The 72,089-nt window shown below is 42.5% G+C and overlaps 1 long non-coding RNA gene across 2 annotated transcripts; it reads right to left on the bottom strand.

The window, feature by feature from the left end:
- Positions 1-28,945: 28,945 nt before the first annotated feature.
- Positions 28,946-69,468, bottom strand: LOC128907096 (uncharacterized). Of its 2 annotated transcripts, none has more exons than XR_008465462.1 (3): positions 69,255-69,468; positions 41,574-42,307; positions 28,946-32,872 (listed from the first exon to the last, which is right to left on the bottom strand). It is a non-coding gene; the product is annotated as an uncharacterized LOC128907096 (long non-coding RNA). The 2 variants fall into 2 exon arrangements; XR_008465463.1 differs by having other exon boundaries at positions 41,574-42,158.
- Between the last annotated feature and the right edge of the window lie 2,621 nt (positions 69,469-72,089).

The raw sequence follows: 72,089 nt of genomic DNA, 5'->3' as shown, positions 1-72,089 counted from the left end.
ATCATTGCTCTGACAGTAATGAGGCGCTTGCTTAGACATTTATCTGTCCTTTTACAGGGCAGTAATTTTATGGTTGAAAAGACTTGTTTTTAAACTTCATGTCCGGGAAGAAATTGCCAAGCCCTGGCCAAAATTGCCTTGTTTAGCAGATGGTAACATTGTACATAATTAACGCATTCATTTTCATTCTTAAAAACTAGTAAATGCAGCTTATTTGAATTTCCTCCTGAAAACTAAATTTATTAGCTACAAAACATAGAGACTGTGCCAACTCTTTCAAGGAGATTATATCCTGTATTTCCTCTACTTTCTAAACATTTTCCACCAATATCACCTGGGTGGCTCTTCCTCTCTCTATAGGAAGCTTCAGAGCAGGCTACAGCTTTCTCCTGTCCCTTTTATTCCTTCATATGTTTGCATGTAAAGGTTTTTTTCCTTCACCTCCATTTAAATAGCAGGAAGGCCGCCACTTGTTTGCTGAAAATGACTTTAAATTCATCAGCTCTCCCAGACCTAATAAAGTGACATGTTTACAATGTTAAAGGAAATCAGGTGTTTTAATGTTAAATGAAAAAAAACATATTTATGTAGTGTTATAATAATACCGTTTGCCTGGCCTTTCTCAGGCTATTCATCACGCAGCAATCCCCCCACAAGATGCTGTGGAGTCTGCGTGCAGGAATGCCGTGCAATAATAAGCCCAAATTCACCGTAAATAATGGATCGCAGTGGCCTCCCCCTTGCTGCTGGTAGCCGTGGCAGTGAGGCACATGTAGGGAAAGAGCCGCTCCTAACGCGGCGGCGCGGATGGAGCGAAGGAAATCCACTGGCAGGCAGGTACCGCTGCTACAGGCTCCTTGTGCGGCTCAGGCAAATCCCATTCATGCTACTGGTCCCACCACAGAAGTGCTGCTGGGCCCTTTTGTGCTACTGGTCCCTTTCGTGCTGCTGGTCACAGTGCAGAGAGCTGGAAGCAGAAAGCCTGGACTCTTGCTGGGCTCCTGGGCCACAGCTGCTGATGCCCTCTTCACTTTGAAGGCCAGCCTCCGGTGCCGCCGCTGAAGCGGGGGCAGTGCACATAGGTGGACCAACACATTTTTTCTGGCGTTCAGCGGTGCCGTTCCCAACTCCATGTGCCCTGCTAACTGCTTTGTTACCAAAGTCCACAGTGCTAATTAGCATTACTTCCCCAAGTGATAAGTACCGGCCAAACCGCTTGATGTTCTTCCTTTAAAGGACAGAAACCTGTCCCATCCTGGACAGTGATGTCAGTGATGGATACCTCCAGTTTTACGATGGTTTCTTCTTGAGAAGAAAGTTTTTTAATTTCCTAATCTAGTTTGTAAATTCAGTGGTTAGGTATGCACCTCTCAGCAAGAAAACAGGAGGATTCAGTCATTTCCATTAAAACGGATAGCAGCAAAGTCCCTTTGGCGAGTAACGCTTGCCAGGCTGTGGTTTATACATGGTCTCCCAAGCGAGTTCCTACCTCACTGCAGCTGGGCTGAACACGCTGCACTCTGGATGTAGCGCTGCAAGAGAAGTACCTTGTTTAACTCTTACACATCACTTGTTCCCACACTCTGAAATACACCATCACTCGTCACCACGTTCACAGAGGTCTGCTCAGAGGTGTTAATGGCATGGGCAAGTTTAGCCTTCTCCTGGCACGTTTACTTACTGCTGGGTCCCCGCATGGTTATTCTCACAAAATCCACAGAAAAGAGCAGTCAGGGTAGGCAGGTAGAATCTTAATGGTTGGTTATTTAACAACTAGAATTTTTCCTTTCTTTTCTTCCCATTTGTATTGAATTACCCTAAAAAGGAAATCCTCCAGGTTCCCAACAAGGTGAAGCCCTTCATGGGACTCCCCACCAAGAGACGTGGTGCTCTATTACTGAGCGTGCCTAGGGAGAGAGCTTTCCGGGAGAGACGCATAGCTTGCTTCTTCCCTACTGAATGGAAAGGCGCTTTTATTTTGTTCTAACACATGGGTAACTGGGGCACTAAGTGATTTATGGTGGCACAGCATGGCAGGATATGAATCACACGTCCCAGACTAACCTCATCTTTCTGCCCCTACCTGTTGCTAAATCAAATATCTATTCTGCTCTGGCCAAGGACTCATGTGACTTCTTTTATCCTTGGTGAACTTTTCTATTCTGCTCAATGTGCAGAGATCGGCGTAGGTCTATAATAAAAACATGCTGTTTTTTAAGAGGAATTGCTGAAGGAGGTACTGAATTTCTATCTAGTAATTCAACCACTTTCATAGAGACAGGTAGAATATATACCTTTAATTGGTAGCCATCTCTTTTCCCCCCTCCTGCTGAACTACCATCAGATTTTACTCTGTGGTTTTACGCTAGAAAGCATCTGGAGAACATGTGGTCCCTTACTTACTTCAGCTGGCTGTCTTTGCCGAAGGCTATTTCAACATTCCTTGTAACTCCACTGGTAGTCCTGACCTTAATACCTTTTCTTGCACCTGTAGATAGACCTCAGAGCCAGCAGCTCCTGCATTCAAGTATCGCAAAGCTACAGACACCCGACACTCGAACCGACTGCTGGGGTTAATAAAGGAATCTTGTCTCTGTTATGAAGACTCTGCAATACTGACCTCTGCAGTGATGCAATAGCAGTCATCTCTGCGGTGGCACAATAACACCACAGAACAAAACATCTGGCTGTAGAAAGCAGTCACTGGACCCTATAACAATAGCTCCTTTTAAATGGCTTTAACAGGGTGAGGTCTGTAAAGAAGTGGATGACATTGTTTTGGCATATTTCTGAATTAAAAGAGGGTGAACCTCTTTATCGCTGGTAACCATGGATTTCAATATTGAGATGTATTACAAGAAAAATTTTGTCATGATAAATCATCGCATTATACTCCTAGCCCTGTAACTGGAAATCTTTTTTGCCATTAAACTGTCTTTCTTGACTTTCACAGTAGTAAATTGACAATCAGTCTCCATGTTGCTTTTATATGGAGAGGCGATGCTTTCAGAGCTTTTGTCATTGTGGATTTCAGGATAACGTAATGAATGGAAGAAGCCGGAACTCTTGTCACACTGTTGGGATTTATTAGAACAGTCAGGAAGAAAACAAAAGTGTTGATATTTGCTTCATTAAAAACAGCAAACTGAATAACAGAGCGTGCAGACTTTGTAACGTGATCATGGCTGATATGCTGCTTTCCTGTTTTTCCACCTTTGTGCTTAATCTGGAGTTTCTCGGTGGTTTTCAGTGTGTAGATTACTTCCCAATGCAGAGCTTTTCTCACAATCCAGGTTACCTTTCCATGGCTGATCACATACCTCCCCTTTCACAGCAGCTCACTGCCATGTAACATTAATGCCTGGTTTGGAAAAGCCATGTTCAGTCATGTATTTTTAGTTTCTTCAGTGTAATAAGGCTGACCAAAGGAAAGAAACTGCCTTGTTCTTTACAGATGTAAGCAGATGCTCCCTCTCCAGCTCTTTGGAGTCTGCTGTGGCCCAGATGTTCAAAGCTTGTCCCACCTCGGGAGTTTTCCTTCTTCAAGGCTCTCTGGATGCTTTCACAAGTGGAATTAATTTCAGTCTTTCTTCCAAAGTTTTTCAGAACCTAGGTAGGTACCATGTGTTTTACGAAAAGCTGTATCAGGTCTTATTAGACGAACTCTCCATCAGGTCTAGCCTGTCTCTGACAGGGACAAGCAGCAGGTATTTCAAGGAAAAAGAAAATCCTTCAGGAAGGATGAAGAGGCTGTGCCCCATCTTGAACAAGTTTCTTCTGGTCTTTCAGCAGTGACTAGTTTAAGCAAGCAGGCTGGCAACCTGTATAACTAACTATCCCCACTGGTGGAATTGATGGTATTATTTAGTCATCATCTAAACCCCCAGTCTTTTCTGAAACTTGTCATGCTCTTTCCCTCAAAACTTCACTTGGCAGTCAAAATTACAGGTCAGCTATAACTGTTTTGAAAACATATATCTTTCTGTTATGAATTTGATCTCTCAGTTTTATTTGGTATTGCCTGCACAATGTTACGGGGAAGGAAGAATTGTGGAATACAGGGAAAGTGGAATAACAGTAATTATTGTCTATATCTATCAAGTGGACATGGTATGTCAGAAAGGGGTAGTAGTACTTGGCAGTGACACTGTATTTTTTCTGGCCCCTTCTTCCTACTCCCACCTTTCATGGGGTTAATTATCTTGCATACTCTGTAGCGCATAGCTGTGCATTCAGCAAAGATGCCTGGGATAGCTGAAAAAACATTTAGGTATTTCACTGTTTCTCGCCCCTGGAATATCTCTGTTCATACAGTATTTTTACAATTTATTTTGTTGCTAATCCCTAACACACTTTCTAATCTGTTTTGTAACTATTGTGCATTAAAAATTATCCTTCTCCTACTTAATTCTAATCAAGCACAAGCACTTGCATCATTCCAGGATTATTGTTTTCCTTTTAAAAAAAATGCTAACCATTTTTTTCTATTGATACGTGCACTAGCTGCTTCCAGTCAATAGAGAACATTGGATGCAGGGATTTAAACACAATTCCAGCTGTCTGACGATGGCCCTTACAGACTAAGTTTGAGGGATGCCAAGGAATAACCTTTTCACGACGGTTGAGCAAGTTCAGGGGTTGAGGGATTAAAAATCCATTTTGCCTCAGAATTAGTCCACCTTTGGGACTAATGGGACATCTCCCTAGGATGTGGCAATAATGTTTTGGAGGCCATTTGAAGAGAAGATTTCGCTGCATGGCCCATTACTGAGAAGTAACTCTCTCAGTACCTGAGAGAGTTACTTGAGTAAACCTCCTGGAATTGCTATCTCCAAAGCTGACGGTCATCCAATAAACTGAGATCACACACGTGTAACATTACAGAAGTGTCAGCTCCATAGCATGCTATCTGCGGCGAAGTTTTCTCAGAGTTGTGTAAGCGGTCTTGTGATTTGCTTGAGAGATGAGGGGAGACGTGCACCGTAACATTTGGCCTCGGCCGGAAGACGATGACTTCAGTGAGGGTCGACAATCCAATAAGTACATTTGTTGTTACAGTACGCCTCTCGGCCAGGCAAACACTTCTGCTGTAAGCCAAACTTATGTCTCAGACGAATCGCATGATTTAACAGCAAAACAGACCGGACCTATTGTTGCCTACAGAAATAACAGAAAGAGCCTTCAGAAATGACAGGAGTGTGGTCCAAAGAGTTTTCACTGCAGTGTGTGGGGCTTTTCCAGCTCTCAACGTGTTAGAACAGGCAGAGATAAACGGGCAGATTGGGATCTCTGTAACTTTATCTCCTCGTGCTTAACAAGGCAACGAATTGGCCATAGAGACATTCCCAGGAGACATTCTGTAAGATCTCTGGAGCCAGGACTGGATTTTCAAAGAAGCCAGGAGAAAAACACAGTATTTTCACTGAATGAGTTTCCTTTCTACTGAGGTCATAGCATACTGAGAGCGGGTAATTCAGCTATCTGCAAAATGTTCCTGCACTCTCCCTGGCTTAAAAAAAAGAACCAGCATTCCCATGCCCTTCTTCGTAGAGAGTCTTTGTGCAAAACAGATTGCCAGCAACCTCAAGCATGCTGTGGCCCTGTCTGCTTTTAGATGCCTGATTGAGGTCACAAATTTTCTCTGTATTGATTCATTCTAGGAGAAGCAAGTGAAATGGAACTGGTGGGCCAATCTCATAGGTATCTGATACCCTCAAATTCCTTGGACCTCAGCCATTTAAATTGTAGGCTGTCATAGCATTATTCACAGTAGTTGATGGTCTCCAAAAGGCTTTGCCAGTGCTATTACATCTTCCAGCATACTTCAGTTCTATTGATCGAGAGCATCTGTTGGGCTGAGGAGAGATGTGAGGCTAGATATATCCATCTCTTTCCTGAAAAATAAGGTACTACTGAATGCCTCTCTTCTCCAAAGGTTTCTAGCTATTGTGACTTCTTGAAGTCTTTTCTACTACTCAGCATTTTGGTAAAACTGGTGGAAAGAACAGCAAACCAACGTGGGCTGCATTGGCTGCATTGTTGCAATGGAAATCCTTCCAGAGCTCCTTTAAAAAATTCATAGTTGTTGCCATGCTTTTTCATTGCCCATTTTATCCCAGAATCTGACTGAAACTTACTGGTAATAGCAGAAATCTAAATGTTTTGAAACATAGGTTAGAATCCGTGTTTGTGGGATATAACAAACTTTTTAACAACTGCCTCAATGGAAGACATCCATGCAAGTTTGGGATGAACGTTTTACAGGTCCCTAGGTCCTTTGGCCTCACCACTGTTCAGCCCCTGACACAAACAGGTTGACAAAAATGGCAAGCAGATTACAGCTTTTCATTTTGGAAGTAGAACTGATCTTAATCACATAATGCTCCGGCACGGGATTTTGTGAAATGCTTCACCATCTCAGACACCAAAAAACATTAACAGAAGCACTGACTAATGCACCCATTCGCTTTCTGAGCAGACTAGTAGTCTCAGATAGACACACGTTACTAATGTTGGACAGAAAACGCCAGTTCTTTTTCTCAAAAGTGATTTGGACTGTCTGTGGAAGAGACCTGAAAAGTCTGGGGAGATAAAAAGGACTGATAAAAAAGACAAATACAGAGATAAATTTCCTGCTTTTGAAGACTAATTCTGGGAAGGAAGGAAGGAAACACCTTTATATTAACATTTTTTTTGTTGTTAAAGAGAAACTAGAGGCTCCCAGGAACCCTCCCGCCTTCACCCTGGGAGTCCCTGGGACCTGGGGGGGTGCAGGGAAGGGATGTGACATAGGATAGGCTAAAGGGAGGAGAGATGCTGAGGGGGACGAAGAGGTTAGGAAGAGTGGCCCCTCCTCACTGCTGAATTGAACTAGGTGCACAAAGAGCTCTGGGGATGAAACTGGGATAGGAGAAGCCCGGAGCAGAGCTGGGACACGGCTGGCGGCAGGTTCAGATCAGGGCTTGAGATCCGTACAGTGGTTATTGCAGCAGCACTCAGCGTAGGAGCTGCTGTGCTGCTGGAAAATAGTTGTCTTCTCCAGCCATGGGCTGCTGTTGAGATGGAGAACGCCAGCCTCCCTTTCTGCCTCACATGGAACCCTCTTGGAAAAATATGAGCTATTTCTCCTGTCACTCAGCCCTTGGTAGCAGAGATTAACCATTATGGGTGACGGGTGAATAGCTATGTGATTGTTCTTGCCTGGAATAGTGAAGCCCATGAATATTTACAGTATGCTATTTTTCCACATTTCCCCTTTTTTTATATGCTGATCCCAGGCAGATATTGCTGTGATCGCTGCAACTGTGACTCTCAATACCTGAACTATGGGAAGGTTTCGATGGGAATGTGAAACTTCTGCTGCTCGAGTGTCTATCTGGTTGTTTGTAGCATTTATAACCAGTTGCATTTTGCCCGCTGCAAAAGACAGGAGGTACTGCCTGTGTGCCCACCTGCTTTGCACCACCTTCTCGTTTCTCTGTGCCCTGGGCAGGAGCAACCACTGCCTTCAGCTCACCAGCTGAAGGGAAGTTCCAAAGTTCCCTGCAGTGGTCTGACGAGACCTTGGGGAGACCAGTGTCACCAGCGCAGAGCTCAGGAGGTGTTTCAGCATGGTTTTGGGCCCGTCTAGTGACTAGTAAGCGTAGCAGGCTGGTAAGTGTAAGGAGCAGGGAGCTGAGGGTCCCTGTGCTCCAGCAACCAGCCTTCGTCCCCATCCCGCGGGCAGTGGCAGCAGGGTGAGCAGGCAGCCTGCAGGCTGGAGGAGAGGGAGAGACGCCTTTTTGCGTGGCAAAGCACAGACTGATGATCCCAGCACAGCGTGTGCCACAGGCTGGTCCCGCTGCTGTTCCTCAGCCTCCAGCCACCAAGTTTCCCCCCCAGTGCCGCCTTATCAAGCACGGGTTGTACAAACACACAGCTGAGCCTATTTCAGGGGAGAACAAGACAACGGCTCCCCGTGGCCGTGGTTTGTGCAGGTAGGGCCATGTCTGCTCCAGCTGCTGGTTGAGCCGCGGCACAGCTGGAGGCTGCGGGGCAGCGGTCGGCGGGGAGACACTGCCATCTCCCGACACTGGGCTCCCGGTGGATGGAGTGCTCTGTACCCGCATCTCCTGGCGATGCCACGGTGGGTATAAGGTACCTGGGGCCCCTAGGCTGATTCGTGCTCATGTTCTGGTTACAGGGGGGGTTTGGGGACCTGGCCGCAGGCAGCCTAGCAGCCAGCAGTGGGAAGTCATGCTTCAGGCTGCCAAAGCGGTCATGGGCTGATGTAAAAGCGAGCGGAGTGAGCCAGAGGTGATACAGGCAGATAAGCCCAAATGCAGTGGGGAGGTTGGGAGGCACGCAGAAGGTCTGGCAGCTGAAAAGTGAGTAGGCTGTCACAGGCTGTGTCAGGCACCAGTGTTAACAGCAGGGTAGACAGGAACCAGTAAATTGCCTGCGTCTCTTCCCCGTCCGCACCCTCTAACCGCACACCTGGACCGCTTTCCTGAAGGAGGAAGGCATTTAAAAGACGCAATGGCATCCTTTTCTCCTCTAAAACAACCCTAATAGGTACTGGAAATCAGCAGAAATCCACGCACCTTTTCCATTTAGCTGTTAAAAAGATCACTCCCAACCAAGCAAACCAAAGCTTGTAAATATTCTCACTTTTTTTCCAAGTGAATTTGGGGGAGAGAGAGAGGGAGATGCGAAAGCACGTCTGCTTTGCCTGTGCAGGCGGGCTCTGAGCCGGCCGCGGCTCCAACGCACCGGACCGTCTGCGGGACGCCGGTGGAAGCGCAGTTTGGTGCTCCGCTGAAGGCCAGTAATTCCCAGCCAAAGCACCAGGGGTCATTCCACTCTCTATCTCCACCTTAGCCCAGATTCTAAGGACAAACTAGCGCTAGCAACATCTCTCCCCTTCTCCTCTCCCTTCCGACTGCCTACGATAAACCTGAACTGCAAACAAGGTTGTGTTTAGACAGGAAAGTGGTGGGAATTTTGTCTGAGTAAAGACAGGAGGATCTGTCCCGGTGGAAAGGCTTTTGAGTGGTTTACAGTATTTGCCTGTAATTGTACACATTCCTTGAACAAATCACATCCACTCATTTATTATCCGTGCTAAACAACGCAGTAGGTCTAGGACACAGGTGTGTCACTCACCCTGTTTCAGGCTAGAGACATCCGCGATGGAATGTAATTTTTCCACCCAGAGATTAGTTATGTTAGTGCAACGTCAGAGGCGACTGGTTTGGGGAGACGGGAGAGAAGGGAATACGCTAGGAAAAATTAGCTGAACAAAATGTTCGCACAAACTTGGAATAAAATTACTTAGAACAGGTGTTTGCTTTCTCCCCTGACATGTACAAAACAGTGATGGATTTTTGGTTTTAATAATAATTCTTATTTAAAATTTAAGTAATTCTCTAGCTGGTGGAAGTTTGATCTAAAAGTCATGGAAAGCAATGAGAACTTTCTCTGGTCTTCGGATCACGCCACATGTGTCAGCTGGATTTATTTGTCACGGGAGTAGTAATGAGGAGTAGATCGTTTGAGGCTAGAATACCTAGGGCTTTGCTTTTGGTTAAAGCAGGTTGCACATCTAATAAATGCACATCTCCTGTCAACTACTGGGAGTGTTTTCCATGTTAAATGCAAAGTGTCTGAGGCCCCAAATCCCACAGGAACAGAGGTGCAAGTTTAGGGGCAGGTAAAAGCTGTGTGCGTGGTGCACACACACACACACGCACACATGTTGTGTGCCACTTTTCTTTGGCTGAGGATTTCATTTCATACGTGAGAAACACAGTACATAGGATTATGTGCTTTGGACAAAAAACTGAGCCCTAAAGCCCAACCATACCCACCAGAAAGTTAACCCCTTCCTTCCTGACCTTCCTCTGCACTCCGCCAGGAAAGGGCAGGTGACTCTTCCATGCATCTTCTTTTTTTCTTTTTTTTCTTTTTTTTTTTTTTTTTTTTTTCGGGGAGAATGGCTTAGGAAGAGAGAGATCCTCAGTTCTGTATATCAACGCATGAGTTTTGCTGTTTTCACAGCCTTAACATTTATTTTCTGTAACAGACTCTGGTGCCTCAATCCATGTCTGTCCAGCACTTACACAGATAATGTAGCCTGAAACCTTTAATGGATGCCTAAGATTACACCATGTCGGCACTCACTCCCTGGCTCGTCTGAAAGTTTTTCATCATCTTGGCCAAGAGTTTCCATTCTCTTTAGCCCCCAGAAACATCAGGCAACCCCTGTGCAATTTATTGCAGTTTATAGTTTCTCCACATGGACATCACTTCCAAAATATTCATTAGAAAAATTAGTCATTTACAATAAATGTTACATTTTTACAAGAAAATGCAGCGATTATTTATCAAGCATCTGGATTTTTTCAGCACCACTTCATAATGGGGATGAGCCTGAACTGGAGCACCTGATCTAAACCCTTTTCTGACTTTTGGAGAATTTCAGATCCAAGTTCTTGAGGGCTGGGATTGTCTTCACTTCGAGCCTTCTACAGCTCTGAGCACATTGTTGGCGCTTAACAAATAAACAATAGTAATCCAAATTTGGACCAGAAATTAATGGCTAGGGTGTATCTGTACTTTATGAAGAATGTATACATCTTCCACCTTACCCATACTACATCAAATGCAATGCCCTTTTTTCTTTTGTAATTGTAAATGATCGTGATTAGAAAATACAGCCGCCAGCCCACAGCTCCCTGGGTTGTCTGGGAGGGACACCATCGTACGTGGTAGCTGTAGCCATAACCCAGAGGTGTGAATTGGGGTGAGGAAGTGGCTTTTGGACAAGCACCACAGGACAACGATGCTTGAACTATGGCAGCACCAGCAGCAAAGGCCACCAGGGCTGGAGCCCAGGCTCTGGCCGGCAGGCACACCTCGCAGGGAAGGAGTGAGCTGCACGTGATGGTGTGAGAGAAACGTGAACTAGTGGCTGTGTCTCATCACAGAAGCTGAACCAATGGCCTCAGTCATTCCCAGCTCACAGAGAGGAGAGAGAAGGTGGCTTACCCAGGCTGGATTTACAGGGATATAGCTTCACATCAGCGCTCCTGTGATAATAAGCACTTCGTATATGGAAAGGGATCTGGGGGAGCTTCCCCTCACGGTTGTCATCTGCCAAAGCCTTCCTGCTAACATCACCTCTGCTTTACATGAGCAGTGGACCTGGGGTTTAGGCCACTGTTTGGAAGTGTTCGGATTTGTAAGCTAAAAAAAGATTGACTGAAGAGCATCTCACATTGTCCTCCGTTAGGAAGGAGAAGTGCCCATATTTAACAGGGACAGGCCCAAATGCAGCAGTACAGTAGCATTTATTATGATCCGTATTGCTTTGCTCCAAAAGCTATACTATATTTTTCTGTTTTTGGATATTTGGCCTTCTGTGTGCTTCACAGTGGAAATGAAGAAACAGTGAAAACTTCTGGCAGTTTGCAGAGAACAGAAGGAGAGAACATAGATGGAAAAGCGCTCCAGCAGAGGTGGAGTAATGGCAACTGATATGCAAAGGGAAGTCATAGGAAACAATGCAATCTAACTTGTTCCAGCTGCCTGAGCAATCACAGGGACCGTGCCAGATGTAATATAGCTCTGGTTAGCATGAGCTGAAATACGGGATAGCCTCCAAAAACAAGGACAGGGAGAAGAGAAGCAGCAGCTTGTTTGTGAACAAAAGACTAAACTATTTGCTTGCTAAAATACATGCAAAGGAGATGTCCCCTCCCTTTGCCCCATTTGAAAATCGCATCTCACCTGGGGAAAAGACAAAGGAGGAAAAAAAACCAACCAATTTGTGGTTGTGCTGAATTTGTACGATAAACACTGGAGGCTGTGCTAAATGGGGAGGAGAGCTTGGGGAGGGTTATTTTGGCTGTGCAGCAATTGAGTCCAATGTTTTAACAAACTACTGCTGCTCTGTTTGAGAAACTGCATTTTTAAAATGTGAATCAACCGGCACAATTCACAACAAGAGAGCAGCTCTGAGAGACCCTCCGTTAGGTGTAGGGTACATCGATGGTCAATTCGTCCCATGATGATGCTGTAGGATGGAAGGGCCTGAGTTACCTTGGGACTAGTTACCTGAGGTACAAATGGCCAAGGACTATCGTAACTGAGACCTGCCTGCGTGGCCAAGAAAGAGAACAAACAATCTTATTCTGAACTCCCTTCTACTGACATTTAATCGAAATCTGTCTCGAATCACTTTATACTATGTTCAGTCGTGTCCGTGACTGTTGAGTTTACCTTTCTCCCAGGCTATTTAGATGATGAAGGAAACCCAGAAGGACCACGTAGATCAGATTGCCTCATCCGTCCCATCGCCTGCTTGCAACTGTTCCCCAACCTGCGAGAGCACGGGCAAAGTGGGCAGGACGGGCAGCAGTTTGAGTGCTTCTCCAGAAGTGTTTTGCAAAAGAGCCCTGCTGTAAGGAAGGATGGGATCATTCTGCCTTGGTTTCCAGAGCCCACTGAGAAATACCTTAAAGATGTCTTTCCATTTTTAACTTGGTTGTGTTGTCCCCATGAGGGTCGGTTCCAGCTGTCCAATTTGCTTGAAGTAGCAAAGTAGTCGACCTGTATAATGTGGTTTGAAGGAAATGATGCTGGTTTGGCTCCACTAAATTTCAAAGCGACTTGGCAATGATTGTCATTATTGGTCTTTATTAAAGTGACAACGTAGCAAAAGATAGGAAGCATTATTATCCCCACTTTACGGAAAGAAAGGAAGACACGGGGAACTTAGACAATTTGCTTATTCCAGGGTCTCGGTCCTGCTCAGTTCTTTCTCTGACACAGAAGTCACAGCTCCGAGGAGGGCGGCAGGCGCTGCACTGGTGTGGGTCTGCCGCTCATCACCGTGTCATCATTCTCAGCTAGGAAAACAGGGCAGGACCAGATCGCTCAGCTTTGCAAGACAGTGAAAAAAACCTGAAAAGCAGAGTTAATCCTTCAATGTAACAACAGAGTGGCCTTCAACAGCAAAATCTCTACTCTGTTTGCAGTTTCTGAGCACTTCTGTGGTTATTCTTCCTGCAAATATGATCAATTATCATATACTTGTTAACATTTATAGATGTTGCCACATAATGTAGATATGGCTGTTCCTTCCCCCACAGCCACAGTCTATTTGAGGGATAAAAGCTGTTGCTTTCTTACAATCAAAATGCAATCAGTCTTACGAGTATCAGATCTGCGTTGAGTTCTTGTCACAGAAACGCTTTACATTTATCACCTGGCATGTGCCACCTTCGTGCCCTTTTTCCCAGGGACACCACTTCTGTGGAAATATTAATAAATGACAAATTGCATTTGTGTAATCTTGTGAAATGTTTTGACTACTAAAGTTGTTCCATAGCAGTTCATTAAAGGACACATAAAGTATTTAAGTTTACATTTTATAAAAAGATCAGGAATGCTCTGGCTGATAGCTTTCTTTCTATTGAGCATCTGTTTCCTATTTTTTTAACGGCTTACAGCAGTGGTTGGCCAGTTCTGTACTAATAGTTGATCTTAACTGGATCAAAACATTGTAATTTCTTAACAAAGGTTAGAGAGTGTCCTTCTAACACAGCTTCCTATGGCTGCAACCAGCAATGTCTGTGCATCAACATCTGGTTTCAAAATATTAAAAATGATAAACACTTCCAGATACAATCCATCTGGCCTCCCAAAATTCTACATCTGCATAATTTTGCTTTCCTTTTAAAAACCAAACATAGACTTAGTTTGGCCCTGCTACACTACTGAAGAATCCTCTCCTTCTAAGTGTGGGGCAAAGCCCACGGTCTAATTTTGCTGGAAGCGGCCATCTGTATCTGGCCGACTGTTGTGTCTAACGTTAGCTGTGTTAGTATGTGATAAGCGGAAATTCTTTGCTTGGTTAGCATACGGTATCTGATTGAATCAGAAGGGAGGCTGCAGTGAAGAAATCATGGTGAACTGAAGGAGCAGTGAAGTTTGCAGAGCTGGCTGCGATCAGGGTTTTTGGAAGCTGTTTGCTTGCTGCCCATCTGCATCGTGTCAGTCCCCTCCAAGAGAGCACCAAGGCTGCAGGATGGCTGCCCGGGGCAAATGCAATCATGGCGTGTGATTCCCTGCCTCGCTCCAATGTCTCAGGCTTTCTTCAGCAGCATATTCCTTGGCTCTAACAGGCCTGCAACACTGCAAGGGTCAGAGCAGTGGAAGGGGGACCACCCCTCTCCCTTTTGGCCAGAGATACTTCCTGTGGGATGGCTGCTGCCGCTGTGACTAAACAACACCGAACAACTTCCTCTGGCCTCTCTCCCTTTCCTTTTCATTTTCCATGCCAATTCAAGGAGCTCTGTACTGTCGAGTCCCTGACTGCTTTACCCAGATGGAAAGATGATTTGCATTTCATAGGCATAGAGAAACAGCAAGTCACTCTTACGCAGATAACTCTGTGCAGAGTATGAAATGTCATTGGTTTCATTAGCTTTTAATTAATGATGCTACTTAGTGTTCAACGTTATGTATATAAAGGGGTGCTGAAATTAATAATAACACATGAAAATTAATAGAGGTGTGGGAGGTAAGTATTCCAAGTTCAGTCAAAGTCAGAAGTTCATCTTATCGTTTTTGCGTCCCTCAATGGTCTAATTTGCAACGAAACAGTATTTTTCCCTGAGCTTTTCAAAAACTGAACAGGTTCCAGTAAGCTCTGAAGGCAGGACACTGAACAGGCCTTTCACTACAGCTGCAGAGCTCCAGCTTAAAGCTGAAGAGGTAATCAAGATGGGAATTAACACTTCTTTCACTCTTCCAAGATTTTACTGGCTCTAATGAGAACATCTTTATGTTAAAGACAGGAACAGGCAGCAACTTTCAGACTAGGGAAGTCACCGCAAGGATCCATACTAGGACTCGGCTCTTGGTTCATACGTACGTGGTACCCCATGGTCTGTTGCACAATACCCCAACCAAAAATTGACCGAGGATCATGGCCATACCCTGGATGGGATGGCTGATAACAGCAGCCATGAAAATTTGAACCACAAAGATAACAAAACCAATTACAGATATTCATTTCATTATGGGAAAAAAAAATCCAATTAGGTCAGCCAGTCTAAAGTTTCATTCCACTCTCATGCTCATTAGTTGCATATACTTCTAAATTTGGTTTGGGACCAACTTTCCTGCATAAACCAGAAAGGGCAAACACCATCCTAACACCATACCTAATCTCTCGTGACTGATGTGGCTGTTGCTAATGTTTCCTGTAGTGATGATGGCTTGCTAGGTGCTGAGAAACAAAAGCACAGTCGGACCACATAGTAAGCTGAGTAAAAGAAAGGTCTATGGTTGGACTAGTTATATACGTTGCTGTTGTTATCTCTTAAATGTAACTGCATCCGTAAGTATGTGCCAAGTGCATCAGCCAGAAGATGCCCTAAAAGGTTTGGGAATGACAAATCAATGATAAAACCCCACAGCAAACTACCAGCAGTTAGTGTCAAACAACGCCCCACTCACCTGCAGCAGACACTAGAAAGCCAAAATGGAGAAGGCAACTCTTCCTTTCCTGAGTGAGATCTGAGGCAGCTCCTTGTTTCACTGTTCACACTGAGCTTTCTTCCCTTTCCATCCATATTTTGAAAGCAATTCGAGCAAAGCTTACCTTCATTCTGAAAGATGTGACAGTTTGATCTTGATAATAATTCTTTTATTTTCAATCTAAGCAGTCAAAATACTTTGCTCACCAGTGAATGAATTTCTCAGGAAAATATAGGTGGTGTCTTCAATTTGCTAATGACCCTGAGCTGCCAAAGTCACAAAACACAACCATCCCAGCAGTATCCCTGTGCCGCATTTGAGTTTAATTAATTCAATCATTTTTATAGCCAAATAATTTGATCATCATAACCATACATCATTCTTAGGATGGGAAGTAACATCACCATATGCGTCATCCCTGTTTTTCAACTCCTAAAATGAACATTTTTTTAATGTTAGTCTTCAAAGTCCCTCTTTCCTTCTATCCTCCTCTTCCTTACTTTCATCTCCCCCAAATTCTTTTTGTTTCCCTTTTCTCAAAAAGAACACTGTCCTCCATTGCAAAACCAATAATTTTACTGCGATAAGGGCAAGTGGTTAGACAGAGATGGTCATGACCCTTTTGTTTCACATCGTCAGCTGAGGAAAAAGAGCTCTGAAGATGATCTTAAAGGTCCTTTCCAACCATGAAGATTCTATGATTCTATGTCTGGATTAATTTATTTAAAGTCGTCTGTAAAGGAAATCAGAACCAAATTCTCTGTTTGTTTTGTTGGTTTTTTTTAGGAGGAGGGAGTAGGTGCCCGGCATGCTCTTAAGTTGTGACTGCTGCTCCTGAACACCTGCTATCCTGCCTCAATCCCACTGCTCGGAGGTGCCCAGGGCTCCACTCTCCCTGGCTTGGCTCAGCAGCTATTTCAATGTAAGGGAAATTTCTTTTCCTGAGCAAACCCCCTGTGGGTATGAGAGGCTAGCGAGGAGCGTGGTGGCTCTCATCAGCCCTGTCGGGGGGGATGCTTAGAGTCCCTGCAAAGGAGATACTGAGGGCTGAAAGTGGGGATCAGGCTGTGAGACGAGCCAGGGTTCAGGATTCAGAAGAAACCAGAATTTTAAGCAGTTATTTAATTATTGGCTCCAGGCTGCAGAGCCTGTCCTCCCAGGCAGAAAGCAAAGGTTTCACCCCGTGATTCCGGAGAAATACCATTGCAGTGGCGAAGCAGTTCTGGCCCTTACTTTAAGACAGTCACTCACGGGAAAGAAAAGATTTGGAGAAGGCATTTCGGGAATCCTAATACTTCTATCTGCTTCAAAATTTAGGTAGAACTATTAAAAATAAAATAAATAAAAGATGAAATTGAATAATGTACTCTTACCCCTAAAGTCTGCCTCATAGATAACTTTATCTATTTGGCATGACTTCAACAAAACATGATTGACCCGCATAGAGGCATATGCCCTGTGTTGAGACAGAGGGAGTACTGCCTGCAGTTACAGACTTACTACCAATTATTTTGCTTGTGCAGACACTTAGATAAAACTGAATTAATTTGAGATTAAGTCTGGCCAACATTATGGTCATGATTTCCCCTGCTGAATAAATTTGCTACCATCCATGTTCACCAAGAAAAGGATGTAAAGGCAATATTAGATGTTTTACTTGGTATCAGAGAATAATCAAGTACACTGCATATTTGATTGTATCAACCTTGGAAATAGGAGTCTGAGAGTTATTCATTGAAACAAGACACTGAAACTTTGGCATGATCTCTGGAAGAATAAATGTTATCAACACAGCCTAAATACTTCAAAGAAGCTCTATATGAGGTGTAAATAATTGCACAATTCAATGCAGCAAACAAGCTAAGAAAATAAAATAGCATCAGCAAATAATTTGTTTTTCTTAGGTTCACAAAAAGGAAAAGAACCAAATCAGATGATTTGCTGTTACTTATTCTCTAGATCTTGAAAGGGTTTTTTGCTTTATTAAACAGAAATAGTTAAGTCAGAATCTGGTTTTGTTTCTGTTGAGACTACTAGCAATAGCGTGATTTCCGTAGTAAGGAAGCAAATCCATTTTACCAGAGCAATGCTGTAAGAACTTATCCATGCTCTCTGACGTGTAGATAACATTAGCATTTACTTTTCCTATCTGATAGCCTTGTTTTAGTATGAGCTTCTTATTGCTTTGGAAGGTTTCTTGGTCTGACCTCAAGATCCCTGAAGAGTGATGGCTAAAATTATTTCAAATAAGGCTATCTAAAAATAAGAGCAAGCAATAAGAAAATTATACTGGCTTCAAATTCATCTGCTCAAGCGTCCGGGTTCCCACAAATCACTTTTAAATTGTGCAGAAGCATTTAAAAAATAAATAAATTGCCTCTTTAGCTGTAATTTCCACAGTCTGACTTCACTCACGCTTTAGTCAATAACTAAAGGCTGGGAGGCAGAAAAATATTAATATAGATCAGAAAAAAATATTTCCAAGCGGTAACTCAGAGGAACAGGTTATATATGCAAATATATAATCCAGTTGCTGGGAGACTTTATGGATGCTCATGGGTACAAACACTCAAACCAATATTAGGAACTAAAGGCCTTAGTTGTTCAGTGATGCACTTAATTAAGCTCTTCAGTTCCCATTTAGTAACAGATTTCTGTCCATTCCATTTGTATTACAAGTTCCTTCAATTGTACGAGTTCAGTCATATAATAAAGGAATGTATTTCCTCCTCTGGGTAAATACGTAACCTCTTAGGCATCATTTACACTTGAAAATTAGCTTGGAAAAAATCCAGGTGGGAAACTAAACACAGTAACTATTTCTGTGTAATTCCACATGTAGATATTTTTATTACTCATTATAAGTGTCTGCTTATGGGATTATTCAGGAATTGCTGCTCCAGAAAAACTCTTTAGGTGCAATAGCACATTTGGAAAAGTCCTTCTGATGTATATTCAAGCCACATAAACCAGAAGAGGAGTCAAGACAGGCAGAAGAAACAGTGATGCCCACATTGGCTAGGCTGGCAGAAAATCATTACCAGAGATGTCCAACTCCCAGCCAAGCCTTGATGTTTTAATTCCAAAGGATTTCACTCATTTTTGCAGATTTACTGCAGCAAGCGTGTACCAGTGATGAGATCAGAACTCTGGTTCCTTGAAACCAGCTCTGCCCTCATCTATTCGCATGTTACCTCTCCTCAGGATAGCTAACAGAGCCAGATGAGAAGGTAAAGTGCTTGTACCTCTGCCGTGGTTTGGGCTGGGCTGGCCACTAAAGTGAACTTTCACCTCTCTCCCCTTCAGAGAAGGAAGAGCATCTCCCTTCAGAGGAGAGGAGAGAGAATGAGAGAAGAGAGAACTTGTGGGTTGAAAAAGAAACTAAACTACTTTAATGAAATATTAATAATAAAAACATAAAGATAAAAAGATAATAATATTAATAAGAAAATAATGAAGTATATACAATATACACAAACCCGTAATGAGCTCCCAGGAAGACAGTCACATCACCGGCAGGCACTGGAAAAGTCCCATACTGGACTCAGCAACGGATGGAAACTGGATTCCGGATCTGGATTCAGAAACGCACGGATTGGGATCAAAGGCAGATGAACAGACAGAGTCCTCCTTGGACGCCGGCCATTGAAGAAAGAGGGCTGACCCTTTGATCCCTCGGCTTTATACTGAGCATGATGCAGATGGGATGGAATACCCTGTTGGTCAGTTTTGGGTCACCTGTCCTGTCTGCTCCTCCCTGCAGGTGGGACCCCTCTATGCACTTCCGCTTCTGACCCTCCAACTTGGTACATAACAAAGTTAGCTGACCTTTGTTGTTAGAGCAATAAGTATAAGCAAGAGCCTCTCTGCATAGTTAATACCTTGGTATTAAGTATAAACATCCGACCTTATCTGCTAGAAGCGGACACTCTGAAAAATATGCCGTTAATTTCAGAGAGTTAGTTAGAAGAGGCTTAGCTGAAAAGTGAAATTGTTGAAATGAAAATTGGTTCTGTTTTACCTCAAACCAGGACAACCTCACACACAGAAATTATATTGACCACTCTATTAAAGTAATAAAGGGCTGCAATTTAATCTCACATTTAGAGGCAATTGCTTAGAGAGTTGAGGAGGGAATCCCCTTGCAACACTCAACTGATACCAGTTGCCTGTTGTCTTGTCCAGAGGGAGGGCTGCCTGTTCCTTCCCCCCCAAACATTGGAGAATGATCTTGCCCGAGGACAGGACAGCTGAATTAGATCTGCTCTCTGTGGTGTGAAAAGGGTTGCTGAGATTTCACGTTGATGAATCTCAATCGTGCACTTGTGGTCAACCCCCGGACCAGATGAATTAATGATCACTTCTGGCCTTAACCACTGGGAAACTATGCAGCTCTCAAAATGCTCCTTTCTTACAGGGCCTGCGAAGGATGGTGTGTTGCACAGTGTCTTCTGCGGCTCGTAGCCATTCCGAAATGCTAACACAGACTTTGGGCTGCCCTGGTAACTGCATTGTCTGCAGACATCTAGGTAACATCTCTTCAGGAGATGTCCTGAAGAGTTGCAGGACTGTGACAGTTGTGGAGAAACAAGCGTTGAATTGAATGTGTTACAAGATCTTAAAGTAACTACTGGCAGTTAAGGCTTTCAACTTATTGCTGGTCACGTGTACCCTTCTTCTGCCCATTTCAGTCAGGAATTGTAACAGGAACATTTGTGTGTTTGCTTGCCTAAAGACAAAAAACTCTTTGTAAAAAATATAAAATCTGGAAACAAGCTGGCTGGTGAGGTCCTAAAATACTGGCTGCAAATCAAACACACGAAAGGTACTGGTGAAGGCCATGTCACACACAAAGAAGAATGCAGTGATATTCAGCTTTGGAACCTTCCTTGGGCTGTGGAAACAAATCAAGCTTCATTTAGTCAAAATATCTTCACAACTAGACAGAGTTCTGCTTTGTTTTTGTATCTTAATTGTAAGCATCAATGTAAAAGGGCACCAATGACTAAATGAAGCTGTACATTTGCTTTTTGTGCAAAAAGACTATTTTCCTAAGGCCACATCACTCAACAACACCCTTTACAAATACTATCTCCTCTTAAAAATAAAAAAAGGATCTAATAATATTCATATGGACATTCTTGCTTAAGATGCTACTTGCCCCTACAAAGTACAAAGCGATAGACTTATAAAACCGAGTTGTACAATAAATTGACCTTGACCTCTAAAGGTCAAATTCATCATTAGCTTAACTTCTCTGGAGAACATGCTCACAGCAGCTATTGTTTTTCTTGCTGAGTGCTTGCCTAGGCTGAGACTGTGGCAAATCTTTAGATCTCAATGAGGTGACTCTAGGATTATCACGTAGGTAAATATATGCCCAAAATGTCATCTTTACTCTCCATTAAGAAAGAGTTAAACAAAATGTTTGAATAGAAAGTTTAATAACAAAAGACATTTATGATGTTTACTTAAATTTTCTGGACCATTAAGTCTAAATGACATGAGTTATTGGATGCTATATCTGGCCAAAAAATCTTTTTGACCAGTCTAAGTTTTACTACATGTTGAGCTGCCAGCATCCCTATTGGAAAAAAAATAAAAAACCCCTGTGGTCAAATCCTAGTTTTCTCAGTGAAATCTGGATTCAGAATAGCCATTCATGCCAGAAAGTACCTTTTGAAGTTTACATTAACATGGATATTTATTTATTTTCCCTTTTTAACAATGACAGTGGTTGAGATAAACTGTTTAATTCTAAATAGAAAACACATCTGCTGTTTCTGCATTGTTTGTGGTTGCTGGAGGGGTGACAATTTAAACCAAGTAGCACACATGACATTTTAAGTGAGATGTTGTATGAGGATTTGCAGCTGCTGCACTTTCCTATTTTCCTTTCGCCTGACGGCACTGCTCTGTTGCAGCGCCTGTAAACCTTTCCATCCCCAACACAGCTCTCAGAGGGAAAGTTTATACATACCTTTACATACATGCATGTCTACGTGCATACATGTGATATTTTTGATACGCTCGGTTTTATTTCTTTTGAGCAGAAGAGCATTTTCTACACTGACCAGGATTTCAGTGGCCAGCACAGCCCTGAGATGATTGAATTAGGCCAGACTTTGCTAATGGCTCGGTGACAAGCAGGCGTCTCAGAGCTCTGAAAGCACCCTGTAGTTGAGTCCTGACCCGCCGGCTTTGGACACCGTGGACCAGTTGGGGATCCGGGGTGTCTGGAGCGCCCCTGGGATGCAGTTCGTTTGGCGCTGGAGAGCTGTGAGGCCGGCCCCGAGCTGGCCCCGTTCTCTCCGGCAACATCCCCGTTATCTCAAGGCTGCTGGACAGTGTTAAACAAACAGAAAGTGCTGTGGGATTGGACTGAGAAAGGTAGTGGGAGGTTAGGAAGGCTGGCCCCGCTCCAGCCAGGGGAGCTGTGAGGATGGACACAAGTGCTGCCCCGGCTCTCCATTAGCATCTCCCCCTCTTTGCAGAGGCTTTAGCGCCAGGCGTTATCTATTCCCCCGCCCCAGGTGAACGCTGGCTCAGTAACTTCAGTAGAGCCCAATCAACTCAGGAGTACCAGCCCTATGTGCAAAGGTGGGCACCTCTGAACAGCATCCTGCAGTGCTGACGCCTAAGCTCGGGTTAAATTTTTTTTTTTTGGGTGCCTGAAGTGATTTAGTCACAGGGACACACTGCTCCTTTCAGGTTAATCGACTTGGCCCCCAAATAAATGGGGGTTACATTTCTAAATCATTTTGATAGTTTGGAAATTTTGCCTGCTCAGTAGGCTGAGACAGTGAAACTCCCCGTTTCCTTCACTCTGGTGTTTCTACACTGCTTTAAGCTATAAAAAACCCTGGGGTTTGACAGTGCAGTAGTGCAATCCGCTAACCATAAAAGCAGTGTGGGATGATATTTGACTCCTATATTATGGATGGAGAGACTAAAAAGTGCCTGAGCAGTGTGAAAAGCTTGGGCAAGCGTCTGAAGGAGGGACAGGGCCCATGAGCTGCCGGTACACAGCCTCCACGGCATTTCTGCTGATTTTTTCTCTTCAGTTCAAAGGAAGGTGTTGGTATTTTATTTTGCCATAGCTTGCAGAGCAGAGGCTGCCTCTTTCCCTTCTTGAAAAATCCTGCCTTGGATCTGAAGGGGAAGTTGTGACGTTTTCTTCGCCGTGGTGGGATATTGCTGTTCCTCCTCTCCGTCATCCCAGCAAAACAAGAGCTTCTCTTTGGAGCTTATAAAATGCATCAAGTAGAGCAAAGTCGTTTCCCTTGGGAGGGACCAGATTACAACAAACTGCAAATATTAAAAGGAAAAAATTTCCAGGGAGGAGCCTTGGCATCGACCTTCAGGTCATCTTCCCCCACAGCCCTCGTTGCATAGCAAAAACTGAACTTTGTCCCGCGCTACTCATGTGCCCAGTCCCGTTTTCAGAAACAAAGCATAAACACACCCAGCCGAGTGCAAGCTTAAGATAAGCGTGCTGCCTCTTACTCTGGTTACCCTTGTGAGAAATTGCTTGTATTTTAAGAGGGAGGACGGGGAAACGGGTTCCCAGATGAGTCCTCGCCGCAGCGGGGCAGGAGGGGAGGAGAGAGGCCAGCACCAGCACAGAGTGCAGGAGCATCCTCGCCTTCAAGCACCGATAGTGAGACACATGCCGACGGGGATGCACAGGCCTGTGTTCTTTTGCAGGGTCATGGCATGTTTGGGTTTTTTTTTTTGAAATGCTGGCTCCCGTGCAGCAGCCATGGAGAGCAGGGCCATGGTTTTCTGTCAGTTCAGGGAATCACTGGGCTGCTAAAGAAACCACATAACAGCTATTCAGCAGATGAACTCAAATAATGCCACAGCACTTGGGTGGCCATATTTATACTGGGCTAGCCAGGAACGTCAGGATTTCAGCATTCACAAAAAATGCACTTCTGGCACAAACTCTCTCTGTCATTTCAGCTCCGCTCCTCAGTCTCAAATGATCCATATTGTTAGGAGAGCTTCAGTGTTTGGACTAGCATGTGTCTCCCCGCTCCATAGGTTTCAGGAGTAAGGAAATGAGCTCTTGCCCAGCCATCCCCTTCGGCAGTTCTGCTTTCCTCTAAGTAAGCAATGGCAAACACAAGATGGGAGAGAGACACATCTGAACTCATGCAATCCGTCACAGCGCAGCATCTCCAAGCACAGGCTTTTTACCCTTGGATCTATCCCATTTCTGTCTGCACAGCCATATTTCAAGGTTTTGTCCTGGGTCACATCTGCCAGCAATCATGTGGAAGAAACATGGAAAAAGAGCAACGCGCATTAGCTCCACTCTCTTCCTCTGCAGCCCTCTCAAACAGACAAACTCCCATGCCGAAGACAACTAGCCTAATCCCCACCCCAGAGAAGTGGCTGGGAAGCTGCCACAAGCTTCAGCGGACTTTGTCCCACAGGATCAGAAAGCTGCAAACCCCACTCACGAACCGCAAACCTCCCTCCTATATCACTGCTTCGTGCTTCAGATCCCTGGGCCTCCTTGGCAGTGCAAGAGCAGATCAGCTGCACCAGTCCTCCCTGTGATTCCAACGGCTCCCAGCAGTATCAATTTAATTGCACTTGGGCTATACAGCTCATTTATGCTTAAGCACAAAGTGTGGTATAATTTGAAAGCCTCATATTAAGTGCACGTGTGCAATCTACCTGCAGATCAGACATCTCCTGAGAGAAGCATGTTCTTCTGTACATGATTTCTAGGCCAGGAAATCCCAGGTAGGAATATAGGTTATAATATATATAAAACATAGGTTAAAATGGACAAGAAAATTAAAAGAGGAGCGGCATCAGCCGTTCAGAAGCAAAGGTAGATGAGAGTATTCTTGTGGATCTTCCAATCTCAATGCCCTGTCCAGTTGGACTATGGTCCTGGGACTGCTTTGTCAGAATTATTCCACTTCTCTGTGCTGTCCATACTCTAGCACTATGGGACAAAATAACCAAAGAAGATTTTTTAAAAAATAAATAATTCTAAAATCCTAGTTTAAAAGAACTACAAACTTAAACTTCAATATCGGAATACCAAAATCAACCACTTCCAAGTTAGGATGAATTTAGTCTTTGTAAGCGAAGTTCTACTATCACATAATACCAGCTCCATAAAATAGTACTGATGTTCCCTCTGATCATTTAGGAGCATTAAACATATCTGGAGAAATCTCTCACTGCAAAGTTTTCTAAAGTATTGGAGGACTTCTTCGACTATGTGTGATCAATGAACCACAAAAAACAGCTGGTGCTGACACAAACATATTTTGAAACCTGGAGGCCTGACACACAAAAACACGTCTCTCCACCCAAGGCAGTGGGCCAGGTGTTTAAGATACAGGATTTGCCAAAGTGCTTGGAGTTGAAACGGGAACAGGACCAGTGAAACATTCAATCTGTTTGCCGTACTCTAGTGTCTCTTTCACAGGTTTTCTGTAAAAAAGCAGGTTGTGGGTTTTTGTCCTTTGATTCAGCAAATTCAGTGCAGAAGAGAGGCTTGCACAATTTCCTTGAACATCTTCCTCAAAACAAGGAACATTATCTTGAAGAAAGCACTAAAGCTTATTGAAAGATTCATACCAAGATGTTATGTTTTATTACGATGTTCCATAAATACACTATGAACAGGAAGCATTGAACACAAGTAATATACAAACAAACAAACAAACAAAAACCCCTCAAAATCCCAGCAATGGGAAACTTATCCCAGCTTTATTCAAGTTAATGGAAACTTTGCCAGACATTTCCAGGGGAACCTACATTTCATTTGTCTCAGGAGGAGTCAGTCCTGAACTACAAAAGATAATTCACTAAACATTGTGGACATGATGAATGACAAATGAAAATCAGGGCAACCCATACACTGTTCATTGTCGTGTTTACAGGTGTTATTCTGGAAATAGGACAGAGCTGGTGGGCAGATGTTAAAAATAGGGACAGAAACACATTGCACACATCAGGAAGTCCCTTAAAAATCAATCCCCAAGAGCATTCAGTGGCTTAACACGCTACCCAGCCCCACTGGCTTCTTCACCTGCCTAATTCAAAGTTGCTCTGAACAGAGCTGCATCACTAGTAATGCATGTGGTATGCGAAGCTGGAAAATTTTGAAACTTTTGAACTGCTACTAAATCTCTGATAATATTTAGATTAAAACCACTTTGAGGTATGGACAATCTCCTGCTGTATTTATGCGGTGCCTAGGAAAACTTGGGAGGGAGTGGAGAGAAGACTGAGGCTATGATGACTTCCCTGGGTCTATTTCAGTGAGAACTTCTGTTTCTATTTCTGTTGCTCCTACATCTAATGAGGGTGACTCAGACTATGCTGAAAAAAGCCTATGAGCAAAACTGGTTATCCATGGCCCTTTTCCATATATAGGTAGGATACTAATATGACCTACATTTTACAAACTCCTCTGAATAAAAAGGTATCAAATAGAGTGGCTGCATTGCACCAGGATTAGCCACAGGAGCTGCCTCCGCATGCTACTTTTCTTTTCCCAGGGCCCTGTAAATCCGGGCCTAAGCCAGAAGTAACTATTGGCTCTTTGCACTGGATCCACGGTGCTGGTGCGAGCAGAGAAAGCCTTGGACCTTCTTCATGCTGCTGCTCTGGCGTAAGCAGATTTCATGCTGGACTGCAGTCAGTGACCCTGGCATCTTGTCCAGGATCCAAAAAAACTTCAGCTTCCACACTCGCTCTCCCTGGTTTGGTACTGTGAATGTGAATTGCTGCTCCTTGTTCTAGAGGGTGGAAAGAGTGGGTGCAATGCAGTCTCAGAAACTCCTCCATGCCTGCTGCTATGTCTCATGAAGAGAGCCTTGCTGAAGGGATGTAGCAGTTATTTGCAGCCCCAAATAAATGAGAGCTCAGGGCACACTATGAAGCAGTCAGTGGTCCTTCACCCTCAGCCTTTCAGCTTCACATGGAGGGCTACAAGAATTATTCCAATAAATTCAAATGCTTGTAATCTCTTCTCACACTAGTACCTCCTCCTTCAGAGCATGTCTTCTTCTGTGCCAGCGGCATGGACATAAAATCCTCAAAGTCACGTCAGTTGTTCTAGTGATTTCATAATTGTCACTGAAGTGGTAATCCCCTCTCTTACAGATGACGAAATGTCTGAGTGGTATTATATGATTGGGAGGATTACAGCATTCAAGAAGTTTGTGACCCTCAGATTTTCTAAAGCCCTTCAGTTTTACCTATGTCTGCCTCTATCCATTTCAGATGATAGTGCATTTTTAGGCTTGAGATGGGATTCATGGACAGTTGCAGTATTGTTTGATCAGATTATCCCCAGGCCTGTCCACTTGTCCCTTGTCCCGAGTTTTTACACAGTACATTACACTACAGAGACTGTAGAGTCAGTGGGACTCCCAAGGTGCATGCAATTGTTTGGATATTATTTTCTTGGATGTGTGTATGCAATTGCTTAGATACAGATCAAAACCCAGTTTTCAATTTGTAGTGATGTAAGGAGGGTGGTTAGCAAAACGTCCACCTTGGACTTACGGAGGGCGGACTTTGGCTTGTTCAGGACACTGGTTGAGAGAGTCTCTTAAGAGACAGTCCTGAAGGGCAAAGGGGTCCAGGAAGGCTGGACGCTCTTCAAGAAGGAAATCTTAAAGGCCCAGGAGCAGGCTGTCCCCAAGTGTCGCAAGTCTAAAGGGCGGGGAAAATGGCCAGTCTGGATGAATAAGGAACTTCTGATGGGATTTAGGAATAAAAGGAGGGTTTACCACCTTTGGAAGAAGGGACAGGCAACTCAGGAGGAGTACAGAGATCTTGTTAGGTTATACAGAGAGAAAATTAGGAAGGCAAAAGCCCAGCTGGAGCTCAACTTGGCCACTAACATTAAGGACAACAAAAAAAGCTTTTATAAATACATCAACAAAAAGAAAGCCAGGGAGAATCTCCATCCTTTACTGGATGTGGGGGGGAAAGTTGCAACCAAGGACGAGGAGAAGGCTGAGATACTTAATGCCTTCTTTGCCTCCGTCTTCAGTGGTCAGACCAGCTATTCCCAGGGTGTTCAGCCTCCTGAGCTGGAAGATAAGGATGGAGAGCAGAACAACCCACCCATAATCCAGGAGGAAGTAGTCAATGATCTGCTTCTGCACCTAGACGCACATAAGTCTATGGGGCCGGATGGGATTCACCCAAGAGTACTCAGGGAGCTGGCGGGAGAGCTCACCAAGCCTCTCTCCATCATTTATCAACAGTCCTGGTCAACAGGGCAGGTGCCAGATGACTGGAGGGTGGCTAATATGATGCCCATCTACAGGAAGGGTCGGAAGGAGGATCTGGGGAACTACAGGCCTGTCAGCCTGACCTTGGTACCAGGAAAGATCATGGAGAGGATCATCTTGAGTGAGCTCTCACGGCAAGTGCGGGGCGGCCAAGGGATCAGGGCCAGCCAGCATGGGTTTAGGAAAGGGAGCTCCTGCTTAACCAACCTGATCTCTTTCTATGACCATGTGACCTGCCTTCTGGATGCAGGGAAGGCTGTGGACATTGTCTATCTGGACTTTGGTAAGGCCTTTGACAGCGTCCCCCACAGCATTCTCCTGGAGAAGCTGGCGAATCATGGCATAGACAAGTGTACTCTTTGCTGGGTTAAAAACTGGCTGGATGGCCGTGCCCAGAGTGTTGTGATTAATGGGGTGAAATCCTCTTGGCGGCCGGTCACCAGTGGTGTCCCTCAGGGCTCAGTTTTGGGGCCGGTTTTGTTTAATATCTTTATCAATGATCTGGATGAGGGGTTTGAGTGCACCCTCAGTAAGTTTGCAGATGACACCAAGCTAGGTGGGAGTGTTGATCTGCTTGAGGGTAGGAAAGCTCTACGGAGGGACCTGGACAGGCTGGATCGATGGGCCAAGGCCAACTGTATGAGGTTTAATAAGGCCAAGTGCCGGGTCCTGCATTTCGGTCACAACAACCCCAAGCAACGCTACAGGCTTGGGGAAGAGTGGCTGGAAAGCTGCACGGCAGAAAAGGACCTGGGGGTGCTGGTGGACGGCCAGCTTAACATGACCCAGCAGTGTGCCCAGGTGGCCAAAAAGGCCAACAGCATTGTGGCTTGTATCAGGAATAGCGTGGCCAGCAGGAGCAGGGAAGTGATCGTGCCTCTGTACTCAGCACTGGTGAGGCCTCACCTCGAGAACTGTGTTCAGTTCTGGGCCCCTCTGTACGAGAGGGACATTGAAGTGCTGGAGCATGTCCAGAGGAGAGCTACCAGGCTGGTGAGGGGTCTGGAGACCAGGTCATATGAGGGGAGGCTGAGGGAGCTGGGCATGTTTAGCTTGGAGAAGAGGAGGCTGAAGGGAGACCTCATTGCCCTCTACAGCTACCTGAAAGGAGGTTGGAGAGAGGTGGGTGTTGGCCTCTTCTCCCAGATGAATAATGACAGGACCAGAGGAAATGGTCTGAAGTTGCAGTGGGGGAGGTGTAGATTAGATATTAGGAAGAATTACTTTACTGAAAGAGTGGTCAGGCACTGGAACAGCCTGCCCAGGGAGGTGGTTGAGTCACCATCCCTAGAGGTGTTTAAGAAGCATCTAGATGTGGCACTTCAGGGCATGCTCTAGTGGCAGAGATTGTAGGTTGTTTGGTTGGACTCGATGATCTCAAAGGTCCTTTCCAACCATGAAGATTCTGTGATTCTATTCTGTGATTCTATGATCTAGGCACTGTCAGGATGATTAAAGGGAAGACAAGACTCTCAATGGTGGAGTTAGCTACCCATCCTTTTTTTGCCTGATCTGAATTACATCATGGCAAAACCAAGAAAATTCCTTCGCACCAAGGTATTTTCTTGGGTAACTGTAGCAATTTTACTGTACAATATACATCTCCAGTAAATGGAAAACATTTGCTCCTGGATGGATGCAGCTGCCAGAGAGAAACAATGATACATGAAGGTCCAGGAGAAGACTTTAAATCCTAACAGAACATGCCCAGGAAATACCAATCAATTCATATGGTAACTGATCATCTTCACCCTTAAAAAATCAAGCTAACAGCTGTGCACTGTCTCTTCTTCCAGAAATGAGTCCAGATCCCTTTTGACCTGGTGTACACTATTCATTTCTATTGTAGATTTTGGCAGTTTGCTTCATACTCTTAATTATACCCTCTGAGCAATGAAAGTCATCCTGAATAGTTTACAGCCCGTGCCTCATCTGCAAGCTGTAACCTCTTTCTTTGGAATTAGCAACAAGTCACACAACTTTTTATTTGAAACAATCCATTCCTTTTCTGGTGTATACTGTACTGTATTTCCTGCAAATTCCTATCTCTTCCAGCTGCAGTAGAACTTCAGTCTCCATTGACTTGAGCCCAATGTAGTCATTTACTCCACGGTTCCTAAATTTTTAAGATTTGAAGAAGCAATTGCATCGTCTAGTCTAACTTCCTGTAAAATTAAAGCCATAAAATTTCATTTAGCTACTCCAATGCGAAGCCTAGTACATTGCACTGTCTAGAATGTATATTATTCTATTTTTACTAAAAGTAAATTTGAAATACATCAGTCATGATTGCATTCCTCAGTTTCATATTCCCTATACATGCCTGTAAATGTCTCCACAAGGTATTAAGCAACAAAGCAGCAGACAAAAATGGTCAAATGGCTGCAACCTTTACTGATCAGTTTTCGTCTATCCCTATGCATAATGATTTAATTGTCTCTTGGTTCAGGTTTCAGTAGTGTTTTAGTGCAATGGGTATGCACTTTCTAGAACAGAAAATAAAATAGTTACGTGATAAATACTATTATATTGTCTACAGATCTTGGACGGGATCTTGCTAAACCTCATTTTCAATAAAAAAGATTCTAGATGGAAGTTATTTTTCTAACTCCTTGGTTAAACGAATTGGTGTTTATCAATGAAAATATTCACCTTCAGATGGCAGAAAGCATATGAAAAGATTCATTTCTTGGGAGTGAAAAAAAATTAAAAATAGTTCCAAAATGGGAAAAAGGTGTATTGCAGTTGCTTCTGAGGACGTTTCATGTCTCTCATCTGAGACCTTGCACTGTGAACAGCAGCTACGAGGGTGGCAGCTTCAGGTTCTTGGGCTTACATTACAGACATCACAAGAAATTTCAGAATGGCTTTTGAAAAGCTGTCTCAATGTGAGATATCTTTTCCTAAAAATGCAGAGCCAGTTTATGTTGAAGACAGACATGAAATACAAGAATGATCACTCTTGTCCTGTATTTAGGTCACAGTTCTCAAGTGTCCAGCTTGAGTGAGAGAAACAAGTCAGAGGAAAACAGTCAAAAGCAGGTTCTTGTAGAACCTGGTATGTTTGCAATATTCACCATAGAATTAGAACATAAAATATTCTTCATCCTCCTCTATCTCCCACTCCCAGGTTACATGTCCTACTTTTGCCTAAAAACCAAATGCTTAAATATCTGTTGAAGTTTAAGTTTGATTTTAAAAGCAACTTCCATTTTAAATAATTCTCAGTGCTTGATAAAGTTGTCCCACCTAGCTGGAACTAGGTGGGACAACTTTGGAGGTTTTCTCCAGCACAATTTAATAAACAGAACCACAGCACAAAAAACTGCTTACATCTGTAAGAGAAGTAAACACACCATTCTAGCTGAGGCACCCAGGGGGCTCATGGGATATGATCAAATGAGTGTATTGCACAATCTATTTCTATATCTGAAAGACATGCTTGTCCTAATTTATTTAAGAACTTGGAGCAAGCAGGAAGCATTTTGGTATTGATTGAGGCATAAAAGTCTTTACAATTCTCTATCCAAAGCCGTAGAAATCTGACGCAGGAGTGGCTTAGTCATGCAGTATTAGAACATTTTCTTCCCCAGGGGGAGCATCAAACACAACATAATCCCGTACAAAGATTCTGTAGAACAACCATTTGCAATCCTGTTATTTTTCTTCTTTTCTAGTACTGATATAAATCGGTCCCCCCCCAAATTACTATGTGATTAAAAGAGAAATGTAAAGAATTATGTTGTATTAAATGATTATAGACTGACTCTTGCTCTCTATCCTACTTGTAAGCTCTGTTATGCAACCAAGCGTAGTGACATAAATAGGATATAGGCTCTCTTTATCTTTTTGGAAGAAGTTATAGTGTATTCAAAAGATTTTTGGTATGCGTATTACTTTATCTTCATTATAAAAACAACTTGGATGTGGGCTCTGGGGGAAATTTATAGCCTCTCCATGACACAATTAAATTACAAATGTCTCATTAGAGCTGCCAGTTTACCTCAGATAATGACTCTAACGCATTCATCTCAAAGCTCATTTCCAGACTCTTTTTCTTTTGAACTCGTTATGCTTGAGGATTGTACTAACTTTTATGAATACATTTTTAAGGAGCACTGTCCTTTAGGGCACACCATAAATACTGGTGTGCTTGGAGTAAAAGTTGTTAGAAGTCCAGAGAACAGAATAAGGAGAGACGCTGCAGAAGGGAAGGATAAAACCAAACAAACTAGCTAAGCCCAGTTATGAAAGCTTTTATCAAGCACATGATCAAGAGAAAGAAGTCTTGAATACACGGATAGTTTATCCATTGCAAACTACAATTAAACCACAATTTCAGATGATGAAACAAGTACAAGAGAATATATTTCCTGTGATTCACTTCACAAAGGAAGTTCGACACCAGTTATTTCCGATACTGGCCAAGCTTTCCAAAATACCCCCTTTGGTTTACGCTTTCTTATATTTTGGCTTTTTGCCTTTGGCATCAATAACCCACTTGATTACTGAAACAGTATATATTAATGAATTGGAAGTTAGCTCTTTTCCCCCAATTCTGACATGATGTAATGAGTCTAAACATCTAACTGAATACTTACATTACTTGTTGGTAATTTTTTTTTTTTAGTTTTTACAAAATAATACAAAGCTATATTATTCTGTCTTTCATGAATTCCAGAAAATTGATAAATCAGATCAATGCAACCTTTGTATGAGAGCACAAGAAAGAGTTTCTAGTCCTCTTCATGTAAAACATCGTTTTTACAAAAACTCATGCCTTGTTTGTAAAGAATGAACTACTGTTCAACATTAAGTGTAGGTAACCTACTAAAATTTCGTTCTCTTTAATGACTGCACTGGCGAGGGAAGATCATCCTGAGCTGCTTTGCCTTCATGTCTCTCTCCGAAGGGAACATAACATATCATTTGTGTAGAAAGGAAGAAAGTGGTTCTAGCTTCTGTAGTTCACCTGGCAAGTGGAAGAGGCTCTTTATGTTCTAATGCCTCTGTTCCCTTCCTCCTGGCATCAAAGACTTCAGCCCAGTAGCAGTAAAAAGCTGCAAACACAGAGATGAAAGGTTTTTTCTATTAACTCCAAGAGAGAAAACCTAGCAGTCTGCAAGCATGTAAATGAGCCTTCTGCCTCAGTCTTCCAAACAAGTGGTCCCCCTTTACTTCTGTCATGGTCTCTCACGAGGTACAAACAAACAGAAGAGTGTCTGGCTCTTCTCCTGCCTCTGACTTTCTCTCTTAAACTGGATGATACCATGCACACTTTCTGCTTCGGAAGAATTGGTTGTAGCACAATCTATGTCATCATTCATTTCTTGAAACAGTGATAAATGAACATGAGGAACACTATGTATTTAAAAAATGAGGGCACATACAGTTGTTGAGGTTATGATGTCTCAATTTTGTTTGAAATTTTCCCTGAGTTCATACACTCTTCAGAACTCACAGGTTGGCAATTTTAGTAAAATTTCCTTCTTTCTTTTAACGCCAGGTATCAGTTATTTTCTGAAGAAAGATTAACCATAGCTGTGAAAGAGCAGGCACTGCTTTTTGCAGTGGCTTATGACCTCTATTTTTCATCCATCCTTTCCATTTCCAGGAACGCAACAGGACACAAATGTTCAACCAGTGTGCCAGGAGAGAGCGTCACCATTGCTTAAACTTATCCAGAGTGCACAGATATGAAAACAGAAACTCAGATACTGATATGTGTGAGTGGGGAAATGATTCATGAATAGCTAATATGCAGCACTCCGCTATCCAGTAACTGTTCATTTCTGGTGCACTCAAGCCACAGGGCTGTGGAAAAGAGCTGACACATATGAGCATTAAAATCTGAGAAATCAGCAGGCAAACGGAAGGAAACAAAGGTATTCCAGTCTCATAGTCATCTGTGAGCCTGACGCATGAATGCTAGAAGTCAGCAATACTGTATCATTATCTCTTAACAAAAAGATAGCTTTTCCTCCCTTCCCTTACATTTGGTAATTCCAAGGGAGGTTGCATGTGCTATATCAGATTGTGGCTAGTAGTGACAAGTGTGATATAGCAGTAGGCTTTAGTAAGGAAGTTAGGAATGTTTAAAAGTGCTAAGTAAGCCAAAAAGCCATTTAAAATATCCTAAAGGCAAGCTAAGAGAAATGGCCTTTTGGATGCTTCAGAGCAGATGCTCCAAACAGCTAAATATCTAACAGCTCCTTCTTAGGCACTTAGCGGCAAGGCTGGGCTTTCAAGAGTCCTAAGCTCCCCAGCGCAGTCACTGTGATTAGGAGACCAGCCCAGATGGAAGCAGAACTTTAATTTTTCAGCCCTGGATCTCTTTGCAAGTCCAATCCTGAAATCTCAGGGAAATATTTTCCTGATTTGTTTTGATTAAAAACCCCCACTGTATTTCCTGGAAGTCTGGCAGGCCTCACACTACAACAGTAGATAGCTAACATCCCTACAGATGAGGTCTTTCACTGTAAAGTGAAACCAAGTGAGGTGAGAGTTACCTGAGCTACCTTAATATTGTATTTAAACATTCAGATACAAGCAAAAAAACCCCATCATTTAAGTAAAGGAAAGATTTATACGGCTGTAAGTGAAACCATTCTTCTGGAATGAATATGATCCTAAAGTTTAGAAATCCTCAGGCTATTCTCTAAACAAAGATGTGGGAAACTATTGCTGTTTATATTAAATATTCCCATGTGGATCTTTTGGTCCTTGTGGAATATGAATGGCAATCTCTTGTAAAATCCCTACTGGAGCTGTCAACACTTTTTAGATGAGGCATCCCAGATACGGAGTGGAGCATGCATATGGGTGGGACGTACCTGCTTCCTTAGGAATTGCTCACCCCTCTGGTGGCAGACAGGTTTTCTTAGGCTACCCAGATATCAAAGGGAAGTCACTAAGGTGATATTTCACAGGGGAAGAGATGATACACTCTTCCTTACCACCAGCTTTGTGAACCAGGGTCTTCAGCAGAACTAGTCACCATTTAGAGCAGAGGAATATAGACTAAAAGGATGGTCCTGTGCCACAGAGTGACAACAAGCACCATCTCCTACAGTCAGTGCACACACTTGCCAGGCTCCACCTTGAAAGTGCCCAATTTTATCTGCTGCTTTCATGAAAACCTGATCCAGAAAACACCTTCTGCCTTGAAGCCTAAATTAATTCCTGGACTGTTTATAACCATTTCTCATTGTGACGATATTTTCCACCTGTTTAAATTTCTCCTCTTCCTCGTATTTCTTCCTCTATTCCTCCTTAGTGTATTTGTGGAAAGTAACCTTGTCCTCCCTCAGGTTTCGTCATATTGCTGAACCATGCCAAGCTCTTCTGGTCTCTTCTTCTAAGGCAGGATCCCCAGTGGGCCCTTGGGTAGACCTATTCAATGAGCTCTTAATAACTCCGTGAGCTCTTCTCTGGTGTTATCCCCTGTGTGTGAATCTGGTCACAGACAGTCAAAAAAAGATGGGTTCAAAGTACACCAGAGAATCTCCTGCCACTACCTTGGAGAAGGCCAGTCCCTAGCAGAAATGCTTCAACTGATAAAATGCAAGCTTGCGTTCTCATGGTCAAGACCCCATTACAATTTCCACAGTATTTTTTCATTCTTCTATTATTTCCAGATGATGAGATCTGACTTTATCGCTTATAGCACTTATACAATTAAGTGAGAGGCGAATCAGGGCCAGGTTGTTTGCCAAAAAACAAGTAAAACCCAAACACTTCAGGTCACTGTTTATTTTCACACTCCTCTTGAAGAAATCTCTAGGTCAGCTACACCAAAATTTGACTTCAGGATGCCTTGGATAAGGCTCATGCTCAAGCTACCTTGTTTATACCTCTTTGAATGATTTCTTCAGAAGTATTTGCGTCCAAAGTATACTTACCAGTGAGAATTTAAACAAAAATCAAGATTAAAAAGTTCTCTGCTATTTTCTGTATATGCAGAAATTAAGCAGTATTTATACTGTGCATATCTGGTCACCATATCTGAGATAATAACTTTACTTTACACCTACACAAAAAAAAGTTATTATTTTATAGAGCTACAGTGAAAATGTTGGTCTCTTGAAATCAGTGGCAGAATTCCTACTGAGTTCAAAGGACTAGGATTTCTTCCACAGAGTCTGATTTACTACTTCACTGCATCAGTTGTATGCTAGGGTAACTTTACTGAAATCACTGGAATTCCCTTGGCATGAAAGCAGTGAAATCAGAAAAAAATCTGCATACAGAGAATCATAATAATTTTTACTGGAATAAAAGGATTAAAATTGAGGGATAACTGTTTTGGTAAACATCAATTAACTGAGATGTTCGCGACTCGGTTGTTAGACAGTTGCATACTGCTATAAAAGCCAAATATAAATACATTTCATATATTCATACCATTTTATAAAACTGGATTCTTTCATAGACAAAACAGGGAAACTGCAGAGACTTACATCACTGCTAAATGAGTTTCTCTTTAAAAAGTGCTCAACTTGTTTTAGACCAAAAGCCAAACTCTACCCCTTTATATACACATGCAAATTCCATTAAAGTAGCTGGAACTGTACATTCATACTTGTGGGAATGATTTGGCTGTTTAAAGGCAATTCTGGGAGCATTGACTGCTAAGGCTGCTCATGAATTTGCCAGTGAAAATGCCTTTTTGTTTTCTTTTGTTGTCAAAAACTGTTGATTTGTCAAAACTAATCATTTCTGCAGGAATATATATACCGTGTTTAACAATGATCACATTTCTGGTCAAGGAAAAAGAGAAAGCTAATGTCCACAGCACAGCCAAGAAGCACTTATGCCAAACTGAGGGTTGGTGTTCATATTTATGCTTTCCCAGAGCTACTCCTTTCTCTCCTAGTCCGTGATGAATCCCTTGACCAGGATAAGTCATCATCAGTCTCCCTCACTGGAGCTATTTCACACAGTTCTATAAATTCAGTATTAACTGGGCAAAGAGACTGCCTAATGATCACTTCCCCGTCTGGTAGCTTTGTGTTCCTGTCAGAAAAAGCAATTACTTCAACCCCTCCTCCCTTCCAGGGGACTGTCCTCTTAACAGACACTGTTGTTCTTGATTGAACAAGGCATTGGCTTATCCAACGGCTGCCATGAAAGGAGTAGTGGGAAAACTTCTGACTCATCAGAAATGGTCATGAGATGGGATATTTGTTTTCCTGCAAATTCCACCCACCTCGTAAAATACTAATGAAATAATACTCGGTTTTGGTTTTACTTTGAAAATGCATATTTTTGTCTATATCAATAATTTTTGAAATGTTTCTTTCCCACCTCTAGTATTTCAGAATGGAATTAATATTTCATTATTAGTAGAGGAGAGGCTGAGGGAGCTGGGCATGTTTAGCTTGGAGAAGAGGAGGCTGAGGGGAGACCTCATTGCCCTCTACAACTACCTGAAAGGAGGTTGGAGAGAGGCGGGTGTTGGCCTCTTCTCCCAGGTGAATAAGGACAGGACCAGAAGAAATGGTCTGAAGCTGCGGCAGCGGAAGTTCAGATTAGATATTAGGAAGAATTACTTTACTGAAAGAGTGGTCAGGCACTGGAACAGCCTGCCCAGGGAGGTGGTTGAGTCACCATCCCTACAGGTGTTTAAGAAACGTCTAGATGTGGCACTTCAGGGCATGCTCTAGTGGCAGAGATTGTAGGGGGGCTTTTTTTGGTGTGTGTGTATGGTTGGACTCGATGATCTCAAAGGTCCTTTCCAACCATGAAGATTCTATGATTCTATGATTAAGCACTTGGCTTTCATGGTACTTGGGGATAAAAAACTAAGCGACAAACTTTTTACATGCATACGTGTAAGACCAATAGCAGGAGAAACACCATGCTTCTACTGTGCAGTTTGCCAAAGCAGCTGACAACTTAGGCAGGGGGAAGAGTTGGGAAGAGGGGAACTTAACACTAATACTGCATATTATGGATGGCTTATCTGGCTGGCCTTTGGAAGGCAGCATGATAGAGTAGAACACAAACTGTCAGAAGTTCAGCCAGTGGCTTGGGATCTAAGTCCATCCCCATGCAGGGAGTGAGGCTAAAACAACGACTACATGCCAGTCCTGCCTAGTCCTTTCTGTGGGACTTTTCCAGCGTGTGAGCCCCAAGGTGGTGATTTCGAGCCCCCGCAGGTGGGAACCCCCTCGAGAGAAGTGCAGCAGAGGTTGTTATGGGACATGAATATAATTGCACATTGCAATACTTCTTTGGCATGAGAAATAGTGGTGCATCAAACCTGCCTCCCATTTCCCACTTCTGTCAGGTCAGAAAGGAAGTCTTGGGCCCTGTGAGCAGCTTCTGCTGGCTGGCAAACAGAGGGGACAGGGCTTACAACGTGAACAAGCGCAGTGCTAGCTCTTTGCACAGGCTGAATTTCACTCCATGCTATTGGAAGTAGCACTGGTGACTTTTGACCACCATTAACCCGTTTAGCCGTCACTCCTTAACTGGTTTTCAACAAATTCTTACTGCTTGTAAATGAAGTTCAAACAAAACATTTTTCCCCTCTCTATTTTTTTCAACACTTGCTCTGGAGTGATGGAGCTGCTTTTTTGTACTTTGAAGTTCATTTATTCTTCTTTCATTGTGTCTTTCTTTCTCTATCTTTCACCTTCTGCTTGCTTGCTTGCTTGCTTTCCTCCTTTCTTTCTTTCTTTCTTTCTTTCTTTCTTTCTTTCTTTCTTTCTTTCTTTCTTTCTTTCTTTCTTTCTTTCTTTCTTTCTTTCTTTCTTTCTTTCTTTCTTTCTTTCTTTCTTTCCTCCTTTCTTTCTTTTTCTTCTCCTTTTTTCCTTATTTATTTCTTTCTTTATATTTCTTTATGTCTTTTTAGTTTTGACGGTTTCACTTCTAACCGAAGTCCAGAGCCTGTAGGGAAATGCTTTCCCTTCAACTGGGCCTCTTCCTATCTTATCAAATAATAATAGCTTGCACTCCATTAATACCACATAGAGCCTTAGAAACTCTCATAGCTTTTAACCTGTCATGCAGATTAAGACCTCATTAAATTTCATACTACCTTCAGCATGATCGTGTTACCTAATGCTAAAGATTTTGGGGCAACATAATCAGTACTGATACAGAATGAAAGCAGAGGGATCTTTCATCACATGGCTGTTTGTGGCTTCGTTTGCTAGAAAGAGAATTTACTGCCTGGCAAATTCAGTTCAGTCTGGTCTGCGTTTCTGCATGTGCCCTGTCGGGACAAAGCATTCCTTGCGTCTTCCCTCACAAACTGATTGCATGACCTATGCTTCTGAATTTGAATGGACGTGTCCATGCTAATAAATTAAACAGGGATATGTGAGAATCAGTAAAGTGTGTGTGAGTGTGTACATATACAGACATGCATACACACATACATACTTACTTTATAAACAGGTACGGGATGAATGAGCATGAATAGGTACAGCAATAACGTTCACCTACATTTTTTTCTGGCACTTCTCACGTTTGCAGAAAAAGCTGTTCAGAGAGGAATAACTGGAACCAAAAGGGGGAATACACTCTTCTCCTGCTTCAGTGTTTGCAGCGTGATAGCAGCTATAGGTGACTATTTCCAGAGACTGGAAATTTTCGGTGTAAGCGCTGTATACACAGTGTAAAAGACCAGCCCTGCTGCAGGAACTTTACAGTTGAAGCAGGTTAAGCAAGATAAAATGCTGTTACTCCGGTTTTATTGGTAAGAAACAGAAATACCGAATGACTTGTTCTCAGTCATGCAGGAGAGCAGTGACAAACTCCTATCTCAGCTACTAGTCCTGTCTTTGAGCTGTACTGTCCTGGCAACATTTCTAGTCCCCTTTCACAGATACAGAAAATCCCGAGAAAGAGAGAAAAAAAAAAGGGGGTCGGTCTTATGCAGCACACGTCCCTCGAGAATATGAGCGTCTCACAAGAGTTTTGCGTTTGCCCTAATAACAAGCCCCTTAACTGAGATGTAACCGACTGCGGATGCACAGCCACGGAGCAGAGGCAGAGAGGGCGCGCAGGAGCTGCCCACAGCAGCTGAGGGAGCGCAGAAGTTGAATGCAAGTTTCCCCCGGGTGTGACCTGAAGCTCCAGCATTTGGTTCCCCTTTTCTTGCCAGGATGCTTGGCTAATTACCCAGAAGTCCTTGTCAAGGCATTACAAGACCCCCCTACAGGAGAGCATCAATTAGCAATCACTTTGATGAATTTCTCCACTTAGTTTCTTTCACTTTTAAAATTACCCTTGCCGTTCTAACGGATTAGGCTACATAACACCACCATATCATTTTCCCCTTGAAAGTGCACCTTGTTGGGTTGAGGAACTTGTTTGGGGAGCAGGAAGGGTGGGAGAGGAAGAGGAGCACCACCAGCTCTCTCCCAGCGCTCGGTGCAATCCCCTTGCTGGTGGAGGCTAGGGGCGGGGGGGCTGCCCCTCTCAATCCGTCCCCCTCCGAGCCCCGACTCCTTCCCCGTTGCCTGCCCGGCATCAGCAGCCTTTTAGACCGGGCAGGATGCGGCCCTCCCTCGGCCGAGCCGATAGCCACTCGAAGGACTTCCCCGTGTCACGTCTGTTGTAAACTCCGCCATGCTTTTCCTGTGTCTGCACAACATCTCAGCTCATTAGGAAGACATGAGATAGCAGAAGGCCCGATACAGTGTGTTTCGGATCCCCTGAGCCCGGGAGATCCTCCTTCCCGTACCACGCATGGGACCCTTAACTTTAACCCAGCCGTGCCTTTTGTCTGAAGGGGAGAGACTATTTATGAGGAGTCATACAAAATAAACACGAAGAGTTCACCATAAAATATGACAACCACTTTAAATAATGTTGACTTAATTAAACTTTAAACTTTATTTATATATTTTATGGCCGTAGTGTGAGCTCTTCTCGGATGTTTACTTCAGTGAAAAATCCATCATGTGAGGGCCTTGAAAGGAATTAATCCCCTTACCCCTGGCACAGAACTCAGCTCCAACAATTCAGATCTAAATATTTAGTGATGGATGATACATGTTTATAGAACAGAGGGCAGCATGACATTTAAATGGGATCCGGGGTTGCTATAGTGAGCGGACATTGTTGAAAAGAAACTGGAAGCTGAAGCCATGACAATTATTGGAAGCCGATAAGTCAGCCCCTTTTTGCCTGATTTTTCCTTTCCATCTATCCCGTCTGGGTTTTCGAAGGCTTCTTCACGGAGGGTTATGAGCAATTTTCAGAAGGAAAAGTTCTGCTGACTCTTGTACATTTGGTAGTGCATCCCATGGTTAAACTAATAGCCTCGTTGGGTGTCAGCCAAAGGTTACAGGCCTCTCAAAATATCCTTGGAAAAAAAAAGAGTTTATCACTGAACTGAAGTTTCTCATTAGTAACCCTGTGTTGTCTAATCTGTGAAATTACATGATTAACTCTTTTGCAGAGACAGCTTCAGCCAGAGTTTGCAATCCCACAGGAAGTTATTAAAAGTATCACCGAGATAATTTCCCTGCTTTGTACTTGGCCCTTAGGGTAAAGGAAATACATCATTAGATGAGTACTTTATAATAAAGCTATAGATCACTAACAATTATTAAATGGCTGTCAAGAATGATTATTATTTTAAAAGTTGAGCGCCGTGCAATTTGAAAAACAAATAAAAAACCTTGAAAGAAATTACTTCCTTTGTTTTTGTATAGAAATTAGAAACATGCCTCCCCCCCCCCATTCTCTTTGAAGTGATTATTGGAATATAATCTTTCTCTGTACTGTGTACAGCCATCTTACCTTCAACATTTCTTTTTGCAACTCTAAAAATGCTTTTAGGGAAAGCAGCCACTCGCTATTGAGAGAATATTCCTCAGTGACCCAGATGATAGCAGGGTCCTTTTGCATGCTCTGAGAATGACACTTTAATGCATGAGCATTAAACCCCTGATGCTTCAAGTCACTGAAGCAGAGGTGGTGGTCTTCACCCAGGAGCAATCCTTGCTTTTGGTGAAAGTTGAACTCAGGGCTGGGACACAGAAGAACCTCCCATCATGTATTTTAGCTGAAGTCACTTGCAGATGTTTTCCATGATTTGTTGCGCTTGTTTTTGGCTTCCTAATGAGTTCCTCCCAGATCAATGGGTGGTTTAGTTTGCATCTTTTGGGAGGAGAGGTAACAGTTCAGATCTTTGTTAGCTTCCCCAGCTAGTCACCAAGGCTTTCTTTTCCTTTTTCTTTTTTTTTCTTTTTTTTAACTGTTAGTGAAAACGTGGAGTGGTGAGAAGAAGGAGATGCTGGCAATGCCCATGCAATCAGCCAGGCTGTGAGTCTCAGCTGGTGACACAGTTACTCTGCAGGGATGGCAGTGGAGCATCTGGCTGGACTGTGTAAAAGACAAGTAGTCGTGAGAGGTCTGACAAAGGTGAAGCGTGTGGAAGCAAGAGGCAACAAGCCATCTGTTGGTCCTCAAATCGTATCAAGCCAAACGGTTTTGCATTTTGGAGTTCAGCTATATGCCAGCAGAAAACTGAGCTGGAATTTAAAAAATATCGTCAGATTGTTCCTCTGTGCATCCAGAAAAGGAAGACTGCTACCAGACACCTGTAAGAAACCTTATTCGTGTTCCTGTAAGAAAGCCAGATCTTTCAAACAAGTTGTTTTTTAGGAATTAACCACACAGGTCTAAAGGCCCAGCCCTAAAGTACACTGTAGGACCATCCTCGCAACACAGCTTTTGTGATTTCACCTCATCACAGTGCCTCAATGTGACTAATGCACCCATTTGGTACAATCTAGGAGTTAAGAAACAGTGCTTTGAATCAGGAGAGCTGGAATCTGCTCTCAGCTGCAGTAACGTCCTACCAGGTCAAGAGATTTGCTCTGTCTAGGATGATTTTTTTTTTCTTTCCCTAATAACTTCTTCCTGACCTTAAATAAGCCATGATCTCCTAGGAGAGAAGTCATTTGACTGTATAAACACAATATATGTTTACACATTTTAAATATAAGTGCAGTTTCTGAAGACAGAACTAAGAGCTACCTTGTTGCTCACTGACGTTTTTCATTCTGTATCACTTGCACTGGTTATAACTGGTATCCTCTTTGAGTGTTTAGAATAAAATTCACTCCAATCTCCTCATTCTTATTTTTGAAAAGTGATCTGAGAATGGCCTGGATTTATCCTGAATCCATTTAATGCTTAACCTAAGATCTACATGTCTAAGTCTTTTTGAAAAGCTTAAAAAGGGGAGGAGTTTGTCTAAATTGGTGTATACATATGGTAATATTCTTTTATTCTAGTTCTAGTTTCTAAAAATAAATGACTGGAAGCCGTTCTGAATTGCAAGACAGGATAACTCAGTGTCTGCAACTTTCCATGATCTGCAAGTGACAGAGAAATATTTTTTACTCTATTTTGTAGTTAAAAAAAAAAAAAAAGACTGACAGCATTTTCCCTAATGCTTGCTAACCAATTAAAAAGTGACAGCCCATTCTTTCCTCAAAAACTTCAGACACAAAAGGTTCTGGAATATATTTGGATTCATGATGCTTAAATAAATGCAACCTAAATTTTTTGAAGTTTGTTTGTTACCGGTGTAAGACCTGTGTTTTAACATGAGGTCATGTTAAAATTCTTGAAGCTCCATGGAGAAGAAAGTTACCGGGGGATCTGCAAAAGGTAGCTATGAAAAACAAACCTATAGCCAAATAGGACTAGTTTAAGCTGTTTGTGTGGGTATCCATATTTCCCTAGGAAAACTTTCAGAGGTCCACAAACTGGAAAACATTGACAATATTGAGGTACATGTTACATGCATGCCTTCAGAACAGAAAGGCATTACAAAACAAAAGCCACAAATGCTAATAGAAAAATCTCTCACTCATGCCTCTTACTTTGAACTGAGATTTTATAACAGAGATCTCTGAATTTGTAGAAAATAACCAAGCATGCATGCCAGAGCTGATCAGAAGAACAATATCAACACAATTCTGACTTGGGAGATGAAGGCAGAGTGCAATTTTCTTCCTGTAGTTTCCCATTCTCAGGAGATGTATTCTGGCTGATGTTAATGATAAAAAACTGATTTATACAACTAGAGAGATCTGCAACTGTATATAACAGAATGAATGCAATTACTGACCAATAAAATGCCAGTTCTTGCAGAGACTGGTTTGCCATCATTGCGCAGAATGGCGACCACCTAATTTTGCCATTCATTTCTGCTGTCTATGGGGTATCTCCAGGAGGTATATGAGTCTTCTTTTGGTTTTACTGTGGATTACGCCTTCACACCTCCGGGAGCAGCTGTCATTTGGTTTTCATTTGAAAACCAGCTTGTCACAGATGAGAACTGAGCAATATGCTCCTTTACGCAGTATTGACTCATTTTCCTTCTTGCACTACGGATTTTTCTTATTTCTGTCATCCAAGAAAGAGATTACTCTTTACACACAGAAAATATAACTCCAACATCTGATCAAAGTTGTATTTTAAATCACAACTGTTCCTTTTTCAGAAGTCTTGTACAACGGTCCTTTCACTAAATAAAATATACAGCCCTATTAATTTTAAATTGCTTTTGCTGGTCCCCATTCTATCTATTTTGAGAGATGCTGGCCCTGACTACTCTTGTCCTAAATGCAATTTTATCAGCCAGTGAAGGATCATGCTCCGCATGTATGCATGCCATTTGCAAAAACTGATACGATCTCTGTTGCTTCTGCTGGAAAAGGCGGAGGAGAGCTCTCCTCTGACAGGGATGGATGTTTCCAAGAGCATCTCCTTTCCCTGTCACCAAGTGGCTGTTTCGCATCGCTGGAGGCAGCAGGAACACAGCAGATCCCATCTCAGGGTGAAACTCCTGTCTTCTAATCAGACTGCTTCAGGTCAAGGCAAAAATGTTGTCATCACACCAAAGGCTCATTCCCTAAAGCGGTAACATCCTCACTCCCAGAGAGGTAGGCGTGGAGGGCCTTCCTTCTCTGCTAGTGGGTGCTCAGCACTTTTTAATGCCATAATTTGAGTGAAACGTCGGAGATGAAGAGCAGTGGAGGAGGAAGATTCAAAGAAATAACAGCTAGAACAGATGTGCAAAAAAAACCCTTCACCAAGAACTTGTTTTACACTTTTTGGCTTTACAGGCTAACCGATTTTTAAAGCAAAAGTATCAGTTTATTTCCGCACTTCATTGCCAAACCAGAAAACAGAATCACACAAAATATTATCATTGCTTGTATTCATATTTGTAATTTATTCTTACACTTCAGATGTGGGGAAAATCCATTATTCATAATACTATGTTTTAGTTGGTAGAGCACCAGACTCACAGATGATTAGTGATAGCTGATGAAATGAACTTTCTCTAAAGTTCAGGGGTCTTGCATTATATAAAATTGAATTTCTGAAATCAGTGCCTTTGATGTCTTCCCAGTACAAATATTTTACTCACAATTAAGTACTTGGGACAAAAGTCTGGGAGAAGGGGGAGAGAGAAAGGGGAGTGGAGATGTGGTTAAAGGCAATCCTCAGCAGGACAACTTAAAAATATGACTATGATTTCTCAATAGCTGCTACTGACTTTCCGGTTTACATGAATTTGCCAAACGTATTTTCTTTGGGTCAGATCTTACTTGTCTTGCTCACACAAGTATTTCTTATTGACTACCCCTGAGAATAAAGCAACCCAAATTTTGCTTACTCTTTCTGTTTTCCTAATTCCCTTAGGATCAGTTCAAATAAACTAGGGTCCTATGTTACTGGATCAGTTAATGGGCTGTGAAACTATACTAACGTTCATGTTAGCTAAAATTTTTCAGGGGAAATACTTGTGTTATTTTCCTTGGTTCTCAGAATGAAAACAAGAAAAGAAGAAACGCTTGTCTGCATTTACAGAGGAAGCCTTGCTACCCATGGGCCAGGCTGAGCCGCACGCCGTGATTAGCCTAGCTCTAAACAGATGCTGCCTTCGCAGTTCCTGCTGCTTTTGCTGCCATAATTTTGTTTGGAGTTTAATAGATTAATTTTTTTCTCTTTTGTTTAGTCTTTGGCCAAATTTTTCATTTTCAGCGCGAAAGCCAACAGTGGTCTGTCTGAAGGCTAACTCTTTATGCTGACAGCCACAAAGCTGCAAGGAACTGAGCTTTTGCAAATGCCAGCCCTGATACGGCCTCACAGTGCACCAAATAGCTATCAGTTGCATTTATACCTGAATCTGTATGTGTACCTGCATGTCTATCTGTACCTGTATTAGCAAAGCTCTTTTTCTACCTCTGTATGTTCTATTTCACACATAACACCACTCACAGATAATTCAGGCTATACTGCTGAATCTATTTGGGGTAAAAAAATGATTTGTAAGGACATAATGTATAGCCTTCATTGCAAAGTAAACTAGGAGCAAGCATGATGGATGAGTGGGAGTGTAAGACTGCAGAAAGCTGTGAGTCTGGTCAGGAGAGAGCTGGGTTGAGATTCCTGGCACGTGGGTGCTATTTCTAGTGCTTCTGGCAGCCTCCTTGGGGAGGCTGGGTAAGTGTCTTCCCACAATGTTTCAAATCTTACTTTGCATGGAGCTTGGACAATCTCTCGCTCTATAAGCCTAAAGGAGTGTCATGAACACCCAGCTTCCAATGCCTGTCTTAAGTGATACTATGATGCAATTTTTTCCCCTCAATATCACCATCTTTCCAATGCACTGTACAGTGTTTTCAGCCCCTGCTGTTTGTTTACTAAAAACTTCTGATTTTTTTACTAAAACTTGGTTGTTTTCCATGGGTTCTAAAAACTCATTAGCAGGAACTTTTCCTCCTTAGGTAGCTATAATGCTGAACTAGTTAAGACATCAATTTATATTCAAGGATATTCATCACTACCTGCAGTTAGATCAGACCAAGGACTTTGACCTTTACTCGAATGTGCTGCCTTGCCCTTGCCCCCCCTGGCTAGTGAGTAGGTCTGCTGCAGACAAGTGCCTGTCTGGAAGAAGGCCTCTTTTCCTTGGGTGGTAGCAGGTTTCCCCCTGACATCACACAAGTGGCCACATGGACATTGCCAAAATCCCACAAAATTTGTCCTGTGGAAGAAATGAGTTCAAATCCCAATCTTTCTCCTGGAGAGCTCTTACTGAGCTCAGGGCAAAATAGTTTTCAGTCTATAAACAGAAAGTTTGACCTGCTCATCTTAGCCAGCTTGTGTAAACAGATCAATTCCTCAGCGAAGGGATGCAGGTTTCTGTAGGAAATGGGACACCCTCTGCACATGTGGGACAGATCCTGCCTTGCTGCGCTGCTCCCCACCAAGCAAGTGGCAAAGCCGTTGAGATGCCTCCTCCTTCAGGTCACCCGCTGCACAGTGGGAGGGGAGAAAAGGGGACTCCCTTATGGGTGTCTCTGGATCAGTAGGCACCAACTGACTAATGGCAGGGCAGGGGAATAAACTCAGGGTACTTGGCTTTCAGCACACTCAGAGGGAAATGGTCACAGAAGATGGAAGAGGGGGAGTACCTGTTGCCAAATGGCTGTGATTATAGCGGTGGCAAACTTCCAGGGAAACGGAGCCTCATTTGTGTTTTATCAGGATCCTTTGTAAATTGCTATTAAGAAGTATTTTTCAACAATCTCATTTTTATTAGCCGTTTGTGCCCATTATAGTTTTCTAGTTGCTAGTTTGTTATGGCTGTAACATAAATAAAGTTCTAAAAATGTCTCATTTGAGGAATTGCAGAGCTGGGCATGCCATTTAGACACAGATAAAAGCAGATGTAAAGGGCTTTCTTTGTAATAGGTCTATTTTACATTTAATAGAACTGTCATATAAACCTATACTAGCATTTAAAATGCAGTTTCTAGGCTATAAAATAAACACCATTTCTAATATTGCTGTTGGCTTTCACCTATGGGACACAGTTCATTAAAAGCTCTATAAGGCATTTACGTGGGGTTGCTGTATGATTTACAACCTAGGAGCCACCCCAGGCAACAAATGTGTTTCTCTCCCACCTTAGGAACCAGTTCTTCAAAAATATCAGTGAAACCTGCAGGATCACCCAGCCAGGCGGCACTGGTGTGATCAGTGGTGCAAGTGCTGGTGGAGAGGGGCACACCACCTATGGCAGGAGCTCTGCTAGGTACAAATGCCTTCTTCAGGAAAAGCAAGCCTGAGAAACACTTTTGCATTTGGTTCTCTTTACTGAAGTTTCTAAGACCACAAAAAGAAACGTAGCTGTGGCAGATCTCTGCCTGCGCTGGGCTGATGGATTAGCTTGTTTGCTTGCCCGAGTTGGGCTGAATTACCCTCTCGAAGAGCCCACTTCTCCTCTTTGGCTACAGAAATAGGCATCCAGGTGAGATAGCTAAAATAAGGTAGAAGCACCTGAACACAAGTTATGCATTACAGATCTAATGTGAAGTTGGAAGATAGCTTAGGGACATTGCCTCTGACATGGTTCCCAGTTTTGCCCCAGGATGAGATGCACTTTTCCTACTGGACTTGTGATTCAGAAACCCTAAAGCAGTGAGGATGCTTAGATTCTATTGGACTCCAGTGTCCTTTTGAGCCAGGCCAAGAGTGTGCAGTTCCTCCTCTTTGAACTTCTGCTACTAACAATGTTTCCTCAAGTCTTCTGGGGGAGGAAGCCTGGGGAAGAGGAGAAGCAATCTGCGTCCCCACTCTGTATGGAGTGCCCTGATTGATCCCCAATGACTGTGAGCTGGCATGCACTGACACCGTGCTGCTGCTCATTACACAGCAGCAAGCAAATACCTACACTGAGACACACCTGGAAGTTGCTGTCCCCTGTGGGGACAGCCCACTTGTTTACTGGCCTTAAGGGGAGCATTACTGTTATCAGAGGCAAAGCTTGGCATCTCCTGTGAAAGTTCCCGGGAACTCTAACTCTGTCTCTGGCTGCTTATAGCTTTGTCAGACTTTAACTGGGTGTACTGTTATTTTCTATGCCTCAAGCTGATCTTTATTTGTTGAATGGAGCAAAATAATTCAGCCATTTCTGAGCCAGGAACCGGGGAAAAAAATATATTCCTTCATTCTTTCTTTCTTTTTTTTAATGTTGGCAACCTCTTCTCAAATGTCCCGATGCTTTCCAGAAGGTACTTCAGACTTAGTAGGGAAGAGATCCTTTGTGCTGATCAGGTGTGTACCATTTTCTGTTTCAACTCAAATCTAACCAGACTCTATTGCTCTGAAAAAAATCAGACTAAGTGTACTGAATAGAGACTTTTATTTTAGCAGCTAATTTTCTCAGAAATCCATTCTCATAAGTATTCTTGACCTCTTCACAGCAAAATGGTCACTACCGACTAGCTGACCCGTGCACCTTGCCCAGTAATACCAGGAACCTGCCCAGCAAAGCTGCTCCATGCCTGGTGTGACCTGAGCCACAGGTGGGACCCAGATCTGCAGGGTGTCACTCAGTGTCTCAGGCCCCCACTGTCACAGGACTGAACAAGGATCTTGAAATGTCACCTGAGACTCAATGGACAGAAAATTGGTTGGGGAGGTGTGGGGAGCAGGGGCTGACACAGTGCACAAGGACTATCTAAGCAAAGAAACTGGGAAGAGAAAGGAAGGTCTGAGAGATCTGGACCAGGCAGGTGTGCAGAATAAGGATGCAGACTCCTGAGAAAGGAGTGTCTAGCAGGAGGGAAGCAGCAGACAGGAGGAGGGGACTTCAGCAGCTGGGGTGGAACCCAAGCGAACTGAGGTTTACTATCCTACTGCCTTAGACAAATATTTCTGAAACCCACTGGCAAGGCACTTGTCTCATCCTCTGTTAATAGTGGTCCACAAAGAAAATAAAAAGCAGAAAGTTCTCTCTGTTCTTCTGTTAACACAAATAGCTTAAGTACACACAGTGAAAGCAGTCTCCAAAAAAAGCAGCCACACGTCAAACTATATTGGTCTCAGTGTGGTATTTCAGAGGTTTTGCAACCTGAGGTAGGAATGCCTCCCTACTTGAACTTTATAAAAAGACTTGTAAAATTGTTACTGTATCAAGCAGTCAGCAGGTAGAAAATGCTAGAAATAATGTGGTCCATGGGACTTCAGCTAGGTTCCCCTGTGCTTGCACCTTCTAACAGCTTGCTAAATACATGGTAGTGTTTTATCAAGGCTTTCTGAGTAAATGAAGAGTGGTAGGTGAGTGCTACATCCATGTGCATATGTGTGCACATGTGCATCTGTCTGTCTTTATGCAGGTCAATTACCTCATTACCCAGTAACTTTCCAGTCCCGTGGCTTATTTGAGCCACATTTGACTAAGGGACAGTACACCTGAAGTACAGCTTCACACACACTTTGTGGTAGCGTGTGGCTTCTTCCCTAGCCTCTAGCACAGAGCTGCTTGAGGAGACACCGCAGGTCCATCTACCAGTGGGCTGAGCAATTTCAGTCAGAGGGAACTCCGCTGTGACAGCAAAAATAAAAAAAAGTCAGAAAAATTAGGACTTGCATATTTCACAGTAGGCCCTGAAGATGAGTGAAAAATTGTGAGTTTCATCTGCTTGAGCCTCAGTTCCTGATCTGTCCATTAGGTCCTGTCACTGAACAGGAGTGTTGCAAGAATAATTTAATATTTGTGGGACAGTAAATAATCAAGACAATAAACATTTAAGTTAATTCACAGAGGAAGTCACAGGGGGAAATCCATCATTATCTTTCTGTAAGAGTATTCAGTGTATTCGGACGGGGAGATGAATAGTTAAAAAGCCCATTCACTTAACCTTAGACACTTCACAGCAACCCATATGTTAGGATCCAAGTTGTTTTCAGCTCCCTTTAAAGTAGGTGATGATCCCAAGCGGCCAGAGTCGCCCTCTGGACATCTGTTTCTCCTCCAACTACAGAAGGAGCCCATGGTGACCAGACACCTCTCTGGAGTGCCTGAAGTGGGTGGGATGAGCTCAGGATGCAGCGGCCTCTCTCCAGGCTCTTTTTCTAACACCCTGCACTTGTATGGGAAAAGCCTGGGCAGTGATACTCGCTACCAAGCAAGAGGGAGGCAAAAAGGGTTTCCAGCAGTGGTATCCATCCTGCCATAACTTTTAACCTTTTATCTTGGGAAGAATCTTCCAATGCCATTTCTTTACAAGTGATATTTATATTACAGAAGTTCCCGAAAGCCTCCAGCTCGGTTGTGCCAAGCATTGAACAAACAGAGTTGTGAATTATTTTCCATCACAGATGACTTCATATAATTCTGAATCTGTATCTGGATTAAGGATCTTCATCAAAAATGGCCTAAATTTTACTATATTGCACACCATGAAGGCTCAGAAAACTTAGATGTCAGGATTAACAATTGTATATGCCAGGAAAAGAAGCATGTGCCACAGTTTTGGCATATCCTTAAGTCACATTGAAGTTAATGCATCATTAAGACCCTCACTTAAGGCCTAACGTAGGACTGCCTGGCAACCAGGAGAAATCGTGCGGAGGCCAGGAGCGCTCATGAAACCGGGGAGAGCTGTAATGACTTCCTTATGACCCATCTCCAAACTGCACTGAGTGGAGCTCTGGCACAGGAGAGAGTCTGGCCTATAGTGCGTAAATAAATAACAAATGAGCAAGTCAAAACGAAGGCAGAGATGAATGAAGTGGTTCACACAGCACGGCTACAGTTTCACGCTGTCTCCAGGCTATGGGAGGCAAGCCATCATACTTTGGTTCAGGTTCTCAAAATTGTTGGTTCTCAAAATTGTTTGTAGTGCCATAAAGGGTGACTTCTTTTTTTTTTTTTTAATGAAAGCTCATATTCTGGAACTGTCTTCTGTAGATAAATAGAGCCAAGAGGGATAGTACTTTTCAACAAAATCATTAATAAGTGACCATCACCACATGGATAAATGTAGTTTTGTACTGAAAGCAAAGTATAATTAATTTTAAATTAATAGGTTAATCTTTAAATTGATTCATAAACTTCAAAACCAGCCTGCACATTGTATTTTTCTAAAAATTACATGAAAGCCTATTTTCTATCTAAAGAGATCAGGAATACAATTGTCAGCAGGACTAAAGCAACATTTATAAAAGGGCAGGTTTTAAAGCAATTACAAATCAAAGTTGGCAATTTGTTCTCACGGATTGCATGAATTGAATGCCATATTCAAAAACTAAATTCTCAGATTAATGCAGTTGGGGCATTTAACTTTTGCCTGCCAGCAACGGACAAAGTAGGTCCATTACCTGCTGTAATCTCACCAGCATGTCCAGGGAGGGGTGATGGTCAAGAAATACACTTCAAAATGTTATCAGCAGGCTGAAAAAGATGGCTGGGGACAGATGGCAGACAGCTCAGCTAGCAGATGCCTGGTAACCTTCAGTCTGAAAAGAGGGAATATGTGTTAGAGTCTAGGAAGGTGGGTGGTGGGTTCCTCTGCATAATAAAAAGTGAATTTAATTCTGTATTACCTCAGTAAAAAAACTACTGAGAGAACATGTCATGTCTTTTAGTTATAGCTGAAAGAGCACCAGGAGGATATGATGGTCCATTGAGCATCTAGAAATTTCTAACAGCCTGTGAAAAAAAGGATTGACTAAATCTGTCTGGAAGCTTGCAAGAAAGGATCACGATGAGAAGACGAAATGAAGGAAGTTGCGTATCTGTAGCAGAAGCTGAGCAGCAACAGCTATCTACAGCAGCAAGAAGAGCAAGCCTAGATACTTCACCTAGAGCTTTTGGGCTTTGTCAAGCCCTGTGTGCTGGGATATGTGCTCAGGACAAGGGGTAATGGGAACAAATTTGAGCACAGGAAGTTCCATCTAAACATGAGGAGGAACTTCGTTACTTTGCGGGTGTCAGAGCACTGGAACAGGCTGCCCAGAGAGATGGTGGGGTCTCCTTCTCTGGAGACATTCAAAACCCACCTGGACACGTTCCTGTGCAACCTGCTCTAGGTGACCCTGCTCTGGCAGGGGGGTTGGACTAGATGATCTCCAGAGGTCCCTTCCAACCCCTATCATTCTGTGATTGTGATGTACTACTGCAGGGCCAGGGATCTGGACTCCAGCTCCTCCACTGGGGAGTTCACTTTGGTGCCCCTCTGGGTTGTCACTCCACGTCTCCTTGCTGTGGAAAACTGGCATGCACATGGAAGACTACAAAGACGGGGCTGATCCTGTCCAGGCCTGGCCATCCCAACTGGGAAACAAACTGTCAGGGAGTGGACCCAGCCCTTGAATTTTGAACTGACCCAGTAACACACAAATAGCTGCACAGAACCACAGAAAGCAAAAATGTGTGTCATCCAGTAGTCAACAGACCCCAAGTAACTGAGACCCCTGAAATGCAGCAGATCGTGATGCCCAAAAGAGACCTCCCAGCTGTTCCCTCAGCTCCTCCAATCTAATGGCAGCTGGGTGGCAGCAGCTTCCATGGGGAAGCTTCCATGGCTTCCATGGCTGCAGGATCACTTAGGAAGGAAGGAACCTCAGGAAGGCTCTGGTCCCACTTGTTGCTCAGAGCTGGCTCAGCCAAGATGCTGACCCAGACCAGGCTGCTGGGTCTGCTCAGACCACAGAAAGGACTGTCTCTTTCTAGAGGGAGGACAAGCAAACTGCTTTCACCAGGGAAGGCTGCAGATAGTCTGGACAAGAAGAGGAAAGCATAGGCAGCAGCTATCAAGGGGGTGCCGATGGCTGGACTAGTAATTTCAGGGGGAAAGGGAGGCACATCTTTTGTGTGTTTACCAAAGTGTTACAATCTCCTTTCCCGGGCTGAGTGGAAGGTAGAGAGTTTATACTTTCACCCGGGTGGTTTTTTTTTTTGAGGAAGACTAAGAGAAATTAGGAAGAAATTCTGAGCTGAGAGTGAGCTCAGATTTTGTGAGCTCAGAAATTGTGAGCTGAGGAGTGAGGATGACTGAAAGGCTGGGCTGGGAGATGATGTCTGCTTACCAGAAATAATGAGAATAATGAAACAGTAATCTGACTTGTCTGTACAGATGGATTTCCAGCATAACAGAGCAATGAAATAGCACGTCCCCCCAAGGGGAGCTCCTGAGAAGTCAAGCATAATTCTTGCCTGAGAGTTAAATCTCAGTATGTGTCTTTGCTGGGAAATCACCGCACTGCTGAAAATACACACACAGACACACATGCATACTGACACTGGAAGAAAGCTGTGTTGGCATTTATAAGATTGTAAGGTCAAAGTTAATTTTGTCAGATTTACTAATTGTTTTCAAACTGTGTCTTTTGTTTAAGCTGATTTAAAAGTAAACTCTGACTTACTGTGATTTGGTTTTAAATACCTTTTGGTAACAGTCATTCTGAATTATAAATAGCTTCATCCTTCTTCCTTCTTATCAAACTTTGACATATGCAAGATAATAAGAGGGATTTTAGAAATATTGATGCAAACCAGCCACCCCTGAATCATGTTAAGTCAATAGTCCCTAAGAGTTAATGTTCAGATCACAGAGGGAGTGTGTAGTAAGGGGTTGAGGAAGGGAGAGAGACTTCTATGGCTTTTGAGCCTGAGCTGATTCGTTATTCACTCCATTTAAAATTGTCAAAGACAATTTTTGTAAGCATGCATCCGTTTTCCTGCTGTTCAGAGAGGTGTATGACTACAAGTGACCACAGTTAGAAGAAGATAGTCATGACTTAGTGCACGCTGTAAGTGGATTGCTGTCATCACTGAAGCTGAACTAGGGGGACTAGGGAGAAGATGAGATTTCATGCTAGCATTTGTCCACATTTGTGTTCCTGCAGGTGTTTCTGTGTTCTGCTTTGTTCCTTGAGACAATAATGTTTTAATTCTCTAAATAAAGATTTGTTAGATTTGCTTTCCTGAAAGAAATCTTCCCAGAACCGGATCAGGGCCTCCCTGTCAGCTCCTCTCCTTGTCCTTAGAAATACTACACCAGATTAACAGGACAGTGGTGGCACAAGAGGCAGGAGAATTCCAGACTCCCATTTGGTTTTTTTCATTGTGTTTTCTCTGAAATAACTTGGCCTCAATCCTTCAATCATTAGTTATGCAACCAAATTTCGTACACGTGAGCATGTTCATTGACTTCAATGGGAATGCTCCCATTGGTAAAATAGTGTTGGAAGGTCTGATCCAGTGCAAAACGGTTGCATTTTCCACAACTTCTCTGTCCCCTGGGTGTTTTCAAGTCATGGCCTGTCATTTTATTGGCATGTCAAGCTTTTCGTTGGAGAACCAATAGAGCTGGGAGACAGCAAGTTGGTTGTTGTCTGTTGTTGCAAAAAGATGTGACGTATCTGCAGAAGTGCAGTCTCCAAGACATGTAAAATAATCCTCCTATTTTACCTCAGCACTGATACAGTCTCAGCTGGACTACTGCATCCCGTTCAAGAAGGCTACAAATCAAGTAAATAGAGTCCAGAGGTGAGCAAGTAGAATAATCAGAAGTCTAGAAGACATCACTATGGATGCAGAGGATGTGGATATGGCATAAAAGGGTTTTGTTTAATCTAGAAAAGGCAGAGGGAGACATGACAACAGTCTGCAAGTATGCAAGTAGCTATCACAAAGAGGAAAGGCTTAATCTGTTCTCCATGTGCCTCATGGAGATGAGCATCACTTGCAAAATGGAAGACTGATATCTCTTAGTGTTTTAATAACTTTTTAGTTTTAGAAATAGGACAACCGATAGCTTTTTTTGCCTGGAGAAGGAGGATGGAGATGGTGGAATCTTCTTCACTGAAGGCCTTCAGACAAACATGTCCAGCTATGAATAGGTGAACCTGTGTACTGGCAAACGAATGGTTAGAAAACCGCATGAGGTCCTCTCCAGCCCTATCTTCTGTTAATGTAATCAACAAAATTCACAGCTGCAGGGCTAAGGGCAGCAGTCTTATTACTGGGCGTAGAAAAAAGGCACAAAGGACCAAAACATAGTTTTCAGACGTCAAAAGGAGCTTGTAAAGCACCAATAATATTCTCTTTACTTTCTATTACTGAAAGATGAAGAAACAACTTGAAAAGAATAATCACAAAACTGTAATATGGCCCTTTTTGGAAAGGGGAAATATGGAAAATCTTTCCATTTATGGAAAGATTTTCTTATTGCTCCAGCAAACCTTTAGCATTTTTCCTCCTGATCTTTGGATTTTATCTCAAGATGCAAAAATGGAAATGACATCACCAAGATGACATTAAAGCAGCCTCTTACTTCAAACCTGTTCTGCCAAAGTAATTTAAAAACAATTATTTGTAACAATGATGTTTATAATGATGACATCTATATTCTTTGCCATGTCGAAAACACAAGTAGCAGAACTGAGAACAAGCAATACCCACTTTCACGCTACACCAATTTGTCAGGAATAAAATCTTGCAAATTGTAGTGGACCTCTTTTCAAAAGTGAATGGAAATGGGATCTAATGACATTCAAGTACTGCACTCAGGTTGCTGAGGCTGAGTGGAAGACACTGTTGATGGAAATCTGAGACTGAGCGGGTACATAAAAACACAGAATTGAAAATGTAATTTTCATTTTTTATCACATCAAACAGCAGCCCCACATTGCTAATGGAAGAAGAAAGCTGCAAAAAACTAGAGAGAGAAATTAATGCAAAAGACTATAAAGAAATGGAGCTGTCTTGCTCCTTAAAAAAAAAAAAAAGGAAAAAAAAGTAGTTCAGCATGGATCCATATGGTGTGAGATTTCTCTTCTGTGACATTTTTATTAAGGTTATGTATATGACCGTTCATCTTCATTCTGCTGGTGCTAATTGCTGTCTATTGGACCCTTCGCTACTGTGTACAGAGAACACATGCTTCCCCTCGACACTGCCATCGCCGCGAGTGCATTGGATTGTTCTGCTGTCCTCAGATAGGAACCTGCTGCTGCTGCCTGACCGCAACAGCTGGGAATATTCTGCTTTTAAAAGCTTATCTTGTTGATACTTGAGTTGAGCTATTACACAGTGGAACAAGCAAACAGAATGAATGGACCCTCTGCGGGCAACTTATGGTAACAAAAAAAGCTTCCATGTGCTTTTGAATGTGTCTCTTGTCTTGGAATTGACAGTGATGTTTAGCATAGATGTTTCCTGCGGAGAAAACGTGATGGTATAGAGCCAGGAACAGGCTAAAAAAGAAACATGCACAGAAGACATGTTCAGCACTTAAGCTTCTTTGCAACTCTAAGCAACATTTAGAGACCAGTTTTGCAAAGGTTTACTCACGTGAACAGCCCCGTTGAAAGGCAAAGGGCTGTTTTTTTCTCTAGAATGGCTAATTTGGTTAAGAATTACTTTTATGAACAAAATGAGTATGTAAAGCATATCCCTTCAATCTTCTGTGGAGCTTTTAAGCAATCAGCCTGAGAATAAGGTTATTTATTTATCAGCATTAGGTTCCATGCACACACATATATATTGCATGTACAAGGAGATCAGAGCACAGAAATACAAATATTCCCATGTTACAGATGGACCACCCAGAGAAATACAGAAATCTATTAATTTTGCTTATCACTTAGACCCCAATTTAACAAAACATCTAATAGTGTCATGAATTTTTCTGTCATGAAGGAAGTGTTACAATCATCTAATCTGACTTCCTACACAATGCAGACTGTAGGATTTCCCCAAGCAATTTTGACTTGCACGTCCATGCATTGTAATGCAAACTGTAAAAGTTAGTAGCAGTAATAAGAATAATTATCAGACTTAGGTTCATGCAATTAGTGATTCTTAAACTGTTACCTTCTTCACACATTGCCTTTTATGAATGGTGCTGTGCTTAGCCATGCCCGAACGGCACACCAGTCTGACTACAGACTCCACATGACCTCTAGGCAGGAAAATCTCTCTTCTGAAGCCTTAATGGAGGTGTTGTCTGAGCAAGCACAGACCCTGAGTGACATGTGCATTATTCTGTGTGTGGACGAACATCTGAAAATTTGGCTCTCAGACCACACTGGGCAATCTGTGAGAGCTGAACTTGACACCTAACAGCCAGACTTGCTTGTAACTTTGCTCTCACAGCGATGGTGACTCTTGCTATACGACCGCTGTTTTAACCCATTAACCTCACTTAAGTGGCCAGTTCTTGTTTGCGTAGGTGACCTGTGGGTACACAGTTCCTTTTCCTGCATTCTTGGTGGCAATTTGGGCTTAAGGAAAAGCTATTCTTTTCCCCTTCCCCACCACTTCTGCGTCGTGCCACTTTCTCATTTGTGCTTATGCAACTGTTTACAGGGATATTAAATAAACTGGATGAAGCTTAGAAGTAAATCCATCGATTTTCCTGTTCTGTTAAAAAAGGGAGACACTTTCTTTATGGGGCATTGATACATTCAGAAAAAGAATGATAATTTGGAGTCAATACAAAAGGAATTCCTATTTTCTGCTTTTATCACTGTGATGCAAAATTGAAAACGGTTTGCATCTGAAAAAAAATAATTTCAATAGGTGTAGAGGCTACTTTCACTCCCTGTCACTATTTAATTGTTCTCTAATTATTATATTTAGTTCATGTTTAAAATGAAACTGTTTCCAAGGAGTGCACTGAGAACACAGGATTTTGAAAATGGAACATCCCAATTATCCCGCAATTTCTTTTCTTAGCTAAAAAAATTACTTTAATTCAATTAAAAATTATTTTTGACACCTTTTCTGAAAATAGCCCATTTGCATAATTTATATGATTATTATTATTCCTTTCATTTGCCTAGACCTCATTAAAGGTAAGTAGTATCTCAAGAGGTTAGCCAGCAGTAACAAACTGCACGTGCATATATATAGTTAGGCTGGAGATGGCTTAACAGGTTACTCTGAGGAGGATCTCTCACTTGCTGGTCAGACAGATAAATTTGTGAATGACACCAAGGTTACTAACAACTCCAGGAATCATTACCAAAACAAAACAAAACAAAAACAATAAAAAAACCCCAACAACAAAAAATAACATACTATCCATTTTAACTGGTCAAAAGACTCCCTTGTCACTTCCCAAGCGTTGCTCTAGGGTTCTGGCCAAATTCCTTGTGGCACATTTTGATTTTGGGGATGTGATGCTGCCTGGATGGGGCTAGGGGGGTTTTTTGCACATTTTTTTGCCAAAACCAGTTGTTTTGTGTGCTGTCCATCTTCAGGTTTGTCCTAGAGTTGTCTGCATTTTAGATGACCAGGAAAAGTTGTTCTTGTGTTCACATTTTTATTTAACTGGGCAAAATTGTTTGCTGTTTCTCTAGGACAATGATATATAATCAAATTTTTGTGGCTACAAATGCACCTAAAATTTACTCGAGTAATATTTTACTATCCTTTTCTTCATCTTCTCCTTTTCTTTCTTGTTCCTACCGTAATTCTGTCTTTTGTTCTTATTTGAACACTTCTTGCTCCACAGGCTACTGGCATGACAAGTCAAATTATTACCTCTCTTTGGTCCCATGTACAAGAAAACAAGGATGCTGTCCTTACTTGGGGAAGGAAGCACCAGACAACACATTTGGATAAATACATTGCCAGCTTTGAAACGTCTTGTAAAATTCTGTTAATGTTTCTCTGCCATGCATGAGGCTTGCATCAAGTGCCTTTTTCAACAGCATCACTGTAGACAACCATTTATCAGGTGTATATTGTATGGCAGCGCCGTGTTTGGAAATTCCATTTGCCATATGTTATTCATGATCCTTGCTCACAGCCTTCATTTGTCAGGGGATTTAGATCTCAGCTGTGTTTAGTTTTTGGGGCTTGAGAACAAGTTGACCCACAGGCAGACACCTAATGATATAATTTGTTCAGTGCAAAAGGTTTGACTGCCCTCTATCAACCTTTACGCAGACAACTCCTTTGAATACAGTAATGGATGACAATATCAAAAGCATAAATCTCGGCAAACTTCAAGGTTTCCTGGAAAACATGACTCTTAAACTTTAGGCACATAGACATTTGGCACAATGTCAGAAACTTTCTGGACTATTCATTTATCCAACTCTGGCCAAAAATAACCAAAGACTCTATGTGTCTGTTGATTTGTTTTGAAATCCATTCAAAACGGCAAAGAAGTTAAAAAGTAAGAGACCGGCAATTGAGAAACAGGACTTCTGAAGTATGAAAGATCCTTTTCTATATCTTACAACATGTGGTGCTAACAAGCCAGGTCATGTCCCTCGTACAAAATGCTTTCTGTGAACTTAGTGTGGTTAAATTAGCAAGCAGAAATGACATAGTTCAGGTTCCTTATGGTTTTAGAGAGTGGTAAATAAAGGCCTTGCCAGAGGAGCTGCTTCGGGGGAGAAGAACACGCTGATGACCCCCATGGGCAGGACAGCACAGTCAAGGTAATGGTTGTCTTCTTAAGCCCTGTTGACTTCAAGGGTGGTGGTTTCCCTTTTTTAAAATCTGTCCCACTCTTAACTTTATGCCTCCTGTGTGACATCCCCTGACTTTTTATTCTTCCTCTTCTATGTATGCTGCTTCTGCTTTCTCCTGAACTACCCCTACTAGTGGGAGGAGGAGAAACCCATCCTCCTGTTCTCTACTCAGCCTCCTCTTGTCTTCCCCCTTGGCACTGCCCTCTCCGAAGCAGAGGGGGTGGTCAAGAGACACTGCAACGATGCACTGCACTTTCTCCTCTCATTTTGTCTTGTCATTCAGGCCTTTTATTGCCCTGCCTGGGAGGAGCTTTTGCTGTGCCAATGAACATCCCTAGCTCCACAATGGAGCTGTGCCCTTGAAAGCGTAAGATGTGTTGTTACTGTTTGGTTGGACCTCAACCCTTCCATCACTATTAGGTTTAATTCTAAATTATGAGGAAATGGGAGAAAATTATGCTTTTTTTGGTGGTTTGTTTTGTTTTGTTTTGTTTTGTTTTTAAATTTTGACAACACAGTCTCTTTAGGAAACTTTAATAGCAACATAGACACATGAAGCTGGCTGCACTGTTCCTCATCTTTCCTGCTGCATACGCAGCATCTCTTTTAACAGCTTGAGGATTTCTTCATTAAGTCCTTCTTTACTCTCATTCATGCCAGAATGCTTATATATCCCAACAGGAATGATCAGAAAAGAAGGACAATTATAATTTATGAAAAAGTAATTTGCTTTGTTACTGCTTCATGCTATTCCTCTTGTTACTAAGTAGATGCAGAAGTTACAGTATTTTGTATCTGCAACAGCCTTTTTGATTTTTATCTATGCAACGTCTACTGGGAAAAGAAAGCTGGGGAGGGGCAAGGGTATGTAGCGATAGGACAAGGGGCAATGGTTTTAAACTAGAGCAGGGTAGGTTTAGATTAGACATTAGGATGAAGTTCTTTACAATGAGGGTGGTGAGACACTGGAACAGGTTACCCAGAGAGGTGGTGGAGGCCCCATCCCTGGAGACATTCAAGGCCAGACTTGATGAGGCTCTGAGCAACCTGATCTAGTTGAAGAAGTCCCTGCTTGCTGCAGGGGGGTTGGACTAGATGACCTTTAAAGGTCCCTTCCAACCCAACACATTTGATGATTCTATGATTCTAAAAAAAAAAAAAGTCCTTATTTCTCTTTGGAGCCCTTGGATGCACTGTATAATACCTGTAATAGTGCCAATAGCAGTAATAATACAACAAAACATAGAGCAGTTTTCCAAAAAACACAGTGCACGGACTGCACAAGTTCTTGCAAGGGAATTGTGGCAAACTGGATGGCAAAAGGAATGGCTCCTTCTGAGTTTCAGCTGCTTCTACATATGCAGATCTGAAGATACAACAAGGCCCCTCTCTGAAAGCCAAGCTGGCTATGAAAGAGGCAGGAAGAGAAACTATGTTCTACTCCTGGGTAGAAAATATTCTGTAGACTGCAAACATTGGAGTATGGCTTTTAGGTACCTTAATGGAAATCACACTTTTTTCAATGTGACTGTTTTACGTACATGAAACAAAAGTGGACAAGGGAAAGCCAGCTGACTGTGAAGAATAGGTAGTGGAGAAGAAGTACAGACAGGAGCAGAACAGATTGGAAGGGAGATATGGAGTGGAGAGGGAAAGCAGGCAGCAGGTTTTAACTTTCAGAAGATAGGGCAGTAACTCCCAGCCTGTATGTAGCTTGGAGGCTGCTGTGTCTGCCTCAGAAATACATCTTAAGCACCATTGAAGAAGAGCTTCTGTGTTCAAGAGCTTTTGTGTTTTCTAACAATCTAATGAAAAATACTTATTACTTCTCCCAATAAAAGGTGTTTAATTTTTTAAACGAACAACAGAGATTATTTCAATAAGCAAACAATGGTAATACACATGCATGAGAGATGGCAACTCATACTTTTCCACATCAGATGCTTAACTGCAGCTGCTACGGCTGTGTTAACAATTGATGAACATAGCTGGGTTTATGCATGAATGGGACATCTTCACTAAAGAAATGGTCTGGTACACTGAGCCCAGAAGAAGCAGCATCCTGTTGCCAAACAAGAATATCCGTCTTGCTCTGTGGTCCTATCAGGTAATTCACTCTTTTACCAAAACGCCAGGTTTTGAGGTGGGAAGATAATGAACCCATCAGCCATGGTGAGGATAAATCAGTTGTCAAATGCTTTCAACATGTAAGTAGCTAATTAAGAAAAGCCATCATTGCTGCATTTTGACATTTGCAAATGGGAGATGTAGAGCTCCAGAATTTGGCACATCTGAAACTGCAGAACACGTGTGTAGTTTGGCTCTGCTCAGAGCACAAGTTATCCCAATCTTCTTCTGTGAATTATTTGGCAGGCCTTCTTCCCCTGCCCCCACAAAACTCTCAGTTTTCAATAGTAAATCTCAGCTCTGAATACTCCATCCTAATTCTGCATCCAGGCCTGATATAAATCAACTAGTTTCCTCCAATGGACCTATGCTGGTTTCTGCCAGCTCAGCATCCGGCTCCGAGTATTTCCTCATACACATTGTTCCTTCTGGTTTGACCAGCCCTTGCTGACCCCCCCCCTCTAACTAGGCAGAGTGATAAGTTGTAGTAGGCATGCCCCGATTTCTTTATCTCAAAGGAAACTCCTTCTTTTCCTTTCAGATTCTCTGTACAGTCTGTCAGGACCACCCTGCCCTCATTCATCTCTGTCTCATCTCGAAACCCCCACTAAGGCACAGTATTGCCAGGCAGTTTTATATGTTATGGGAAAACCTTATCCCAGAAAACACATGACGCTGTGGTAATTGGTTTTGGGTAAAACATTTATCCCCCTGGCTAATCTGTGTCAGAGCAAATTGAAATACACTGAGGGGGTCCACTGCAGAGCAGTGGCCTCTAGCCCATTCTCCTGTAGAAGGCTCTGGTCCCTTCCAGAGAAAATGGGAAAACTCACTGGGAAAAAACCCTATTTATTCTTGTTAATGTGGATGAGAAAGCTTTAAAGTGAATCGAGATGAAAGCTGAAAGGCTCTCACAGTGTCTCGTTCATGAAAGGTATTAGGTGGTCATAATTATTCAAGATATGAAACACTGAAAGCTGGTGGAATGACAGCTGGGAGCAGAAGGGATTGTGTCTACTGCTGCTTATGGAGGTCAGGCCAGATCCTAGCCCTGGCAGTGCTTTCTTTGAGGGTTGACTACTTCTGCCTTCAAAGGGAAATGACAGAAGTTGCCACCTGCAACCTATAAGAAGTCAAAAGAGAAGAGAATCTTTGGGGAACCTTTGAGGAACCCCAAACTGAGGGGAATGAGCACACTGGAAGTGGAGGGATGAGAGACAAGAAGTATGGTCCTATTCAACATTTCTGCTCTGGATTTAGTCTGGTTAATAGGCCTAAAAAAACTTGGCTTGGGGCCTATTTGCAATTCTAAACAAATATTTACTCAGTCCTGTCAAGTTCATTAACTCTTCATGTATGTATCCTTACACAGTCTACAGTCAAATCATCAGAAGCTGTTGGCTGAAGACTGATAAAATAAAGAAAGAGCTCATTTTTAACATATATTTATATATGTCAGGGAAGTGTAAACTTTTAATTTCATGCAGCTTTTCTTTAACAGATTTGGCATCTTTGGACTATGGTCTGTAAGTTGGCACACCAGCACAGCAATCAATGGACCTAAGCCGAGAAGTTCTTCCCAGTAACGCAGGCTTTGGCTGTTCATCTTTCAGTGTGTAGTTAGCATTTTAAACTCCCAATGCCTGCTGTGGCAACTGCATGCTAAACCCCATCAAACTTTCCTTTATTGCTCGAATTGCAAAGATTGTTACTTTAGCTAAGCATCATAAGTCATGATGAACAGAAATACAGTGAATGTGCCATTATAAAGTAATCTATAGAAAATCACATGAAAATATTTTAAAAGAGCCAGAAACATGCAATTTTAAAACCTATACATGGAATGAGAGTGTCTAGAAACAGACTCTTACATTGGAGCCTAATCAAAAAATCCTCCAAAGGAAAGATTTCATAAATCGTGCCCTGCCTTAATGACCTGAATCTGGGAAGAAGTGATCATCGGGAAGCCTTGCTTCAGTTGCTCGCTGTGAAAGGAATGCAGCACCTCACCCTGTGGAAGGATTCTATAACAGAAGAATATTTATTTTTCTCCATACTTACCTACATATGAATTCAGTTGGATGCTAATTGTGTGTGCTGTGGAGGGGTGAATATATTATGCAGTTAATATCTATTGATGACTAGTATCTTCTGCCTTGACAAGAACCCTCAACTTCAATTTTCATTCTGATTCATACAAAACCAAATAATTCTTTCCTTCATAGGCTGGCTGCAGGAAGGGCGCATGGTGAGGCAAATCCTCAGGGCAGTGACACACAGTAGTTTACAACCACCTTTACTAAATGAACTATGGGCAACTTCCATTTCATATCCTTCCAAGGAAAGTTTGGAGGATATTCCATGGGGTTGAGTGATGTTTTCTCTATGTCATTTTTGACCCAGAAATCTGAGCTAGATTTTTTTTTTTATCACTCCATCTTATTTGAGTTGGCTAATTCAGTTGGAAACTGCAAGGATCAAACATATATTTGCTATAGAAGATGCACTGCCTCCTGCTGTCTCTGAAGGCAAACAAGTAATAGGATACGGACACAGGCTGAGAACGTTTTTGGAGCAATAGCGGTAGCTACTCTAGGAAATTTAGTGTAGGTTCCCTCATGAAGAAGACGTTCAGTGGGACATATAATAAACAACGGAGATTTTTTGTTAAAGCTTGCTCCTCTGCCGGAGTCCCTGTCTCTCTCTCCAGTTGGTGCATCCTGCACCTCCTTCCCTCACTTTTTAGAGGATAGTAAACGCGCTTTAGAGCACAGCTCAGCAGGATGGAGGCAGTCTTGCCATGTAGCTCAGTGGGTACCTGTCACTAAACGTATCAGTGGCAGGTAAAAAGGAGTATATTGGGGCTGGTAACTATAATTTATTTACCCTCCTATTAAATCTGAGGCTGAAATATACGTAAGTGCAAATGTATTATGTGATCAAAAACCCTCAGGAAGATTCTTATGGCATTTGTATCATCTAGTCAAGCCCATAAGAGGAGATCTGTGGGGAAACAGGGAGGGGGTGTGGGTGATGGGACAAATGGCTGTGATTCTTGAAATGAACCACTCCTCCACACAGGGGAAATATAACAAGCGCAAAGGCAAGTAATCATAACCGTGTCTATTTAGTATCTTGGGCAAGGCAGATATTTTCCTCATGGTCTTCCACGAGCCTCTGAATGTCCCCTGTACCTTCACAATCATCCCACAACAAGGGCAGCCACCCTGCCCTGCCAGGCAATGCAAGCACCAAGGACTCTGCCTCCTCCGGCCTGACTGAAGAGGAGGGAGTTGGGAAGACGACATGCTGATGCAGGGGAAGCAAAGGAAAACAGAGGGAGAGAGATGTGAAACCTGATCCATCTAATAACATCAAGACTGATAGTGATTTTCCACTCTATCTAGTAGGTCAAATGATCTTATAATGCAGTGTTAGAGAGAAAGAAGATGGAAATATTTTCATTTTCTCTCAGAGTCAATATTTCCCTAGTTGGAAATTAATCACTGTAAAAGAAGTTTAAGGGGAATCTGTCAAGGTTTATTTAGGCTTCAAAATAACTTTTTAAAACTCTGGCTTTTGTTGTTGTTGCAGGTTTAGAGGTCAGAGTTTCCTTCCACAGCATTCTTCTCTTGACAAATGATCTTTGCAGCAGCCAGCCAGGTATTTTTTTATTTTAAAGTGACTTCTTGTGTGTCCTGCCATAAGCAAAACTGTACAGATACAGCAGAAAAGGTAGAGCATCCACAGTCAACTCTATTAATGTCTTATGAATCAAACAAGATGTCTTTCTTTTTTTTCTGATTTTTTTTTTAAATACCATTGCAGTAAATCTTCATCTACCATCTGATTCTGAAGAAATTAAATTCTGAATTTACGTAATGCCTTACTAAGTTGCTGTTACTAAGCCATAGAAACCTCCAGTAGAATGCCTGGATTAATGGCAGCTGGCCATTACCTGTGGATGTGCAGGTTAGTGAAATTTGTCATCTGTAAATTGCAAGCTGAGCCTGAAAGAATATATCTGAAGAAAGGGTGAGAACAACTTTTTTATCTGTGAAAAGATATTAATCAGTCTTTTCATTAGACTCTTTGGCCCTTTCAGACACAGAAATTCAAGTTGAAAAAGATACACCAAAACAATGAGTCTCTTCCCATCAGCAATGTCTGAATGGCATTCTCAGGCAGAGTTTGGGCTCTGTTATACGGCTGCTTTTAGAAACAGACTGGACCTGGAAACGAAGGCAGTGACTCAAGGAAGCATCAAACAGCACAGCTTTCCATCTGTCACTTCATTTGTGAAGCTTAATCAGATTCTGCCCCATACACCAGAAATAGCCCTCAAAAATCTGAATAATTGTTGAGTTCAACAGCGGGAGCAAAGCTGGCTGCGCCTCCCTGTGACTTAACCACAGTGGAAGGCAGGAACCTCACTGAGGGCCTGCGACTCCAAAATGTTATTTCTTCTTATCATGCATCAGAACACATCTGTAGAACCTTTCTGGCAGAGATGCCAGATGTTTTGATTCCCTTTATCATCATGCATTGATTATTTCTTGTTTGTTCAAGGCTTGTTTATGGTTTTACATTTTGTTTCTTCAGTGATGACTTTAATTACTCAGTGACAGGCGCTTGTTATTTTTGCTAGACACTTTTAATGTTCTGCTGTTATACTCCAAGGGAGCTTTGCAAGTTAGTAATAATAAAAATATTAATGAATAAACAATGTTTTAATTCTAGTGATTGTTGCTGCAATTTTTTGCACTCCTTCTTTAAGGAGCGGCTTAGGAATTTACCTAAGAACTACAGATTTTGGTCCGTGTCTATTATACATTTGGTTCACTGTAAATGTAATGATCTCTCTTTATCCTATATACACTGGAAGACAGTAGACTTTTCCCTAGAAGGCAACTGGAGCAAATCACTATGACATTTCTTATCTGGAGGTTCAGAACCAAACTGGGACACAAAGTACCTCCCAGACGGCCAGAGCCTCCCCTGACCACAGCACTGCGCAACTTCACACAGGTTGATATAAAATCTGTTTTCCGCAACCGACAGCCACTGTCTTACGCTGAGGGCTTAAAGTCTAATCTACCGAAATCCAGCTACACAAAAGATGACTGCGTGTGCTTCTGTGTGTGTCTTGTTTGTTTTGTAAATATTCGTCTACCCGTGAATTACTGACACCAGGCACGGAGGGCTCTCTGTCTCACAGACCGCAGCAGAGTATTGCCGGTATTTGCCGAACATGCTCAGTGGGTCTGCATGATGTAGGGGTAGGATGTTTGCCGTAAAGCACCGATAAGGAACATGGTTTTGCCTCTCTACAGTTGTGTGTGGGCAGGGAAGGGTAAAATGGGGAGCAGGGGAAGGGTTGAAATGGAGGACCAGACTTTGAGCTCTCTGGAAACCAGGGATCACAAGCCATGAATCATGCAGTAAATACAGAGCCAAACGTTTGGATGAACAGAGCCCTTAACAATTAATTAATTGTTGACTTTAACTGCCTGTGCTGCAGATGTGCTATCATTTCTACAGAACAGTCCCTCACCAGTCTCTTTAAGTTGTTTACAAAGTAATTGGTAAATGCAAAAAAAGGGAAAAAAAAGTTCTTGTATGAAAGTTGCTTCCACAAACACAGGGATGCGTAGGCGTGCACACAATGAAAATAGGAGAAAGGTTGAAGTCTGCATGATGTTTGATTTTATGAGAGTTTATGAATGTTCCTTGGAAAAGATTTCATGTCTTATTCTCCCATGCTTCCTGGATTTTGATGTTTCCCATAAAAAAAGCAGAATATCCCTTCATTTACAAAATGAGTTGGATTTAACTCTATAATTTGTAAATATTTATACATATTTCCAAAGAATACATGGGCTGAACTGCATTTTTTCCTGATTACTTATATGCCTCAATATATCATCTTAGCTCCCACATCTTGTACTTGCAAAACCGAACTTTCAGATGAAAAGTCTGTACAAGATGACAACAAATTGGCAGACTGTTGCACAAGGAACAATCTAACTGGCATGCAATTCAGACCTGAACAAACGTGATATGAAGTTATTTTCCATTACACTTTTTCAGGTTTGTAGCTGCAAAAGAGCCCTCTGATATCAGACCCAAGTCCCACAAACACTTATGCACATGCTTAACATTTTGCACTCTATTCCGAGATAAAGCTGTCCCATCGCATTCAGCAGAATTACTCTTGTGCAAAGTACCTTCAAGATTAAAGCTCAGGTGATTTGAAGTTTATATGCAATATGAACTACAGAACAGCCATTTCATTTTTCACTATACATTCCTTCCATTGATATTTCCTTTTTTTAACTTGTAACACACTTATGCAAATGAAAAGTGTTACAAACAATGGCAAGAGGAAGTTGAAACACCCAAAACTCTTTGAAAGAAAGCTGAGGCAGGTGTTCAGAATCAAAGACATCACGTATGCTCGACTCAGGATTTGCACATAAACTCTGTTACTCGAGATGATATCTGCTTACAGTACTGGGTAACTTCACTGTAAGATCTTAAGGCACTTAATTCCTTTTTCACTGCGTCACTCTACTAATCCTTCTGAACAGGATCGGATATGGTAATCAAAGCATTTACTGAAAGGTAAAATCATTTCACTTCAATTTTTATATCATCAGCCTATGACCTTTCTTTCATTCCAGGTTTTCTATTTCACTGTATTCGTGTGTTTTCCCTCACTCCTAAATATTAAAAGGGTATCCATGTACATGTGCATAAATGTGCATTTCTGCTAGATTACTAAAAAATGGGTAGAAACTTGAGGAGTTTTGATTATTCAACTTGAAAAGCATTCGTGAGCCTGACTTAAAGGAGACACGATTTAAAGAACGCTCACAACATTTGGAAAGATAGATCATATTTGCTAGTCAGTTTGGAGACATTTAAAAATAGATTAGGAACCTACATTTCTAACCACTTCAGAGAGCACCCATCATTACCTCCCTCCTTCTCCCCCTTGGTACGTGTGCGCAGAGGAGGAGACGTCTCATGACTCACCATGCACGCTCCTGCAGCTCTGGACTGCAGAAAAGTTCACTGGTGTTTATAAGATGTTTGTGGTGACCCCCGGGATACTCTCTCGTAATGAATTTCAGACCGTCTACTCAAGCCTTTCGACTATCTGTCCAATCTCACTGAATTCTTAACCTCACACTTCCTCCTACTGCACGTCCTTCTGGGAGACACTGGATACTCGGGATGAAACATTTCAAAGCCAGTGCCCGCAGCCTTGTCAGTACGTCCAATGCAAGACCCTACTTTGTTGTTTATTTTCACGTAAATCTCCACCCCCTTCACTTGCTCACAGGAAGGGTTTTCTCTTACAGATCGTAGCCCTGCACTTGAGAGAAATCTTCCTTCCTTTTTTCTCTCACCAAGAGAGAATACCGTGTAACAACAGTTTCAGATCCTGTTTCACTGGGATACAAAGAAAAATATACTTTTTCTGCTACTATATTCATCCCCAGAGTCAATTATCATCATTTAAAAAAAGAAATAACCCCTGTATCCTCACTTCTTCAGAAAGCCAGCCTTTAGTAAGCTGACTTAACAGAAGCTGGAAGCCCTAACTAACCCCTTGGATGATTCATGAATTATCTATGCCAGGGTGAAGTGTTCCACGTATTAGCTGGAGGAAATACACTTCTAGTTTGTAATCTTGATGAATAGTTACTGAATTTATTTATTTTTTAATGTTCATTTTAGTCATTCATCATTATTTGAAGACCTTTTACAAATATTGCCTAGAAACTTCCGATGAGTGATGTATTTGTAAAAGCAAAGCTGCACAAATGGGCAAAGTTAGGAAAAAAATTCCCTCAAAGAAAAAAGCTGATGCCATCTCACCAGACAAATGAACACTAGTGCCCGACAAAACAGACTGCACATAAGATACGTTAACACTGCAGGTGGTTTGCTCTGGTCATACTTTATGTTCTGTGCTTATTTTACAAGTTGTTTTTGAAGGCTTAACGGTCTACTGCAACACCAAGCCAATGTAGCCCCCCCTCATCCCCCAAACCCAAAGCCAGTGGACAGGAGGGGAGTATGTGAAAAGGGAAGGTAGGTGACTCTGGCCTCATGGAGAAGCGCTCACATGGAAATGATTAAATGATTTCTATACCCAGGACTATTTATTTTTTTCCTTACTGGCTTGTTAATAAATGTTCTTAAAGCATGGACCAGCCGCACCTGATTTCAGCAGAGCATTATAAGTATCAGTAATCTATGTGATTGACTAGCAGATTTTTTGAACTTTTAGAAATGTGTTGTCTTACAAAGCATTGTTATTTTTCCTATAAAGAGCACAGATTTGAAGTGACGCTACTACCCTGTTGTTTTTAAAGTAAATGGTGCAACGAGGAAGATGAAAATGCTGAATGATCCGGCATGATATTTAGATCTCTGTCAAAAAAATCAAGTTTAACCTATTTCTGGATATGAAAGATAACGTTTCTAAGCACTGAGTGGTGGAGGTTTTCTCAAGCCATTATTTTCAGGCAACACTTTGCTACCTGATATTTAAAAGGTGGTGGTAAATAACTCTAAATCATTCTCTTTTAATCAACTCTGAAATAACAGGGAGAGAAGCTTAGGGCTTTTTTCTCCTCCACTGAGAATAATGAATTGGTGAAATGACCTCAGGGGCAAAGTTGTTGGGACAAGGCAGAAGGTCAGTCAAGGAGCAATTAAATGCTGTCCTGTGGGAAAACTGTAAGTGCAGTCCCAAAGTGCTGGCTAAAAAAGGGCTAGGAGTAACAGAGGTAGAGGAGGAGAACATCTCCCTGCCAGCACCGTTACACAGTCCCATGATCTTTCAGGAAGAAGCCACAGAACAGGAGGTCTATTAGGACTGTAATAAATACTGAGTTATCAGAGTAAGAGGGAATTTGGATATAAACTCCAGATGGATTTAAAGCACAGGCTCATTACTCTCACCTCTCACAAACTGTGTAATAAGCCAACGCACATGAGTCCAGGACATCAGTCAGCTGTAACTGTTCATGTTAACATGGCACAAGGAGGTAGCTGCTTGTGGACGTTTGGTCTGTCGCAGTCCCTTCAATCTCAGTGACCTTGCCAAAGACAGCATCCATAAATCCAGAATTAAAAAGCATAATGTAATGGCAGACACTGCTTCTGCTGCGAGGGAGAGGCTAAAGCGAGTCAGCCTCATTTATACTGAATTTGCTTGCCCCAAGTTACACACCTACGCAAGGGTAAGGAATGCCAGAGCTATACAGACAAAGTGCATGAGGACTCTGCAGTCTGAGCCCTTAATTACGTGGCCATATCTATATTAGTAAATCAGTGCAAGGACCGTTCCTGCAGACACAAATCCAGTCAGCTAAGTTGTTGTTAGAACTGTTCCTGGCCACTTGCAGGTGCCTGATCCAGCTAACGTTATCCCTTTCCTCTCGTCTTGGTCATTACCTGGAAGTCAGTACATCAGAAGCATTTCAGCCACCCTGTGTTATGGGGTGAGGGAGTTCAGCCATCCCAGTGCTCTCTGTTGGCCCCATTGCCAAGGGGTGTTTTTGCACACTTGTAATCTACCTGCAGAGGCATAGTCAGAGACTCTCTAGGAGATAAGGCGTTATGAATCCTGGTCTGAAGGCGAGATTGACCTCAGTGAGAATGGAGAGAATGCTTTCTCTCTGTGATGAGAGACAAAGGGCAAAAGTAAAAACTTGACCCAGTCTGGAGTTCGTTTATATTGTGTTTTTTAAAGATTTTGAACCACCTGCAAGTCTCTCTGACTGGTAACTCTGGTACAGGGCTGTCTTTGAAAAAAAACCATTACTTTAAAACTGAGGGATAGCAGTATGGGCA

This window comes from Rissa tridactyla, chromosome 3 (assembly GCF_028500815.1).
Source record: "Rissa tridactyla isolate bRisTri1 chromosome 3, bRisTri1.patW.cur.20221130, whole genome shotgun sequence".
Taxonomy (NCBI): Eukaryota; Metazoa; Chordata; class Aves; order Charadriiformes; family Laridae; genus Rissa; species Rissa tridactyla.
Note: the sequence above shows the minus strand (reverse complement) of the source record. Positions and strands in the feature narration are given on the sequence as shown.